This window comes from Ascaphus truei, chromosome 1, assembly GCF_040206685.1.
Source record: "Ascaphus truei isolate aAscTru1 chromosome 1, aAscTru1.hap1, whole genome shotgun sequence".
Taxonomy (NCBI): domain Eukaryota; kingdom Metazoa; phylum Chordata; class Amphibia; order Anura; family Ascaphidae; genus Ascaphus; species Ascaphus truei.
In genome coordinates, this window is record NC_134483.1 from 4,184,875 (window position 1) to 4,244,205 (window position 59,331).

The 59,331-nt window shown below is 48.0% G+C and overlaps 1 protein-coding gene across 1 annotated transcript; it reads left to right on the forward strand.

Annotated features, from left to right (window-relative positions):
* The first annotated feature begins 14,144 nt into the window (after window positions 1-14,144).
* LOC142468213 (uncharacterized) lies at window positions 14,145-38,754 on the forward strand. The gene is made up of 4 exons (XM_075574549.1): window positions 14,145-15,297; window positions 16,115-16,842; window positions 16,955-17,068; window positions 34,105-38,754. The coding sequence occupies exons 2-4, from the start codon at window positions 16,194-16,196 to the stop codon at window positions 35,712-35,714; spliced, it is 2,373 nt and encodes a 790-aa protein (XP_075430664.1). The 5' UTR covers window positions 14,145-15,297; window positions 16,115-16,193; the 3' UTR covers window positions 35,715-38,754.
* Window positions 38,755-59,331: the final 20,577 nt, after the last annotated feature.

The following is a 59,331-nucleotide window of genomic DNA, read 5'->3' on the forward strand; positions in this document are numbered from 1 at the left end:
AAGAGGCAGTGCGGTGAGTGTTAGGTGCTTAGAAGCATTCCAAAGGTCACTGAGGGGTGGGACAATGTGGCAGTGGTGTTGGCCGAAGGCCAATGAGAGTCAGTGAGGGGTGGGACAGTGTGGTGAGGGGTGGACAATGTGGCAGTGGTGTTGGCCGAAGGCCAATGAGAGTCAGTGAGGGGTGGGACAGTGTTGAGGTGGAGTGACAGGCCAAAGGTGCAATGCGATTAGCCCTAGGGACACAGGACATGCAGACAAACATACAGACATTTCAGAAATATATAGTAGATGTATACACCAGGTGCAAATCTACTATATATTTTCGAAAGCACTGTATGTCTGCGTCCAAGGGCCAATCGCATAGCACCTTTGGCCTGTCACTCCGGCTCAGGCCATGCCCGCCCCCGCACACCTCTCATTGGCCTGCGTCCAACACCAATGCGACACTGTCCCACCCCTCACTGAGCTAATACTTCCACACTGTCCCACCCCTCACTGAGCTAATACTTCCACACTGTCCCACCCCTCACTGAGCTAATACTTCACACTGTCCCACCCCTCACTGAGTTTTGGGAACGCTTTGCATTTGCAGCACCTAATCCTCAACCCTCACTGCTCTGGGGCCACGCTTCACAGCTCTCAAACCACAAAACACTCACCGTCTGCTAACACAGAACTGCGGAAATCAGGTACAGAATCCCCCCCCCCCCCCCCCGGTCCACGCCACACATCTCCCGCCGATCACAGACATTCACACAACACCAAACACCAAACACTGCCTCTTCAACGACCCCCCCCCCCCCCCGGTCCACTCCAGAGACCTCCCGCCAAACACCATCGGCACCAGCCCGCAGGGTCCTCCTCCGGAGGACACCGCACGCCACACATCTCCCTCCCGCTACCGCAGACCCTTACACGCCACAGATCTCCCGCCAAACACGATTGGCACCGGCCCACACGCTCCTCCTCCTGAGGACACCGCACGCCACACATCCCCCTCCGCTTCCGCAGACCCTCTACGGGCCGCGGCCTACCCGCCCACATGCTCCTCCTCCTGAGGACACCGCACGCCACACATCCCCCTCCCGCTAACGCAGACACTCTACGGCCCGCGGCCCGGCCCGCACGGAGCTCCTCCGAAGTCCACCGCACGCCACAGATCTCCCGCCAAACACCATCGGCACCGGCCCACAGGCGCGAGCATCGGGGGGGGGGGAGCGCGAGTCACCGGGGACCAAGCGGGCGCGCCGGGGGAGTGCGAGTCACGGGAGGGACAGTGTGTGTGTGGGGGGGGGGGGGCAGTGTGTGTGGGGGGGGGGGCAGTGTGTGTGTGGGGGGGGAAGACAGTGTGTGTGTGTGTGGGGGGGAGGACAGTGTGTGTGTGTGGGGGGGTGGACAGTGTGTGTGTGTGTGTGGGGGGGGGGGGTGGACAGTGTGTGTGTGTGTGTGGGGGGGGGTGGACAGTGTGTGTGTGTGGGGGGGGGTGGACAGTGTGTGTGTGTGGGGGGGGGTGGACAGTGTGTGTGTGTGGGGGGGGGGGTGGACAGTGTGTGTGTGTGTGTGGGGGGTGGACAGTGTGTGTGTGTGGGGGGGGGGGTGGACAGTGTGTGTGTGTGGGGGGGGTGGACAGTGTGTGTGTGGGGGGGGGTGGACAGTGTGTGTGTGGGGGGGGTGGACAGTGTGTGTGTGGGGGGGGGTGGACAGTGTGTGTGTGGGGGGGGTGGACAGTGTGCGTGTGGGGGGGGGTGGACAGTGTGTGTGTGTGGGGGGGGTGGACAGTGTGTGTGTGTGTGTGTGGGGGGGGTGGACAGTGTGTGTGTGTGGGGGGGGTGGACAGTGTGTGTGTGTGGGGGGGGGTGGACAGTGTGTGTGGGGGGGGGTGGACAGTGTGTGTGTGTGGGGGGGGGTGGACAGTGTGTGTGTGTGTGTGTGTGTGGGGGGGGGGTGGACAGTGTGTGTGTGTGGGGGGGGGGGTGGACAGTGTGTGTGTGTGGGGGGGGGGTGGACAGTGTGTGTGTGTGGGGGGGGGTGGACAGTGTGTGTGTGTGGGGGGGGGGTGGACAGTGTGTGTGTGTGGGGGGGGGGTGGACAGTGTGTGTGTGTGGGGGGGGGGTGGACAGTGTGTGTGTGTGTGGGGGGGGGGTGGACAGTGTGTGTGTGTGTGGGGGGGGGGGTGGACAGTGTGTGTGTGTGTGGGGGGGGTGGACAGTGTGTGTGTGGGGGGGGGTGGACAGTGTGTGTGTGTGTGGGGGGGGGTGGACAGTGTGTGTGTGGGGGGGGTGGACAGTGTGTGTGTGTGTGGGGGGGTGGACAGTGTGTGTGTGTGTGTGTGTGTGTGTGTGTGTGTGGGGGGGTGGACAGTGTGTGTGTGTGTGTGTGGGGGGGTGGACAGTGTGTGTGTGGGGGGGGGTGGACAGTGTGTGTGTGGGGGGGGTGGACAGTGTGTGTGTGGGGGGGGTGGACAGTGTGTGTGTGGGGGAGGGGGGACAGTGTGTGTGTGAGGGGGGGGGACAGTTTGTGGGGAAGGGGGGACAGTGTGTGTGGGGGGGGGGCAGTGTGTTTGTGGGGGGGACGGGACAGTGTGACTCCCGGGCAACGCCGGGTCTCTCAGCTAGTTATATATATTTTTCATTTAAATATTTTATATCAGCTATTTAAATCCATTTTAAACTATTCATATATAATATGAATTTTAATTGAATACTATATTGGTTCTCCATAAATTCCTTCCTGTAATATTTATTTATATATTTAGCTTTATTATCCATATCCTGTACTTGTGCCAGATATATTGATATATGATATATCTTATATAGTAATGCCTATTCTAACCAGAACATCAAGGGTTAAACATTTGTTCATTTAAGGGTTGCCAGGCAACGGACTGGCTATAAGTACACAGGACTGCAGTCAATCCAGTATCAGCCCTTTGAGAAAGTCGCCCGTTGGTGACGAAACGCGTCAGGGACTCTGATAGCGCAATTACGTCATTACGACGCTGCTCACGCGCACAAGGCCGCATCAAGCGTGGGATACATACGGCGGCCATTCAGAGTGGACTTTATCTAGTCGGCAAACAACACCCCTGGTATCCGGTGAGCTACGATTTCTTCACGCAGCCCTGAGGGAGTCTATACGTGCTGTGACAGAAACCAGGGGTTGGTAATAAACTCCATATACAGGGCTCCCAGGATACTGAACAGTTTCTGTCCTGTCTAAGCTGAACAGGGCAGCCTCGTGGTACAGGCACTCCATTCCACAGTTTGTCTGCTGCCTGTTTTCTGTCACCTGTCATGCTGATTAGAGTTCAGGTATATAAGACCTGTTTCCTGTTTCCTCTGGGCCCCGCCCAAGAGCCTGGAAGGCTGCTGAACTGCAGAGGGGTGAGAAAGCCTCTTTCCCAAATCGCTTCATTCATTCTGTTAGTTTGTCTAAAGACTGCAAAGGTACTTATTTTGTTGGTGGAAGTGGACAAGCCACTTCCAACTCTGAGTCAGGGACATCTAAGTTTAAGTTATCGCTCAGACGAGCAGCTTTTTGTTTGGCTTTGTTTTCTGTTTAAACTGTGGCAGTCTCAGTGCCTGGGACTGAATAAACCAGGCATAGCCTGTTTAAAGGAACAGTACGTGACGTCTCATCATTTAACCTACCCTAAAAGACCGTGTTCTAACAGTCCCGGACAGACGGCGGAGCCCCGGAGTAAGCCGTTTGTCACATATGGTGGAGAATGCGGGCAGAACACTAAAAGGTCTGGGGGTTAAAGAACTTTAAAGAAAAAAAAAAAAAGGGTTTTTTTCTCTCTCTCCAAACAAGATGGAAGACGTGGTGAGTGCGCTGGTACGCAATGTCGCTGTCCAGAGAGACGCGAATGAAGCCCTGCAACAGGCGAATGCAAACCAGCAAGAGACAAACCGCTTGCTGAAAGAGGAGCAACAGCGGTTCGCTCAGGGCTTACAGCAGGAACTCGAGATCCTGAGGGAGACTATCAGTAACCTTCCACTGGCAGCGGCAGCCCCAGTTCCGAAAATGACCAGGGCAAGCCACTACCTTCAGAAGATGGGACCCTCGGATGATGTGGAAGCCTATCTTCTCACGTTTGAACGCACGGCACAGAGAGAGGGATGGCCAGAAGCTGAGTGGGCTGGTCTAATCGCACCCTTCCTAAGCGGCGAACCCCAGAAGGCTTACTTTGATCTAGAGCCAGCCGAAGCTAACGTCTATGCAAAATTGAAGTTCGAGATCCTCGCCCGCCTCGGCGTAACCACGGCTGTTCGCGCCCAAAGGTTTCACGCATGGTCCTTCACGATGGATAAAGCCACCCGAAGCCAGATGTATGACCTCATCCACCTCGCCCGGAAGTGGCTACAACCCGAGATCAACTCAGCAAGCCACATCGTGGAACGGTTGGTCATGGACCAGTTCTTGAGGAAACTTCCCTCTGCCTTACGCCATTGGGTCAGTCGGAGTGACCCCCACAATGCGGATGAGCTTGTGGCCCTCGTAGAAAGGTACAATGCAGCAGGAGAGCACCCGCAACCCACAGTCGTGGAGCAACCCCACTACCCGAGGTTCCAGGACTCTTCCAGAGACGGTAAAAGGGTACCGGGGTTAAGGGGAGCTGAAGAGCGGCGACCACCTTCACGCAGCACCAGCAACAGTGGTTCGCACACTAAGGGCAATAGCCAACATGGGGAGCCGGGAAAAGGCTCTAAGTGGGACACAGACTATGTACCTAAATGTGTAAATTGTCATGAGAGGGGCCACACAGCAAAAATCTGCCCACTAAATGATGAGCCCATGCAATGCAACAGCGTGGAACCTTATTCGCTGTTGTCCCAATGTATGGGCCCTAGCCCAGAGGACCCCTTGAATAACCATCTGTGGGCATTTGTAAAGGTTAATGGTAAGAGGGTTCGGGCACTTCTTGACTCTGGGAGTATGGTCACACTAGTGTCCGAATACCTATTGCCCATTAAGAAGAAACAGGTAAACAGTTCACAAAGAGTGGCAATTTGTTGTATACATGGGGATAATCATGAATATTCCACTGTTGATGTTTTTTTTTAAACAGAATTTGGTTCTTTAGATTTCAAGGTGGGTGTTGTACCCAAACTGGCACATGATGTGTTAATAGGGACCGACTTTCCCCATTTTCTAAAAATGTGGTCCCCAGCTCAGAATAGCGCCCAGAGTTCAATAGCAGACCATAACGAAGTGTTAGAAGAAACAAATCCTTTCCCTTTTTCAGAAATGGAGGTTGACGAGGGCCCAAATAAGAAAGGGGAAAAGGAGGAGTGCTGTGAAATTCCCTTCCCCATCACTACTTTGGTAGGGAATACCCCAAATCAAGATGTTGATCAGGCACTTACCACCCCAGTACAGGATAAGACCCTCGCTGACCTAGAGGTCAGTCCTGGGAGTTTTAAGAAGGCCCAGTGGGAGGACCCCACATTAGCGGTAGCAAGGGGAAATATACGGGACCAGAATAGTACTCATGGCCAACCAGATAGGTCACTTGCTTACCCCTACTTCGAGGTAGAGAACGACCTAGTATATCGGGTTGATAAAAGAAAATCAGTTACAACTAAACAATTGTTGGTACCACGGACATTCCGTAACGTAGTATTACACCTCGCACATAGTCATCCATTGGGGGGACACCTAGGGGTGGAAAAAACAAAAGAAAAGGTTCTCCGAAGCTTTTATTGGCCTGGGGTTCTGGCAGAAATTACAAACTATTGTTCCTCATGCCCAGAATGTCAGATCACCGCCCCGTTCAAAGCATACCGCAGCCCATTGGTACCCCTTCCCATAATAGAGGTACCATTTGACCGGATTGCTATGGATCTAGTAGGACCCCTAATAAAGTCTGCTAGGGGACATCAGCATATATTGGTAATATTAGATTATGCTACCCGATATCCGGAGGCAGTTCCCCTACGTAGCACCTCTGCTAAAAACATAGCAAAAGAGTTAGTACTTCTGTTTTCCCGGGTCGGAATTCCTAAAGAGATCTTATCTGACCAGGGAACGCCATTTATGTCCCAAGTAACAAAAGAGCTATGTAAACTCCTAAAAATCAAGCATCTCAGAACCTCAGTCTATCATCCACAAACAGATGGTTTAGTGGAAAGGTTCAATAAAACCTTAAAGAGCATGTTACGCCGGGCGGTCGATAAGGATGGGAAAAACTGGGACTGTTTGTTACCATACCTGTTATTTGCCATTAGGGAAGTTCCCCAGTCATCCACAGGCTTCTCCCCGTTTGAACTATTGTATGGCCGACATCCAAGGGGCTTACTGGATATAGCCAAAGAAACTTGGGAACACGAGGTTACCCCTTACAGAAGTGTAATAGAGCATGTTGCCCAAATGCAGGACCGCATTGCTGCAGTCCTACCCATAGTGAGGGAACACATGGAGAAAGCTCAAGAAGCACAAAGGAATACGTATAATAAGGGTGCTAGGGTCAGAATTTTTTTTCCAGGTGATAGGGTACTAGTTCTGGTTCCCACCGTGGAGAGTAAATTCCTTGCTAAATGGCATGGGCCATATGAGGTCTTGGAAAGAGTGGGAGAAGTAAATTATAGGGTAAGGCAGCCAGGTAGGAGGAAACCTGAGCAAATTTACCATATAAACCTACTCAAGCCCTGGAAAGATAGAGAGGTCTTGTTAACCCTAGTACCCCCAGGTCCGTCAGAGAATCAAGAAACTGACCCAGAGGTTAGCATAGCTGAAACACTGTCCGTGCATCAGAAACGAGAGGTCCAGAGTTTAGTGAGAAGGAACAAAGAAATCTTCTCTACACAGCCAGGTAAAACTAACGTAATTAAACATGACATAGTCTCTGAACCGGGGGTCCGAGTTAACCTTAAACCGTACCGAATCCCAGAGGCCAAGAGAGAGGCTATAAGTTTAGAGGTTAAAAAAATGCTAAAACTAGGCGTAATTGAGGAATCCCAAAGTGGGTGGAACAGCCCTATAGTTTTAGTCCCAAAGCCAGACGGTACAACAAGGTTTTGTAATGACTACCGGAAACTAAATGCGGTGTCAAAATTTGATACTTATCCTATGCCCAGGGTGGATGAACTTGTAGAGAGACTGGGCAAAGCCCGATATCTCACAACCCTAGACCTAACAAAAGGGTACTGGCAGGTTCCCCTCACAGAAAGGGCAAAAGAAAAAACAGCCTTCTCAACCCCAGACGGCCTCTTTCAATATAAGGTGCTGCCTTTTGGCTTACATGGAGCTCCCGCCACATTCCAAAGAATGATGGATAAAATTTTAAAACCACATGTTCGGTACGCTGCCGCCTACCTGGATGATGTGGTAATCCATAGTGAAGATTGGCAGTCCCACCTTCCAAAGGTCCAAGCTGTGCTCGACGCAGTTCGGTCTGCTGGACTAACTGCTAACCCCGCTAAATGCACTATTGGTCTGGAGGAGGCCAAGTATCTGGGGTATTCTATTGGTAGAGGGTTACTCAAACCACAAACACTCAAAGTAGAGGCGATACAAAATTGGCCAAGGCCAGTCACAAAAAAACAAGTAAGGACCTTTTTGGGGTTAATTGGCTACTATAGGAGGTTTATTCCCAATTTTGCAACTAAGGCAACCCCACTAACCGACCTCACAAAAGCAAGAGGACCGCTAATGGTAAAGTGGTCCCCCGAAGCCGAACAGGCCTTTAGAAGCCTGAAAGAAGCTCTCTGTGCCCAACCAGTGTTGGTCACACCTGACTTCTCCAAAGAGTTCGTAGTCCAAACCGACGCATCTGAGGTAGGGCTGGGGGCGGTACTCTCCCAGGAGTCTCAAGGGGAGGAGCACCCCATCCTTTATTTAAGTAGGAAACTAAATCCCCAGGAGAAAAATTACTCCATAGTCGAGAAAGAGTGTCTCGCAATAAAGTGGGCTGTAGAGACACTCAAGTATTATCTGTTGGGGAGAAAGTTCCGATTGGTCACAGATCATGCACCCCTTACCTGGATGTGTCAAAATAGGGAGAAGAACGCTAGGGTGACCAGGTGGTTCCTAAGCCTACAGCCCTTTAAATTTTCTGTGGAACACAGGTCGGGGCACAAACATGGCAATGCCGACGGGTTGTCAAGGATGCACTCCCTAATATCCATGGTCGCTCACCCCTCGAGGTCTGAGCTGGGGGGGAGGATATGTGACAGAAACCAGGGGTTGGTAATAAACTCCATATACAGGGCTCCCAGGATACTGAACAGTTTCTGTCCTGTCTAAGCTGAACAGGGCAGCCTCGTGGTACAGGCACTCCATTCCACAGTTTGTCTGCTGCCTGTTTTCTGTCACCTGTCATGCTGATTAGAGTTCAGGTATATAAGACCTGTTTCCTGTTTCCTCTGGGCCCCGCCCAAGAGCCTGGAAGGCTGCTGAACTGCAGAGGGGTGAGAAAGCCTCTTTCCCAAATCGCTTCATTCATTCTGTTAGTTTGTCTAAAGACTGCAAAGGTACTTATTTTGTTGGTGGAAGTGGACAAGCCACTTCCAACTCTGAGTCAGGGACATCTAAGTTTTAAGTTATCGCTCAGACGAGCAGCTTTTTGTTTGGCTTTGTTTTCTGTTTAAACTGTGGCAGTCTCAGTGCCTGGGACTGAATAAACCAAGCATAGCCTGTTTAAAGGAACAGTACGTGACGTCTCATCATTTAACCTACCCTAAAAGACCGTGTTCTAACAGTCCCGGACAGACGGCGGAGCCCCGGAGTAAGCCGTTTGTCACAGTGCGGACGTTTGCAGCAAAGATACCGGATGGTGGTGATATTATCACAAATTGCCTAAATATCATTTTATTCTTGTGAGTGCGTTTCTTTCCCCCCCCCCCCCCCCATCCCTTCCCCTTTTAATATTAAATACACAGTTTTATGCTATGGGGCGTGCGCTCTCTCTCTTTTCTTGTATGTGTATAGGTGTATAGGTGTATATACACACGCGCGCACACTCTTCCCCCCCCCCTCACTCAAACACACTCACACACTCCCTCTATCTCCCCCCTCTCTTCTATATATACACACGCGCACACTCCCCCCTCTCACTCAAACATACTCACACACGCACCCTCTCTCCCCCTCCCCCACACACAGACACACTATGCGCCTCAGCGATGAGCCCCTTATCGTCAGTTTATCACCAAAAAAGCCTACAGCGATTCAGTAAGCCCCAATAAGCTGGCGATAAGAGCAAAAATCGCCATTTGTTATTTTTTGCCGAGGGGAGAAAAATTGCCAACCGCGCGGCGATAAGCCGCTCATCGCCAGCTTTTCAAACTCGCTGTATTCTAGTAGCCCAAATCAGCTGATCGCCGCTCTAGAATGCAGATTTTCCTCCCCAAATCGCCTCGACGCAAGAAGGTGGTGAGGGGCGAGAGGGGACTTACAAAAAAATCAGACCTTTCTCCTGCATGGGATTGATGCCGGGGTCTCCGGAGCTGATACCCATTAATACCAGCACCGGAGACCCCTGGCATGCATCCGCTGCAGGATAAATGCATTTACAGGCAGCTTCATTACCGTAGTGGCTAACCGCTAAGGCAATGAAGGGGTTAACCACCAGTGCCATGTTTATTGTGGGTAGCGGGGATGGGTGAAGGTGGTATTTGGCCCTTGGTGGGTGTGACGGTGAAGGCGTACCCAGGCCAATAATAAAGGTATTATGCCCGGCTGGGTGCCCCTGAGCCATATTGGGGAGTTTGAAGTGTCAGCTCTACCACCCAGTAATTGCATGTGCACTGTGTTTTAATAAAAGATTTGTGTGTGGTTTACTGTTCCAGGAGTGCCAACCAGCGGAGATCCGCAGGATGTGAGTCTCAGGGATGATTTTACAGTAAAATGTTGTCAGGGTGTGTTTGGGTAGAAGGGGACAAGAGTTGCTGTTACCCCGAAACATGTACTCAGGAATACCACCAGATTCCCGGGGACACGAAGACACAGACCACTGGACAAAATCCTCCCTAGGAAGCAGATCAGTGCCAGATCTCCCAGCTTCAGCACAGACCAGAATAGTAAGACCGGGCAGGGGGAAATCACATTCCAGGGTCCCCCAGTATATGCCCAAATCCCCAGAACCCAGTGTAGGGGTATCACGGTGGACCAGAACTTATCAACACTTTTTTATATTATTGGGATTCTCGATTGAACACGACAAGGAGGCAAAATATATTGTCATTTATTTCCTTGATAGACAAACACACGACAGCTTCAGAATATACTTAATACAACACTTACTGGGATGGGGAAACGTAATAAATTGTCCTTTGCAAGAAAGCACAAGAAATGCAGTCTCTGGTTAAAGTCCGTTTGGCTAGATCGCAAGTTGCCGATCTAATAACTCTGCCAAATAAAGGAATTTCGTAGAAGTTCGGGAGTCACACAGGGCTAACGAATTCCGGAGTTTGGGGTAAATCCTTGGTTGCGATGTTATTAACCCCTTGCGTGCTGGAACCGCTAACGCTGTACGCGAACAGAATCTTGTGCAAAGCTTGGTTACGTCATGAATCACACCGGGGATAACTCGGCGGGCAGTTTCATAGGGTTCACAGACCTTTCTATAACATGCCTGCCCAATCCCCTCCGTGGGAACACTTAACCCACCAATCTCCGATTTGCCCGTAGTTTGCAAAACCGGGCAAAAAGGCTTTCCTGTTTGCACCACGCATGTGTTAGCTTGACACCCATGTGACTTAGCATACCTGGGGTACACCCTTTTCCTGGCGACCTTTGGTCTGGGTTGTGGCTCCAAGGTGTGAAGGGCTCATGCTGAGTACCGGGATCTGGCACTCTGCAACATCCCGGCCACTTTCACGCTTTGAATCTCTGGGTCTTTTAATTCCCGGCACTTCACTAGACTTACAGTCTCCCAATGAACAGGGGTTCTTTGAAGTGTAGGAAGGAAAATACCCTCAGCTCATTCACCCCTGGCATATTTACATGCCAAAGGATTTCTCCCGGGCTCACAGAAAAAACTGTTCCTGCCTGTACATTTTAAAACTTACAGTATCATACACTTTATTAAAACATCATGTTCTGGGGGTGTCACAACTGTAATTTTTTATGGGTGTGAGTGGTTTATTTATTGGGGCTTGCACACCAAAAATTGCTGTCTGCGGTCCGGAGTTGGCCCGCTTAATTGAAATGCTTGCTCGTGGGAAGCCAAGTTCACCTACTTCTCACATCAATTGACACACTTCCCGCGGCAATAGACTTTCTGCCTTTCAAGTTACGGGAGCTAACAAGGTATGGATGATTTTATCAGTAAACCACTTCAAATCTAACCGCAAGCCACTTATTCAATTGACTTGCCGTTACGAGGTCGAGCACTTGTAAATGGATACCCATACTTCAAACAGACATCCCAGCACTAGCCACGCTTACTCAATCAGCGCCATCTTGTGCGCTCACAACGCTATCTTGTGCCTAAAAACATTATAGCACACTTTGCATTTATTTCTATTATTGCAGGCAGGAAGCAGCCTGCAAAATGGTGACAAAAGGCTGGGCAAATACATCAATGTCATGCATATATTTTTAACCCCTTCACTCCCACTACGAGTTGGGGTTAATCAGCCAGGTATAATACCTTTTATTAAGAGCCTGATTAACCCCACTCTCGCCACAAGGGGTTCAGAGTATCTCCCACTAGCTATAAGGTGAGGAGAGTTACATATTTTCTAAGTGATGGGGTAGCATGTTTTACATGTAAGATAAGATGAGAAAATGTTTCTGAGTCCAGCGCTTAGCAGAGTAGAAAGTGGCTTTTTGCTAACTTTTGATAGGAAGCTCCTAGCGCTCTGAAACTTGCTGTGAGCATCGTTCAGGGGAAACATATAAACACACATAACACCATTTTTATAACTTTTTGTAAAAATTGGTGAATTAAAGTCCCCTTTTTTTAATTGTTTAAACATGTTAGGCACATTTGGGCTTTCATTCAGAACAACGGAGACAGGGAAACCCATTTTATTATAATACTCCATTTAGAAATGCATGTAGTGAATCACTGTAAATGAGCTGAGATATCTTCAGCTCCGGACTTCTAAGGCATCCCGCTGGCTTGCTGCCGCAATGTCTGTAGCCCGGAGTTGAAAGACTCAGAGGCCCAAATGTGTTTAGGTTTGGGAGGATAACCCAAGTACCCAAATCTTAGTTTGAAGTCCGGGCAGTTTGGCAGATGGCTGCCAAGCCCAGACTTACTGTTGCCAGGTAAGGAGGTTGGGTCTCATATGCTGAAAGGCAAAGGTGTGATGTTCACGCATGCCCTTAGCAGAGTGAGAAGCCCCCTCTGCCAGGTGTCTGAAGTATTGGCAACTCCGGGATAGATGGGAGAAGTTATTCCCATGGAGAGATTGGCTGCATTGGTTAGGTATAGGGATTTCAACTCTATAAGAATCCCTGCAGCCCATCGGGAATCAGATTCATCTTAAGATTCATCCAAGATCTTAAAGATTCATCAGGCTTCGTAAGAACGAAAGCAGCAGCTCCATCAGAGTACACAGTGGTTGCAGTTGGTGCTGCTGACCAAGGACAGTTTCAAGCCGTTTCGCGAGCAGCTCCCGCTCCTGGGAAATTGCTCCGAAAGACTTTATTTTACAACTTTTCGTTCTGGAAGGAAGGTTTGGATCTGTGCTCATGCTTCCTAAAGTGTCTATAAGGCCGTGTCCATAGATGGACAGGCCGTGCTGAGGCGTGCGGACGCTCCGCGCTGAGCCCCTGCATCCTCAATGAGGATGCCTTGAGAGGGGGCTCACGCGAGCGTCCGCAGGCGTGCGGAGGAGTTGGAGGTTTCAGCCGAGCGCCAAGCTGTTTTTCAGCGCGCTGTCGGCTGAAACCCTCCAATGAGAGTGGGGCTGCGTCAACGTCACAGTGCCGTGACGTCGGCGCCGTGATGTCGACGTCAGTGCGTTGCGGGCGATTGGCCCAGCGACGTCACCGCCTCCCTACAGTCTCCCCCCACCTCCGATCGCGGACGCTGGCTCGCCTGTATGGGCATGAAATCGCCCAGCTTCTGCAGGCGAGCCTCAGCGTCCGCGCGCCTCAGCACGGCTCCCCCCCTCTATGGCCCGGGCCTAAGGTAGGCCAACTCCTTCTTCTCGCAGCTTTTGTGTATGGAAGTTTTCCCCTCTTCCACCACGATCGCCCTAGGAATGCTCCACCAACGGATCAGTCATAAGAGAAAAAGAAACACAGCAGCGCACCAAGGATGAAGATATATGTAGTCAAATATACAATAATACTGCAAGTAGTAACTTATTCTTAAGAAGTTAGAAGTCCAGTAAGCCTTAAAAACTCTGCTCGCCGAATGGTGTAGCTCCTGGCAGAAATAACGTGTTGAGACTAGTCGATCCCGCACGCTGGGGTGGACTGGGTGTTCAAGCGTGACTGCACGACTTCCGGGTTCGCGTGCACAGCGTGACCCGTATGTCGCAGTCTAATACATCTCCAGGACTGGTAGCACAAGCGTGTGCGAAACGCGTTGTGGGAGAGTCTACTTTGTTCTGGTTCAGTGCTAAACTGTGACTGTTCCAGTTTAATTCTGCCCTTGCACTTTGTGTGCTTAGTATTTCCCGAGGTTAGAGGTTCCTGCCAGCCCTGGAGATGTATTAGACTGTGACAGGCTTACTGGACTTTTAACTTCTTAAGCGTAAGTTGCTACTTGCTTTATTATTGTATATTTGAATACATATATCTTCATCCTTGGTGCGCTGCTGTGTTTTTTTTTCTCTTTTCATTCTGGAAACAAGTTATTTCGTTTACTCCCGTCCCAGTAAGTGTATTATGAGTGTAATTGTTTTACATTGTGTGTATGTCTTTTCGTGGAATAAATTACAATTTATTTTACCTCCTTGCTTTGCAAAATCATATGATCCCGGTATAAGAAACCTAGCAACAAAGTCAGTGTGCGCTGTCCCTTTAATTCCTCTCCTATGACATCGTTTTTCTCCTTGCTGCTCCCAATCTCCTTTGATCAGCAGGGCACTTCCAAATACATATACACACAAAAGGGGCGCAAAAAGAGAAAAAACAAAGACTGAATTAATAATAAAATAATACTTTATAAATCAAATAGTGAAAAACATATCTTCCACATTAAAAGAAACAAATCCTAATAGATCACTGGATCTATTAGGAATTGTTTCTTTTAATGTGGAAGATATGTTTATTATTAATTCAGTCTTTGTTTTTTCTCTCTTTGCGCCCCTTTTGTGTGTTAAGAGACCTGGTCTACCCCTCTCGCCACCCCCCTATGCAAAATCCTCCCAGGAATGATTTCCTCAGGCCGCACCAGTCCTGGCCGCACCAGGGTAAGTGTAGAGTTAGAGACTCCAAGTCCTTGGGTGAGTTTCTGACCCACCAGGACTGACTACAAGTGGGCACCTCTGTTTTCTCGCGGCCCAGATCCCACACAGGCACCTAGGCACCCTCCTGAGGGGTGATCCTCTCCAGAGGCTGCGGCAGGCTTCTTCCTGTCTGGGCAGTCGATGCTGATGTGCCCCTGCTTTTGAGAATAGTTTGCAAGTACACATCCAAGGCACTGGCAAGCTGAGAACTGCTGGAGTCCTCAGAATATGATAGTCCTGGGTTCCTTGACCCGTGGGCAATTTCCAGGGTTGTTCTGGCACAGTGTAGCGTCTTGCTCACTATCCTTCTCCAGACCTTGGAGCTCACGCTCCTCTCACAGAGCCATCAGTGTCTCTTTTGTCTGGCGTTGGTATAAAGCAGCCATATTCACTACACTTTACTCAAAATAACAAGTTAGCAAAAGAAAAACAAGAGGGGGGAACGAAACCACTCTGACGCGTTTCAGGCAAACGCCCTTTATCAAAGAGTACTAGGCCTGAAACGCGTCAGAGTGGTTTTTATTTGGCTTTCCCTCATATGCCATGATTAAAGTTTATTTTTAACCTCACTTTTTTGGTGTTTAACCCAAATTTTCTACAGCTGTGCTCCGCTTAATCTTCTGGATTACCCTTTTTCCAAGATTTTAAGTTCTACATGATCCATCTCAAGTTCTACAAGATTTACCTGATTTTGTCCAAGTACAGCGGCAGCAGTTCCGGAGTGCAAGGGGTTAAAAACATCGCAACCAAGGATCTTACCCCATTTCAGGAATTCGTTAGAGCTGGGGATTCCAGAACGAATCCCAACAAACTAGAACGAACTCCTTTCGTTTGGCGGAAATATAGGGCTGGCAAGTTGCGCCCTGGCCAAAAGTCTGTGAGCCAGAGACTTTATTATTTCATCATTCGTTCTGTGGACATTTTATTTTGTTTCCCCATCCCAGTAAGTGATTATTAAGTGTATTCTGAAGTTGTCGTGTGTTTGTCTGAAAATAAATAAATCACAATTTTATTTTGCCCGCCTTGTTGTGCTCAATCCAGAATCCCAGAAATATAAAATTGTTCATAAGTACTGGTCTACCGTGACAATGGGCGATTCATCTATAGGAAAGAGGGAACTCTGCAATGATATTGGTCCCTTTTAATGGAGATAAGGACACTATCCACTGAGTATTGAACATATTGCTCCCTATGATCCTATATAAAAACGGTCTTAGAGAGGGAGAGACTACATTCGTCTTTCTGCCAGGAATCCACCTCAGAAGAGAGATAAGGCAAACGATGGTGCAGATAGTATAAACAGGTAATCTTTATAGACACTAAAATTACATAAAAATGCGCACTTACACTGCCACACATACATATACTTGCATGGGTTTAGATTCTGTTCAGAGTGTCGAAGTTCTCACCGCCGCCCGACCCGCACAGCGTCCCTTGTACTGTACTGTGTGTTACCATGTTGCACTAAGAGGACATCACTATTCTTATGGCTGCTGATCTGACTCTTTATACTGTGGTTTGTATACTAGGTGGTTATTTTATAACTTAATTCTGATCCATTCATGTAATTTGCAGGGATTGAAATGAGGTTCCTGTTTGAGGAAGGACATATGTTTGTTTTGGCACCCCTGTCTCCTCTAACTACTTTTTGGGGCATTAATGTATTAATAATATTAGCTTTGAAAGCTTATACTAAATGCTGTATATTTGTCCAAGAAAACAGATCATACTAATTACATTCCTTCTTCTCTTTTATACAGGCATAGCTGTCACCCAACAAATATAAATCAAGGAACCTCCTATCTCAGCACCTTCAGAGGGGCACTGCCCACTACCAGCATGGACAGAGGGGCACTGCCCACTACCAGCATGGACAGAGGGGCACTGCCCGCTACCAGCATGGACAGAGGCGCACTGCCCACTACCAGCATGGACAGAGGAGCATTGCCCACTACCAACATGGACAGGGGGTCACTGCCCGCTACCAACATGGACAGAGTGGCACTGCCCGCTACTAGCATGGACAGAGGCGCACTGCCCACTACCAGCATGGACAGAGGAGCATTGCCCACTACCAACATGGACAGGGGGTCACTGCCCGCTACCAACATGGACAGAGTGGCACTGCCCGCTACTAGCATGGACAGAGGCGCACTGTCCACTACCAGCATGGACAGAGGGGCACTGCCCACTACCAGCATGGACAGAGGCGCACTGCCCACTACCAGCATGGACAGAGGGGCACTGCCCGCTACCAGCATGGACAGAGGAGCACTGCCCACTACCAGCATGGACAGAGGGGCACTGCCCACTACCAGCATGGACAGAGGAGCACTGCCCACTACCAGCATGGACAGAGGGGCACTGCCAACTACCAGCATGGACAGAGGGGCACTGCCCACTACCGGCATGGACAGAAGAGCACTGCCCACTACCGGCATGGACCGAAGGACACTGCCCACTACCAGTATGGATCAACACTTGTTAAGTGAGTATAGTAGATATTTTGGATATCAAATACCAGTATCAGAGGCGGTGAAATCACAAGAAGAGCCCCCACTCCCAGCTTTACATGAGGGATTTCCTTTTCTCGTTGACAGGTTTTCCAGTGGTTGTACTGGAGAGGTTGGAGATTAAGGCAGTGAAAGGAAAACAGAACACTGAGGATCATCTGACCCCAATAATGGGAAAAATAGATACATTTGCTGTTGTGGGTGAGTACCATAATATCCTTTTGTGCAGACAAGGTTATCTTGTTACAAGTAGTATGGTCTCATTTAGGCGATATTCAGGGTTATTTGCCTCTCATAGGAAGTCCCTAGGCCTGCTGAGTATTCTGGAACATGCCACATACAGCAGAGTTAGAGGAGCAATATGTCTCTCTAACGAGTATAAAGGTTGGTAATGCGGAGTTATGGGTCTCTGACATCAATGGTTGGGCTGGATCGCATTTTGAAAAAACAATACCATTTTTCAAGGACACCTTCCACTGTTTGCCTGTGTATTCTGCCTGTGCTCTTAGACCCTAAATGTGAAGATAATGCGGAAGCTTCTGTAAAAAGGTGTGGCTGACACGGAGGTGTGTTCAAATGGTATAAATGGTCTATTATGAGCGCAGCATCAATACCAGTAATATAGCCCGCTCTGTCCTTTGAGTCCAGGAGAAAGCAATCAAGGGTACTCTTCTCTGATCAAAACAAATCTTATTCAGGGCTTATAATTATATCTTAGAAAAGCTGTCACACTAATCATTATTACTACAGAATTTTCTCTGAGCATACTCCAAATACCTCCCTCCTTTCATAACTGTATCTCTTTGTATAGTGTTATCTGTTGCTGGCATGGCTGTGTGGGATACGCGGTGTAAGTCTCTGTCCTGTCAGGAATTCCAAGGTTGGCTTTTTCATGTTGCCTTGTCTCTTTGAGACATTAAACCATTACTTGCTGGATCCCACTGGCCAAGTCTTAAACAGTCTCTCCTGTTACCCAGAATATATAATGGTAACGTGCAGGGGTGTTTCAGGTCAAACATATCTCCCCCCTTTTGGCCCAAATCCAAATAAGGCCATACCTTCTTCTGGACTCTTCTCGGGAAGCATGTGAAACGAGCACAACATTCACATGCCTAAGTATACTGAATATGATTAGTTAATAAGTGGCTTATATAGTATGCTACGTTGTGTTTGTGTTTGATACTACGCTCTGCGAAGCTTGCAATACATATTTCTAATAAAAAAGCACATCAAACTCTTTAGATCGGGCGCTCACAGCCTGTGGTACGTATACACTGGTGGTGCTGAAAGTCCTACAAGGTCGCATGTTTTCCAAATCTCAGCTCATTTTGGAAGAGAGATAAGGAACCAGAAACACCGTAAAATGCCCATTTAGTGCAAGATTGCAATAACTGATTAAAATTAAAACCAGGGCGTGGCCAGGGGTCTGAGCGTGCTAGTCGCAGCTTGCTCTGCTCCTAAGGAAACCGACAGCTATACCCGATCAAACCCGAAGATCGGAAGGCAAAACACCCCAAAAAACACTTGCCACGGTCTGGCACAAGTTAGAACACCTTTGGGCTCCCCCCAGCGTAATTGGAACTGGCCCCACGGCTGCCAAATCGATCGCAGGTTCCCCCTCTGCCTCCAAGCTGATCCCAAGATGGCCGCCGGGACCGGGAGGCTGCATTAGAAACAGCCGATTCCGGACTCACGGAAGGAGGTAAGGGGTGTCCCTGCGCTTCACCGAGCTAGGCGGAGGTGCGCCGTTGCAGTCGGGGGGTCGCCGCTCGCCCCCCCCTCACATAACCCTCTCTAATAAACTTATCCCCACACGCCCGAGCCCGTGCCCTGCCGGAGCAGCAAGATGGCGCCGGCTAAAGTGTGAGGCGCAGACAGCTGCCGATCGGAGGCGCGGCGGAACCGGAGTGGGTGCCTTCCCTTGTGGCTCCAGGGCCCTGTGAGCTCCGTGGGAGGAGGGTGGGGGACGATCCACCCAGAGGGGGGAAGACTTACCACTCAGCGCGGCCCTGTTTGAGTGGTGGCCGGCGGCCATCTTGGTTCACCCATCTGGCACATCACTGCTGGGAGTAGCCGGCGGCCATCTTGGTTCACCCATCTGGCACATCACTGCTGGGAGTAGCCGGCGGCCATCTTGGTCCACCCAACCAACACAGACTGTTAAGAGGTGGTTGGCGGCCACCTTGCTCCTCCCAAACAGCACAAACTGCATCTAAGTAAATTAAAGATAAAGTGACACTGAAAATAAAGAGCTGGAAGAAAGTGTTAATGAAAATTCACCCACTCTCCCTTCCCTACAAACCATCTTCACTGGGAGTCCCAACATCCTCCATTAACTTTCCACTGGGCCCAGTACAGTCTCTAAAATCGGCCCAGATGAGAAGGGGGAGAGCAAAATCACATGGAACAAAGGCTCAAATAAAAGCAACCATGGAACCGCTTCCAATGTTTGTGTGATCAGGTCTCCATAGGAATGAGGGGGCTTATTCCAATTTAACTATTCTCTTTTTTTTTGCTTTTTTTTTTTTTTGTGCTACATCACCTAAATATAGTCAGCTCTATTCAAAGTCAAAAAACTTACCAAATAAAAACAACAAACATGCCATCCACTAAACAAAAAAAACCGGTGGCCAGACGTGAGGCATCCCTTTTCTTCAAAAAACAAAATACCAAAGATCAAGAAGCGTCTACCGCAGGCGGAGACGCAGATTCAGATCTAGACTCTGGAGAAGAGACGGACGCTCCACTTACCTGCAAAGAAATGATGGGGTTTGTACAAGAACTAAAAAGCTCTTTCCACTCTGAGATGCAGAGCTTCCGCCGCAGCATCAGAGAGGAGATTGCGTCCATAGGTGACCGCATTGTGGACTTGGAGGAGAAAGTGGATAACACCGCCCTTGCACAGGAGACCCAAACGCAAGACACCGAGGAATTAAAAACTCAAGTCAAAACTATCTTCGAAAAACTGGAAGATACAGAGAACCGGTCAAGACGCAATAACCTGCGGATCAGAGGTATCCCGGAAGAAGTGGACAATGCCCAATTGGATGCTTATCTCACTCGGCTTTTCATGTCCCTGTTACCCGAAACATCGGATGAAAAACTTCAGATGGACAGAGCCCATAGGCTTCCTAGACCGAAAGGCCTAGACCCAGCAAAGCCACAAGATGTGATCACTCGCCTACACTATTTCCGTATTAAAGAAGAAATACTGAGAGCCGCTAGAACCACCCCAAAGATAGAGCAGGATAATGTTCCACTCCTCATCTTCCCGGACTTGGCTCAAACCACGCTGAATAAACGGAGAATGTTCACGCAGATCACCAACTCACTGCAGAACAATAAAATCCGCTATCGCTGGGGTTTCCCGTGCAAAATTTTGTTCACTCATCAAGAGACGATGTACATCCTACTCTCACCTGAAGAAGGTGAGGAAAAACTACGATCATTGGGCTTACTCGAACCAGAGGATCCGGAGGCCTCTCAAAAGCCTCGTCATTCACCTAAGGCACAACGCCAGGCATGGGTGAAAACACCAACCTCTGGGCGAGCAAAGACCCAACCCACTTGAAGAACTAGAGCTGGATACTTACTTAACACCCATTTAAGATGGCAGACAAGCCACAACGTGGTCTGGACTTAAGGTACTCACCGAGACGTGGCCCACTCCAGTAACCCACCTAAAAACTAACCAACATTTGAGGTACCTGGAACACATCTACCAACTCGGTCAAGCCACAATGACCACGACAAGTCCCAAAATCTAGGTTATTTCCTTGTTCATTGTGAAACTATTCTCCCAAGTTACCCACAAGTTCGAATCATTCAAAGTTGGACAATCAGTTTGAACTAACCCGAACACTTAATAGGACTGACATACAATGTTTGTTTGGAACTGTTTTCTAGACAAAATTGTATTTGTAATATAAGTTTATATGTTGGCTATAATAGAATTGGTCTCCAAAAGTTCAGCTACCAATTCTCTAGTACAGGTTAAAATATTAAAGGTTACGTTTTAGGTAATTTTTCCATGTTATTTATCCCTCTCCCCCTGTAAAATACGAATGCAGAGTCTGCCAAACTATAGTTGCCAGTCAACCCTACTCAATGCTTTTAAAATTGAGAAAAGACATTCTTGCTTTTATTTCCCTGATGTGTAAGATCACACACACAACCCACCCCGTACTCTATGTGGTGATTTTGTTTTCCCTTTTCGAAAGTTTAGCTCCTAAACAACGGAGCACTGCGACGTCAAGCCGCTGGGCCACTGCCCGCCCCCCTCACGTTCATTTAACCTGTGAGTGCGAGAGACTTGCACCACGGGTCCTACCATGGCTGGTCCCCCCAAACAATGTTTGGAAGCCGGGGTCCTCGGTTTACCCCTCCCCTCCCTCTCTATCCCTCCCCTCCTCCAAGTTTTGCAAGCATTTGCCACTACCATGTAATAATATGTATATCTTCCGTTGTATATGTTCCCATACCAGATTGTTTCCAAAGACGGATGTACCGACTCTTCAGCTGTATGTAAGTTATCACTCTGTTCATTTGTATTATAGAACCTTGAACCACTACCATGCCGATTAATATAATATCCCAAAACACCAAGGGCTTAAACACCCCCCGAAAGAGACGTATTGCTCTCTCGGAAGCCAAAAGACTGGCAGGAGATATAATCTTGCTACAAGAAACTCATTTGAAAAAAGAGGATCAGTCGCTGCTGTTCAGCAATGTCTACCCCCTAATCTACCACTCATCAGCTCCCACGAAAAAAAAATGGCGTAGCAACACTTTTCCATAAAAATTTAAACTTCAAAGTAGACAAAATTAAAAATGATCACGCTGGGAGAATTCTAATTATTACAGGGTCACTGGACTCCACTGATATAACAATAATCAACACTTATGCCCCCAATGAAAATCAAGAATCCTTTTTCCAGGAACTAACAAATTTAATTCTCTCTGTCCAGAAAGGTCTTTTAATTTTAGCAGGAGATCTAAACGCAATTATGGACCCAAATTTAGATAAATCTCCCAGTCCCCCCCCCCCGCCACAAAAAATAGCCCCCCCCCCACTCGGGGACTTGTATCTATGACCAAGGATCTATTGTTGGTAGACTCCTGGAGATTAGTCAATAGCAATGTAAAGGATTTCTCCTTTTTCTCTCACCCCCATAATAGCTATTCTCGAATTGACTATATCCTAATAGACCAACAAATTAGCAATAATATTTCCTCAGCAGTAATTGCCCCCTCTGCTTGGTCAGACCACTCTACGCTTATAACCAAATTGGGTGCCCTCACGTCCAAAAATAAAACAAGGTCGTGGTCCTTGAATGAATCCCTACTACTGAACCCACAAAATCTCCAACTAATAGAAAAAGAACTGGCCCAATACTTTGAATTAAACAATACCCCAGAGGTTTCCTCTTTTACCCTTTGGGAGGCCCACAAATCAGTGATAAGAGGCAAACTGATTGCCCTGGCTTCTCAGAAAAAAAAAGAAAAAACAAAACAAATTGAAACACTAACACAAAAATTATCAGAACTAGAATCTACCCACAAGTCAAATCCATCTCGGAAAAATTACAGGCAGATAATCTCAGTGAGGGGCGAACTAAACCTTTTGTTAGTGTCAAACGCAGAAAGAGCTATAAGATGGACTCAACAGAAGTACTACGAAAAAAGTAATAAAGCAGATAGAATGTTGGCACGCAAATTAAAGCAAAAACAAGCTAAGGCTAAAATTCACAACATCTACACTAAAAATGGCTCAGTATCTCAACACCCCAAAATCATAAGTGATGCATTTAGGGACTACTACACATCCCTTTACAATCTACCAGGCCCAGTGGGAGACTCGGCTAAAGAGAAAAGAGCAATTAAAATTCGAAATTATCTAGCAAAATGCCGACTCCCTACTCTAGACCCAAACGACATCACAAACCTTGAAAAAACTATAGAGCCCCTGGAAATTATGGAAGCAATAAAATCCCTGAAAATTGGGAAGGCCCCTGGTCCGGATGGATTCTCTAATCTTTATTACAAGAAATATTCCACAACTCTCCTCCCATTTCTTTTTTTTTTTTCCAAACAATTTTATTAGGCATTCAGTTAAACATACAGTGGTATTGTGCTATAACGCCTAACATTTTCCAATCCACAGTTTTTTTCGGGGGGGGAGCAGAAAGACAACCGCCGTTGTCCGTAGAAAAGGGGGGGGAAGCCTTCAGAGAGGGAAGGCAGAGGGGAGGGGGACTGAGTGGGTGGGGGGGAGGAGGGGGAGAGGAGAGGGGGGATTGGGGTGGGGGGGGGCGTCTGACTGTCTGGGGGTATGAGCTATAGAGCATTGGTCGATCGCCTATGGAGGGGTGTCCAGGCTCTGGGGCGCAGGGATTGGCTGTCTGGCCCTAGTTTTGGAGGACCATGGGTCCCAGATTTCCTCGTAAGCCGGCAGTTTTTGTCGAACGATGGCGGTGAGCCGTTCCATGATCATCACCTCGTCGACTCTTTTTCTAATCGTTCCCAGTGCCGGCGTAGTTGTTTTCCTCCAGGAGGCCGCAATACAGCAACGAGCCGCAGTAAAAATGAAGGATATCAATTTCCTGACTGGTCGGACAATGTCTTTCAGTGGTGCCGCCAGTAGGTAGGTCAGTGGTTCAATAGGCACTTCCAGGTCGGTGACCTCTTTTATTAAAATTTGGACCTTGGCCCAGTACTTTACAATTTCTGGACAGGACCACCAGATGTGGACCATGTCCCCTCTATGACCACAGCCTCTCCAACATAGATCTGAAGCCAGAGGGTAGATTTGGTTTAATCGGGCTGGGGTAAGATACCAGCCGAACATAATTTTATAAATGTTTTCCTTTATTGTAGTACATAGGGAGGTCTCCGAGGCTGTCTCCCAGATTTCTTCCCAAGTCTCTCTGTCTATATGTATGTTCAGGTCAGCTGCCCATTTGAGCATATAGTCGTGCTCTTTTGGGGTCGAGGAGCGTTCTAGTGCCCCGTATATATCTGAGATTAGACCTTTCTGGTGGGTCTTTGTCTAGCAGAGAAGTTCGAACGTGGTGAGAGTGGGGTATTCTGGGAGAGGGCAAGTTGTTCTAATAAAGTTTCTAATTTGAAGATATTTGAATGTGTCCAATTGTCTGATTTGATATTTGGTCCTTAATTCTTGGTAACTCAGAGGCCTCCCCAGGCTCAGAAAATCCGCAATCGCCTCTATACCCCTTGTGCGGTATTGTTCGAACAGTTTAGATCCACATCCCGGGGGGAACTTTGGATTGTTAAAAATAGGGGTCAATTGGGAACTTTTAGTAGTAAGGCCATATTTGTATTTGCAACGTAACCACACATCCCATGTGAATCGGGAGGCCTGAAGTTTCAGGTTGTGTGTATGTCCCTCCCCTCTGTCCAGGCTCCAGAGGCAGGCTTGCAGAGAAGGCATTTTGGCACATTGAGTCTCTATCTCCACCCAACTACAACGGGTCGGGTCGGCATTCCACATTACCACCTGCTTAAGCTGTGCAGCTAGGTTATATCTGTGTAAGTCCGGTATCCCCAGACCTCCTCTAGATCTTGCTGCCATCAGGACCGATCTGGCGACTCGGGGTCTTTTGCCCTGACAAATAAAGTTAAATATTCTGTTTTGCATGTTTTTGAGATCAGCGCCTGGGACGTGGGTCGGGAGTGTTTGAAAGAGATATAACATTCTTGGGAGTATATTCATCTTAATGGAAATCATTCGACCGATCCACGATATCTGGTAACCTTCCCACTGATCTAGATCCTTTTTGATCTTGTCCCATAAACGCGGGTAGTTATCCCGGTATAAATCCCGGTAGTGCCTTGACACATTAACTCCCAGATATTTAATGTGTGAAGGGCACCATCTGTAGGTAAAATTGGTTTTGAGGAGATTGACTTCGGGATCAGGGAGACTAAGATTTAGGGCCTCTGATTTGTCGCTGTTTATCTTATATCCTGATACTCTGCCAAACTCCGCCAGTTCCCTCTGGAGGTTGGGGAGGGAAGTTTGAGGTTTAGTCAGAGTAAGGATGATGTCATCAGCGAATAGGGAAATTTTGTATTGTGTTTTATCAATCGGGATTCCCTGGACATTTGGGTTCTGTCTTATTTTAGACGCCAGTGGTTCAATCGTAAGGGCGAAGAGAAGGGGAGAGAGGGGGCATACCTGCCGGGTACCGTTCTGGATTAGGAATCGTTCAGATCCTCCGCCCGAGAGGCGTACCGAGGATGAGGGGTTCTGGTAAAGTGCTTGAACGCCCTTTAGGAACGAGTCTCTGAAGCCGATTTTAATCAATGTTTGGTTTAGGAATAGCCAATCAATTCTGTCGAATGCCTTCTCTGCGTCAAGGCTTAGTAACATTGCCTTTGTGCCTGAAAGGTGGGCATGATCTACTAAGTTAATTATTTTACGTGTATTGTCTGAGGCCTGACGACCCAGGACAAACCCGACCTGGTCCTTGTGTATTAATCTCGGGAGGATGGGATTAAGTCTGTTCGCCAAAATTTTACTATATAGTTTAAGGTCGTTGTTCAACAATGAAATTGGTCTATAACTTCCGCATTGGGTGTGGTCCTTCCCGTCTTTAAGTATTATTGCCAAATTTGCGGACGACATTGTGGACGGGATAGGACTCCCTTCAAGGAATGAGTTGAACAAACTTAATAGATGTTTGGATAGAATGGGAAAGAATTTTTTGTAGTATGCATTTGTGAAGCCATCAGGGCCCGGCGCCTTGGAATTTTTTGAGGCTCTCACGGCCATTTCCAATTCGTCTAGCGTTATTTTCGCGTTTAGGTAAGTATTCGCCTCTTCTGTTAATGAAGGGAGGTCGCACTCGGATAGGTAACCGGCTGCTAAAGCCGTATCCGTCTCTTTAGAGTTAGCAGAGTGGGTTCTTAGGTTATACAATTTAGTGTAGAATTTGGTGAATTCCTCTGCTATTTTTTTTCTCGTTATATTGGAGTTCACCAGAGTTATTCCTGATCGCCGTGATTTGCGATCTTTTCTGTATGCCTCGTAACTTGCTGGCAAGAAGTCTATCGGCCTTGTTCCCTTTGTCGTAATACCTTTGACCCGTCCATCTAAGAGCTTTTTCTACATCTTCTAATTGGATGATCCTTAGATCGTTTCGAGCAGTTGTCAACTGTTTATAAATTCTCCGGGAGGGGTTATTTTTATGCTTTTGCTCTAGATCGATTATTTTGTCTGTGAGCTCTTTAGATAATCTGAGTTTGGTTTTCTTCCGGTGGGAGGCAATCGAGATAAGATTTCCTCGAATTGTTGCCTTATGGGCTTCCCACAGGCTTGCTGGAGTGGCTACGGAGCCTGTGTTTATTCTGAAGTATTCCTTAAGGGATTTTTTGAGTTCCAGCACTGTCCCGGAGTGGTTCAGTAAGGAATCGTTTAATTTCCAGCAGTACGAAATAGTTTTCCCGAAGGGGATGGACAGGGTCATGGTGATGGGAGCATGATCTGACCATGTAATTGGGCCGATATCTGTATCAGTGGTAGCCTCTAGTACGTTCTTGGAAGCAAGGAAGTAGTCAATACGGGAGTAAGACTGGTGGGGCGCAGAGTAAAAAGTGTAATCTCTTTGTCCCTGATGCTGTGTTCTCCAAATGTCTACCAGAGAAAAGTCTCTCATAATATCCTTAAATTTTTTCCCCAGTCTTTGTGACTGAGTGGAGTGTTGTCGCCCTGGTTGGCTCGATTTGTCTTCCTTTGGGTTGAGAGCCATATTTAAATCCCCTGCAATGAGTATTGAGGATAGATATTGTGGGTCAATTTCTTCCAGAACCTTTTTAAGAAATTCTGTCTGGTTTTCGTTTGGGGCGTATAGGTTAATAAGGGCGATTGACGTGCCGGATAGTGAGCCATAGACTACAATGAATCTCCCCTCTGGATCTGCCTGAATTTTTGTTAAATTAAATGGGGTGCCCTGTCGAAACAGAATGGCCACCCCTCTACGCTTGCTGCTGAAAGATGAGAAATAACTCATCGGGAATGCATGCTGGAATATTTTAGGCGGCTCTTGTGACGTGAAGTGCGTCTCCTGGAGGAAAACAACGTCCCCTCATGTTTTCTTTATCTCCTGGAGGGCCAGGCGACGCTTTCTATTATTGTGGAGTCCCTTCACGTTGAGGGAGATAATTCTCAGGGCTTTTTGGTGAGACATTGTTATCTCTCAGCGAAGACCGCTTGTGTTATCGCTGGAATAGTGCTAGGGGGTGCAGTCAAAATGGGCGAGGGGATGAGGGGTCGGGAGTGGGGCCGCTGGGACAGTAGCAGCGGCTGGAAAAAGGGAGGAAAATCGACCCTAATGGGGTCTAAAAGTGTTTGACCGGTCTTAGAGAAAGAACCGGTTAGTGGGGTATAAGACCCTTGGGGGCGGGTCCGAGAACGCTCTCCAGTGAAGGCGGGCCGGGTGGAGACCCAGAAGATTCTGTGACTTCAACCGGCCTCTGCATCGCCGGGTTGGCTCATTCGGTGGGATGTCAGGCCCGCAGGGCTTTTTGCTCTATTTAGCCGTGTGTGGGCGGGCGTGGGCGAGGGAGGGGTAACTGGGTCGGGAGGTGAGGGGATGGGGGCGTTAAAGGTCGCTGTGGGAATGATTGCCCGAAAGGGCGGGGGGGAGGGGGGGAAAGGTGGGGGGGGACAAGGAGGGAGGGGGTGATGAAGGGGGAGCATGGGGAGGGGGTGGGTGTGGGGGAGGGAGGGGGTTGGTGGGAGGGGAGGGGGGGGAGGGGATGAGATCTCCTTTTGGGCTCTCGGTTGGTGGAACCTGTTGTATGGCAATGTTATCTGTCTGCGGTGCTTAGTGGCTGGAGGGAGGGGGAGGAGGAGGGGGTAAACGGGGAGGGTCCCTGCTCAGTTGGTGTGGGGGAGGGGAGGTGTAGGGGTGGGTGAGGGGGGGAGAGGGGGTAGGTCTTGGGAAAGAAAAGGGTATGGTGAGAGGGAGGGAACAGGGGGGATGGAGCATAGGCGGGACATCGAAAGACATATCTCCATTCTCCTTAGGTAGCCGACAGTCTCGAAGCTGTTCCTGCTCAAGAACGCTGGGGTGGGGGTGGGTTGAGGGGGAGGGGGTGGGGGGGGCGGGGATAGGGGGTAGGGGGGGTACAGGCTTAAACACTGAGTCATTACTGTTCATTACTGTAGGCATCTAGCAGTGACAATATAACATGGATGGTACATTGAACCTTCAGCAGTATGCATGGAACACATATAGCAGTATACACCTTATACATTTGCTATAACACCAGCGTTGAGCGGCCTCATGTGGTGAACCCGGGAACTACGTCTGTCGGGACCGCATTCGAGAGCATGCTTAACCAGTCAGATTCAAGGTAGAGTGGATCAGTCTGGGGGGACTGGGGGGGGGGGGGTTAGAGAGGGGATAGGGAGAGAGGGGGGGGGGTCTAGGGTGCAGGTCCTGGGGCGGGGAGGGGTAGGGGGGATGGGGGGGGCGGGGAAGGGTAGGGGGGGAGAGGGGGAGGGGGAAGAGTAGGGGAGGGGGGGTGGGAAGGGGGTTTGAGGACCGGGGGGGGTGGCTGGGGAAGGGATATGGGACGGGGGGGGATAGGGGGCGGTACAGGCTTATACTTTCGACCCTATCCAATCAGTCTACAAATCAGGTCAACCCCAGGCTTTGACTTTATTTGAAGACTGGTGTCTACACCAGCCCCATATGAAGGGCATTACCTCCAGGGTATATCAAAGTTTATCCTCTATCAAGAGCAACCAAACCCCCGATAACTATATGGTATCCTGGGGAAAAGATCTTAATGTCTGTATAGATCTCGATACTTAGAAAGACATCTGGGAAGCTGCCTCCAAAAATTCATCGTGCGTTGTAATAAAAGAGAATATTTACAAGTTAATATACAGATGGTACATGACTCCTGCCAAACTGCACTCTTTTCTCCCAGGGGTCTCCCCACTATGCTGGCGTGGTTGTGGCGAAGTTGGGGATATTCTGCATATATTCTGGTCATGTCCCAAAATCCAACAAACTTGGACAGAAGTGTTCACCTTAATACACAAGATCCTAGAAATCACTGTCCCACATGACCCAGTATATATATTGTTAGGCAAGCCAATAGCCAATATTCCCCGAAAAAAAGCTAGAGTACTAACCCAAATGTTAAATGCTACACGGTGTACAATTGCCAAAAATTGGAAACAACCTGCCCCCCCATCCTTAAACCAAATAAACAATAAAATCTGGCATATAGTTTATATGGAAAAACTCTCAGCCTATCTGAATGGCTCGACCTCACAATTCTCTGAGATTTGGGCTCCTTGGTTTCGCCATGCAGGTATATCCCCATACATAGATTAGAATACTTGGAACAGAGTGATATATGTGACAGTTAAATTGTTGTGTACAATGCTATATTTTTACAAATGCTATCCCTTCCCCCCCTCCCCTATCCCCCCTTTTATATGTTATATGTTTTGTTAATTTTTCTTCTGTATGAAAAAAAATGTTTAATAAAAATTTAAGTAAAAAAAAAAAAAAAAAAAAAAGCACATCAAGAATTGAGCAAGAAAGAAAAATATAACAATGATCAAAACCATAACGGGGTGAAGACCATATGACTGCGAAATGCTAAAGACCCCAACAGTAGGATAAATGAATAACCAGATACTTGTAGGGGGGACCCCTAAACATAAACTTGATAGCAGACAGGTACTGGGTTGCAGTCCCGGATGGTAAGCTCACTAATAAGTGATGCTGTTGTTAACAATAACACCAGGAAGATTGAGCATAATAACACCCTATAACGTACCAATTGTCTAAATAAAGTCCTGAACAGGAAAACATGTAGCAAGCGATTGACTCACTCTGAGTGCTGCACAGTCCATGCGATCCAAAGTTGAGGGGTCCCCAGGTGTGCGTCCGTCCAAGGGGTAGGCTAGTAGAGAAGGAGAAAAACTGGAAGAGCACTACTGTAGGTATCAAAAAAGTAGAAAGGAGGGTGCGTATCCCATAAAAAGATTATTTATTGGTCATGGAAAAACAGGGCAATGGAGAGCCCTACCAACGTTTCACGCTTCACAGAGCGCTTTCTCAAGGTAACATAACAGGGTGAAACCTGACACTCATTACATGGTTCATTGTTAGGTTATATCTGACAATTGCTTTCCACTAAGATACTTGTGCATACTACTTCAATTGATTAATAATTATGGCTGTCTTGGCACCTTGGTATTGTAATTCCTGCAGGATATTTTCCTCATTTCCAATATTCTTTAACCAGTCCCTAAATGCTATTCCCATTCCGAAGAAACAAAAAAAGACGTGTGCTGCGCTGTTCTATTACCAAAATATGTGACTTATATGTGATCTCAAAACACTTAAACTAAACACTATAGTGTTTCTCGTGTGGCTGCATTACCAGTGATTTGAGCACCCTGGTCAAAATTAAGATAACGTGAAAAAACAGTACTAAATGGTGCCTAATTAAAATAATACTAGTAAAGCAGCTAACCAAGCAATTACTAAACAAAGTGAATAATACACGTATTCTACATAAACAATACCAAGCAAAATACCACCGTGAACAGTGTTGTTTAAATGACTATCCAACTAGGTCCATTGCTGCTTGAAAGGATCTTAATTGGACTCAGCATATGTAAAAGGAAGTACATCTTAGGGGTATCCAGCAACTCTGGAACCCGACTAGCTAGGCACATTCTGACAAGACTTTCTCCATAATCCCCCCCCCCCCCCCCCCTTGAAACTCATAGCCCAGCAATCGCTGCTGGCTGCCACTCCTGGAAAGGTAAAAACACAAAAATTCTTTATTGTCGCACATTTTTAAAGAATGCATGTACAATCACTGGGCTCACAATCTGACACTCCTGACCCCCAATACATGGATCAGAGGAATGTAACAGGGTGAGTAAACGTCACCAGCCCTATGCCTGGCAGACCTATGTTTAGGTCTGCAGTGCAGCAGTGACAGGGATAACATTTAGCTTGAAGGTCTTATTAATTAGTCTGATCCCAGCTGCCTCTACAAGGAGCTTTAAAACCACAGGCTGCGCACATGCACACACATGCAGCCTGTCTGACCCAGTGAGATGCTGACAGGCTGAGGGAGAACTACTGCTATAAGGTCTGTCTTCACTATGCTGTTTTGATATACTATTATTCTGGACTCTGAACAGCCCTTGTTGGAAAAAGGGAAAAGCCCTGCTCAGGACTTGTTTTCTGTTTGTTTCATATGCTGAGGAGAAACTGTTTTATTTTTGTGTGCCATGTTCTGAGGCTTAATAAATATTCCTTTTTCAAATCCCACGTGTGGTTGCATGTACCCTGCAACAGGGAGGGATAAGTTTCAGTCACAGATAACATTCCAGGATGCACTGTTTTTAAGTTGAAACCTTTCTTGCTTTATCCGTTGTAACACCGCCGGAAGAAGCGATCAGTGTATCTCAAAAGCTCGCACAAATAAAAGCATTTCGTTAGCCACAGAACGGGATCTTCTATTAGTTTTTTTTTTTTAATCTATATTTAGATTATTATATTATTGTTCATGATCATTCACACATTCATACATCTTTTTGAGTTATTTGGTTACAGTTGTTTTTGCTTGTTATATCTTGTCAAGTTTATCTTTTAATTACTTTGTGTTATTTCTAGATTAGTGGTCACATTTTTGTACTTTGCTTTTTTTTTGCAATTTTGTTAATTTTTCACAAAGTATCTATGTTGTTTCTTTCTCCTTAGATCCTTACATATCCTGCTCCATGGTTTATATGTAGAATTGTTCAGGTGTGTTTTGAGCAACCTACTAGCTGCCAGACTATCCTATTAGGGAACAGAGGAGGGTTGTAACAGGGTTTTATCACTGTTTGAGATAAACGGCCTTTAAATCCAGCAGGGAACTGGTTAATTGCAGACAAGCAAGTCATTAGACTCCACCTGGCCACATTAGAGCTCTTAGAGAAGCCTCCTGTTGAAAACAGGAGAGAGATTTCCTTAGCTCACAATGAAGCTGACATAAGGTAAAGGAGGGCTGTGTTCTGAGAGCAAGACACAAGGGGACCAGACCTCTATGCCTGGACCCTCAAGCAGACAACTACCCGGACACCACTGACCTGAAGGGCCACCTGCGTTAAGCTACCGCTTAGACATTGGGGTGGTAAGTGGGTAAGGGGCTCTTCCCCCAGCCTTGCAGAGAGGGACTGGGGAAGTAAGTTAGCTCTTACACAGGGATAGGTTTTTGTTTTATGTATATTTTTGTTTGCGGTATTGTTTAAAGGAACAGGCAATAAAAACTTATATTAATTTCACCTTAAAAACGGTCTCCATTGCATACCTCTGCACACATCTCTTACAAGGGTATTTAAGAATTATCAGGAGTATCTGATTACTCTTTGACAAAGTACCCATCCAGGTATGAAACACGTCAGAGTGCGCTATTGACATGTATGTGTCCTTTTTTCATTAAAATAACCGCTTTTTATTTATTGCGTTTTGGATTTTTTACCGCTTCGCCTCCTTCTCCTCACTATGGAACGTATACGGGGGTCTTTGAATGTAGGCACATGCGTGGTCTATGTAACGCATAAGCTGGTCATTTGGGAAATGACCGTTCTACTGAATAGTACTGTATGTAACTTGTTTAAACTTATATTTACCTTGATTATGGTTGGGGCAGGTACTCAGGTGAAGGCAGGTACTTGTGTTGGAGCAAATACTCAAGGGATCGGTTCAGGAAGGTCTATTACTTAATGGCAACTTTCAAAAGGAGAAAGATTATCAACATACCCATCTATGATGCGTGAAGTGCACAGCAACCATCCCTTTTGCCAGGACGTGGAGTTCTAATAAAGCAATCATTAATGATTAAGTTGTGTCCAATAGAATTCCTCCCACCTTTTTGGTTTGGCGTTTTTTCGTAGTATGGGTACTTCTCAACTACAGGCATACCTCGCATTAATGTACCCAATGGGACTGGAGCGTGTATGTAATGCGAAAATGTACTTAAAGTGAAGCATTGCCTTTTTTCCACTTATCGATGCATGTACTGTACTGCAATCGTCATATACGTGCATAACTGATGTAAATAACGCATTTGTAACAGGCTCTATAGTCTCCCCGCTTGCGCACAGCTTCAGTACAGGTAGAGAGACGATATTGCTGTTAAGGATGTGCTGACAGGCGCATGCGTGAGCTGCTGTTTGCCTATTGGGCGATATGTCCTTACTCGTGAGTGTACTTAAAGTGAGTGTCCTTAAACCGGGGTATGCCTGTATATACTCACTATATATCCTATAGGTATAACTGCAAGCCGGTATTATATTGTATAAGGAAAGTGCCATGTTCCATGCCATGTACAGTACAACACAAACATAATGAGACAGATTAGGTTAATGCATAGGGGTTTTTAATAGTGTGAAACTGCTACAGTACAGATGTACAAGGTCATTAGACAAAGTGAGGTGTACCTTTTATCTGCTCTTCGGACACCTGTTAGGTTATTACTAAACTGTAGCATTCACAGTATCATAGGAGAAGATTTTCGGTGCTCCACCTGCCGGCCATGCACTTAATTGCAACAACACAAATAATCCGTCTGCGCACAAACGAAGTCCGTGCGGCTTAGCTCGGCCATACCACAAAGTGCTCTTTACACCGCACTTCAGCGTGGCTGTTGAACATAAATCACACTATATGTCCAAGTTCCATCAATAATAAAGTTACAGATACTTCTCCTATATTTGTATTTACAGTATTTTGATCTAGAGGAAGGCAAACAAAAAAATCCCAGTGAAACATTATCCAATGGTGTCTCAAAGTTGATATAATTGATACACCAGGCGTTCCTTAACTTTACTTCTCATGGCCATTGTCAATGATTTGGAGGATGTACAGTACATGTACACTTAGATAATCAATACAGTAATACATACAGATTATACATGTATCAATATTAATGCACTGTATGAGCTGTTAGAAAAAAATGTTAGGTCTTTGGGAACCACCATGAAAGGGAATCGGGTCCTCTAGATATCATGGGGCTACTTACTATGTTAAAGCCACGGGAATAGAGTAAAGAGACCGTTTTGTTAAGTAGTGATAAAGTAAATTCTTCAAAGCACATTGTCCTTTATTAGTCATTTGCTTTCAGTAATTTGATTACAGGTTGCAAAACATTTGAATTTTCTCTTTTTTGTTTACTTCTCTTAGAAAACTGCCAGAATGATGAGCAGAACTGGAGTGGGAAACGGTTTAGTACTAAGAACAACCTCCTCAAGCATCAGATTATTCCTACAGGGGAGAAACCTTTCACATGTACAAAGTGTGGGAAACAATTCCGTGATGTCAGCCACCTCCGCCAACACACTAGGATTCACACAGGGAAGAAATCTTTCACATGTACAGAGTGTGGCAAAAGGTTTTCTCGGAAGAGCACCCTCCACGAACATGCGAGGATTCATACAGGGGAGGAAGCTTTCCCATGTTCCGAGTGTGGGAAAAGGTTTTCTTGGAAGAAAAGCCTCGTCAAACACGAGAGACTTCATACAGGGGAAAAATGTTTCACATGTACAGATTGTGGGAAAAGATTTTCTCAGAAGCGCAGCTTCCAAATCCATGAGAGGATTCACACAGGGGAGAAACCTTTCACATGTACAGAGTGTGAGAAAGCATTCAGGAGTGAGAGCTCCCTGCGCCTACACAAGATGATTCATACAGGGGAGAAACCTTTCACATGTACAGAGTGTGATAAAAGCTTTTCACAGAAGAGTATGCTCCTCAAACACCACAGGATTCATACAGGGGAGAAACCTTTCACATGTACAGAGTGTGAGAAAAGCTTTTCACGCAAGTCCAGTCTCCACATTCACGAGAGGATTCACACAGGGGAGAAACCTTTCACATGTACAGAGTGTGGGAAAAGCTTTTTGCATAAGCACAAGCTCCTCGCCCACCATATAATTCATACAGGGCAGAAACCTTTCACATGTACAGAGTGTGGGAATAGGTTTTCTCGGAAGAGCAGACTCCGCGACCATGAGAGGATTCACACAGGGGAGAGACCTTTCACATGTACAGTGTGTGGGAAACCATTCATGAGTGAGAGCTCCCTGCGTAAACACAAGATGATTCATACAGGTGAGGGACCTTTCACATGTACAGAGTGTGGGAAACAATTCTGCATTCAGGGCCAGCTTCTCGAGCACAGCAGGATTCACACAGGGGAGAAACCTTTCACATGTAAAGATTGTGGGAAACAATTCAGAGGTCAGACCTATCTCAGCCAACACAAACGGATTCACACAATGGAGAAACCTTTCACATGTACAGTGTGTGGGAAAAGTTTTTCAAACAAATGCCGCCTCCTCATACATGAGAGGATTCACACAGGGGAGAAACCTTTCACATGTAAAGAGTGTGGGAAAAGCTTTTCACAGAAAAACGACCTCCTCCTACATGAGAGGATTCACACAGGGGAGAAACCTTTCAAATGTACAGAGTGTGGGAATAGGTTTTCTCGGAGGAGCTGCCTCCGCAACCATGAGAGGATTCACACAGGGGAGAGACCTTTCACATGTACAGAGTGTGGGAAACCATTCATGAGTGAGAGCTCCCTGCGCAAACACAAGAGGATTCATACAGGGGAGGGACCTTTCACATGTACAGAGTGTGGGAAACAATTCTGTATTCAGGGCCAGCTTCTCGAGCACAGCAGGATTCACACAGGGGAGAAACCTTTCACATGTACAGAGTGTGGGAAAAGGTTTTCTCAGAAGTGCAGCCTTCTTAGACACCACAGGATTCATACAGGTGAGAAATAGTTTGCTTGTTCAGAGTAGGGTTGAGTAATATACCAATAGCAATACCATGGTAATAAAAATGGCCGGTAACCTAATACTTACCATTATTTTTTAACATAATCTAATCTCCTTGCTGCAGAGAGCTGTGTGGGGAGCGGGTCTGAAAGAGAGAGGAATGGGGGTGGGTCTGGCAGAGAGTGACGAGGGGCCAGGTCTTACATAGAGAAGATTCGGGGTGGGTCTTTCAGAGAGGAGGGAAGCGGTTCTGGAAGCTCCATGACTATAACATGCAGCTTCAAGGAATTCTCCTGTTTTGTAACATCACCCCTTTCTCCCCTCCCACATGCCTCTCAATCCCTTCCTTTCCTCTATGACTAAATCCAAAGAGGGAGTTGGAAATAATGCACAGCACTCGGGGTACTAAATCAAAGTCAGGAAGGAGATAGACCAAAGCGTATGCTAATACAATTCCTGATTATACAAATATGTGGAACTTATAATGCAGTCAGCAAGAAAGGCAGAATCTGTACATAACCCGCACAAATAAGATTATTCAAATACAACAGCACAGGGAAAATGAGAAACAGATGCAAGGTCGTGAAATGGAGATATGATCATCAGAAAATAGGTTTGAAATTCTTCATATGGTACCTTGTTAAAATGATGGTTCTGGAAATCAGGAACTCTTTGTGGTGGAGGCCAAATCATTCCCTGCATGTAAAGAATTAGTTGCAGGACCTTCCACCAGATCAATCCGAATATCAAAGATGAACTATCCTAATTAAGGGTCCGTTGAAAGTCTAAATAAGAACCAGCTTTTTCATACATAAAGACTTTCCTTCCAACTTTTTTAAAAGGAATTCAAAGTTTTGTAAAATGTAGTATGTAATAATTATCATCCATTGCTAAATTATAAAAGTATGAATGGGGTAGTGACTCTTTACTATTCGTAATGCAACTGAATCAGCCTATCACCTTATTACTCCTCCCCCTAATGTTAACAATTCTCATAGTGTAAGTTAAGAGTGTTTTTCATAGGTGTACAGGAGGTATCTTTCCATACATATACCTGGCAGGTATGGAACAACATCATGACCTCTCCCTGCCGACCTATATGTTTAAAATCTTTTGATTCTACTGGTTATTGTGCTTACGTATTTTGCCCTGTTATTGCCGAGTGTTGGAGAATAAAGGAAGTGTGTGTATGTTAGAGGCCCTGCATAGGATTGGGCCGGAGGACTTGCAGTGATGCACTGTGCGGGGGGTGCTCCTTCCATGGTTTCAGAGTTTCATCAACTCGATTACGTGTAATCAGGGATCACATTCTAAACCATAAAGTAATGTTAAGGATCACTTCATTTAATGTAAGAGGTTTGAATTTTCCCATAAAGAGGAGAAGAGCATTGACGGCGCTTACAAGTCAACATCCCGACATTGCACTACTACAAGAACCACAATTTACATGCTGAACATATAAAGCTATTAGCTAAGTGGATATCAAATGTGTATTTCTTCAGCTGCAATTGAAAACGCAGAGGAGGGGCAATATTAATTAATAGATCATGCCCCTTTACTATCACTGCTAAATGTAAAGAGGAATTTGAGGATTCAATAATTAACCTACTATTCATTTTTTTTTGAGATGAGTACAGTAGCTCAGCCTTGACCATATTAAGCTCGACAGGCAGAGAATGAGCACCCAGATTTCTGACTGGACTGCAGGTGTAATCCAAAGGAGTTAATGAGGTCGCCCAGTGAGAGCGTATATGGAGAGGTGTAAAGGACCTGTTTCTGAGCGTTGAGGTCCACTAACAAAGAGATCCAAGGGTGTTTTTTTTAGCAGATGTCAGTCAATATTATACTCAAAATGAGTGAGGAAAATTGACAGAGTAAAGAGATCACTTAAGATAGGAGACAGAAGTCACCGTGAGTGGAAAGACGTTAAAAACATAGCAGGCAGCACAGGGACTAGGCAACAGGGCTAGTGGACTAGGCAGCAGGGACTGGGCAAAAGGGCCAGGGGACTAGGCAACAGGGCTTGTGGACTAGACACCAGGGGACTAGGCAACAGGGCCAAAGGACTGGGCAACAGGGCCAAGATACTAGGCAACAGGGCTAGTAGACATGTGGGCAATCTCAACACTTTAGTGAAACACAAGCTGTGCCAGGACATAAGCACGCAATGTCTTTCACATGCATAATGTGCAATAACGCGTCACTGTACTTACATGTATCCTTATGTATTATTTAATAGGAAATAGTAACAGCATAAATAGCAGAAAGGTACATTGCAAAGTTCCCACGGCAATGCGCCCTGCACAAGCAGAGGAAGCTATCGATCAGTACTCAAGAACGGGGTTCCTACAGCAATTAAGCAGTATTAAACGAGTTATACAGTACCTAAACATCAGAGCGATACAGTGTCACGGGGCTGACACCTGTTCACAAGAATGACAGATGAATTTCTGTAAAGGTTTTGATTACCTGAATCATATGATTATGACTTCATGATTATGAGGTTGCAAGGGACAGATATACGTTTGTCGCTCGCTTAGGAGCAAGCCAGTCACAAATAGTCTTGTTACATTCGGCAAACTCGTCTGAACATATTACTATGAATCGCATTATTCAAATTATTACAGAAATAAAGATATGGGACATTTTATATATTCAAGCAAGTTTGGGACTAAAAAAAAAAAATTCATCGTAAAAATGTTATTGAGAGATTGATGAAAGTTCTGGGTAAGGACAGGCCCAAAGTTGGGGTTTCGGTGTGTTTCAAAGAAAGAGGTTTTACAAGCATCTGGGTGCATGAATTAGATTTTATCCAAGAGTGTTTTATGCCAACCAGACACGTGAAATCTCATATTCTCAACTCCGTACCCTTGTGAGGAGAAAGCTTATACATGTTTGTAACGTATAGGAATTCTGTTTGATTCTTTTTTATTTGATAAACCTGTCTGCCTTTATTGTTTTGTATGTGTGTGTATGTTCATGCAATGATCTTTTTCTGTAAACTAAGCACTAGTACTTTTGTATATTAAAACGAAACTTTAAAGTATATATTTGTGCTCTGTTTTTAAATTTGTAGACTGTAATTTACATTTTCGGATACATTTTGTGCATGCGCAGAAGCGCCCGTGCACCTGCTGGGAGTTGCAGTTCGGGAGCTGGATGTGAAGCGTCCAAAGGAAATCTGAAGCAGGGAACCCTAATGTTTTTGATACTTAATCTGTATACTGTATTGTATGAGGTGGTAGTATAGTATGATTTATATTTGAGGGTGGGGGGGCGTTTCACAACATTTTGATGAACTGTTCAAAAGCTTTCGCTGAACTAATAATCCTGCACACACTTTTAGCAGTACCCCACCCACCTCACACACCAACGTTTTACTAACAAGACAACAGTAATGCAACCGCTTATCAACACCCCACATCCCCCCCCCCCGAGCCATTCATGAACATTCTTGTAGACTTAAGTAGAACTGTTAAGTACTGTAGTCAGCTTCATACGGGCCTCGCAAACGCATGCGCATGTGGATGTGTGATAAGCCCTTACAGAGGAACGAATCTTTCCCCCCACACACATTCAGTGTGAATTTCAAGTCTGCAATAGGGGGGAACCCCCCCCCCCCCCAGAGCCATTCATGACAATTCTTGTAGCCTTCTTGAAGGACTGACTGATTTTAACTAACCATTATGTGAAATGTTATACTTATGTTTTTGAAACACTAATCTATATAAGTCTCAAATAATGTTTGTGTGTGTATGTCTTCCCCCTGTGTGATTGGCCCTGTGTTCCCCCTGTGTCATTGGCCAGGGCACACCCCCCACCCTCACCCCACCCCTCACATTGCAAGGAACATCTCACTTGCAGTTGAAACCTAAGGAGAACAACTTGGCAAACCCACACTCCACCCCCCACACACCTCCGACGCTCCTCGGCGCAGGCCTCACCTCTCCCCCACCACCAACCCCCCACCCTCTGGTCACTCCACTCCCACCCGCCGCTCCTCGGTGCCATCCTCACCTCTCCCCCACCAACCTCCCTCCCTCCGGTCACGCTGCTACCACTCGACGCCGTCCTCACCTCTCCCCCACCAAACCCCCTCCCTCCGGTCACTCTCGGCGCCGTCCTCACCTCTCCCCCACCAACCCCCCTCCCTCCGGTCACTCCACTCGACGCCGTCCTCACCTCTCCCCCACCAACCCCCTCCCTCCGGTCACTCCACTCTGCGACGTCCTCACCTCTCCCCCACCAACCCCCCTCCCTCTGGTAACTCCACTCTGCGCCGTCTTCACCTGTCCCCCACCCTCCGGTCACTCCACTCCCACCCGCCGCTCCTCGGCGCCGTCCTCACCTCTCCCCCATCAACCCCCCCTCCCTCCGGTCACGCCGCTCCCACTCGGCGCTGTCCTCACCTCTCCCCCACCCTCCGGTCACTCCACTCCCACCAGCCGCTCCTCGGCGCCGTCCTCACCTCTCCCCCACCAACCCCCCTCCCTCCTGTCACTCCACTCGGCGCCGTCCTCACCTCTCCCCCACCAACCCCCTCCCTCCTGTCACGCCGCTCCCACCCACCGCTCCTCAGTGGTGGCTCGCTTTCACAGGTGCAAAGAGGGGGAGCATGCGCAGCGCTCCCTGGACAGGAGGAGGGAGAGCAGAGAAGGGCTAGGCGCGCGACAATCGGAGGAGCGGTGCTGTGAGTCCTGGCAGAGGGGAGGGGGCTTTGTGTGTGGGGGGGGGGGCCACAGTGTGTGTGGGGGGAGGGGGGGACACTGTGTGGGGGGAGGGAGGGACACAGGGTGGGGTGGGGGGGGACACAGTTAGTGTGGAGGGAGGGGGGGACACAGTGTGTGTGGGGGGAGGGGGGACACAGTGTGTGTGGGGGGGGGGGCACAGTGTGTGTGTGGGGGGAGGGGGGACACAGTGTGTGTGTGGAGGGGGAGGGGGGGACACTGTGGGGGGGAGGGGGGACACTGTGTGGGGAGAGGGGGGACACAGTGTTTGTGGGGGGAGGGGGGACACTGGGGGGAGGGGGGACACAGTGTGTGTGGGGGGAGGGGTGGACACTGAGTGTGGGGGGAGGGGGGACACAGTGTGTGTGTGTGGGGGGGAGGGAGGACACAGTGTGTGGGGGGAGGGAGGGACACAGTTTGTGTGGGGGGGAGGGGGGACACAGTGTGTGGGGGAGGGGGGACACAGTGTGTGTGTGGGTGAGGAGGGGGGACACAGTGTGTGTGGGGGGAGGTGGGGACACAGAGTGTGAGGGGGCGGGGGACACACTGTGTGAGGGGGAGGGGGGGACACAGTGTGTGTGGGGGGAGGGGGGGACACAGTGTGTGTGTGGGGGGAGGGGGGGACACAGTGTGTGTGGGGGAAGGGGGACACACAGTGTGTGTGTGTGCGTGGGGGGAGGGGGGACAGTGTGTGTGTGGGGGGGGGTGGAGACAGTGTGTGTGGGGGGAGGGGGGACACAGTGTGTGTGGGGGGAGGGGGGGACACAAAGTGTGTGGGGGGAGGGGAGGACACAAAATGTGTGGGGGGGAGGACACAAAGTGTGGGGGGAGGGGGGGACACAGTGTGTGAGGGGGGAGGGGGGACACTGTGTGTGGGGGGAGGGGGGGACACAGTGTGTGTGTGGGCGGGGAGGGGGGACACAGTGTGTGTGGGGGGAGGTGTGGACACAGAGTGTGTGGGGGGAGGGAGGGACACAGGGTGGGGTGGGGGGGACACAGTTAGTGTGGAGGGAGGGGGGGACACAGTGTGTGTGGGGGGAGGGGGGACACAGTGTGTGTGGGGGGGGGCACAGTGTGTGTGTGGGGGGAGGGGGGACACAGTGTGTGTGTGGAGGGGGAGGGGGGGACACTGTGGGGGGGAGGGGGGACACTGTGTGGGGAGAGGGGGGACACATTGTTTGTGGGGGGAGGGGGGACACTGGGGGGAGGGGGGACACAGTGTGTGTGGGGGGAGGGGTGGACACTGAGTGTGGGGGGAGGGGGGACACAGTGTGTGTGTGTGGGGGGGAGGGAGGACACAGTGTGTGGGGGGAGGGAGGGACACAGTTTGTGTGGGGGGGAGGGGGGACACAGTGTGTGGGGGAGGGGGGACACAGTGTGTGTGTGGGTGAGGAGGGGGGACACAGTGTGTGTGGGGGGAGGTGGGGACACAGAGTGTGAGGGGGCGGGGGACACACTGTGTGAGGGGGAGGGGGGGACACAGTGTGTGTGGGGGGAGGGGGGGACACAGTGTGTGTGTGGTTGGAGGGGGGGACACAGTGTGTGTGGGGGAAGGGGGACACACAGTGTGTGTGTGTGCGTGGGGGGAGGGGGGACACAGTGTGTGTGTGGGGGGGGGTGGAGACAGTGTGTGTGGGGGGAGGGGGGACACAGTGTGTGTGGGGGGAGGGGGGGACACAAAGTGTGTGGGGGGAGGGGAGGACACAAAATGTGTGGGGGGGAGGACACAAAGTGTGGGGGGAGGGGGGGACACAGTGTGTGAGGGGGGAGGGGGGACACTGTGTGTGTGGGGGGAGGGGGGGACACAGTGTGTGTGTGGGCGGGGAGGGGGGACACAGTGTGTGTGGGGGGAGGTGTGGACACAGAGTGTGAGGGGGGAGGGGGGGACACAGTGTGTGAGGGGGGAGGGGGGACACTGTGTGTGTGGGGGAGGGGGGGACACAGTGTGTGGGGGGGAGGGGGGACACAGTGTGTGTGTGGGCGGGGAGGGGGGACACAGTGTGTGTGGGGGGAGGTGGGGACACAGAGTGTGAGGGGGGAGGGGGGGACACAGTGTGTGAGGGGGGAGGGGGGACACTGTGTGTGTGGGGGGAGGGGGGGACACAGTGTGTGGGGGAAGGGGGGGAAACAGTGTGTGTGTGGGCGGGGAGGGGGGATACAGTGTGTGTGTGGGCGGGGAGGGGGGACACAGTGTGTGTGGGGGGAGGTGGGGACACAGAGTGTGAGGGGGAGGGGGGGACACAGTGTGTGAGGGGGGAGGGGGGACACTGTGTGTGTGGTGGGAGGGGGGGACACAGTGTGTGGGGGGGAAGGGGGGGACACAGTGTGTGTGTGGGGGGAGGGGGGACACAGTGTGTGTGTGGGGGGGAGGGGGGACACAGTGTGTGTGGGGGGAGGGGGACACACAGTGTGTGTGTGTGTGTGGGGGGGAGGAGTGGGGACACACAGTGTGTGGGGGGAGGGGGGGACACAGTTTGTGTGGGGGGGAGAGGGGGACACAGTGTGTGGGGGGGGCACAGTGTGTGTGGGGGAGGGGAGGACACTGTGTGTGGGGGGGAGGGGACACACAGTGTGTGTGGGGGGAGGGGGGACACAGAGTGTGAGGGGGGAGGGGGGGACACAGTGTCTGAGGGGGATGGGGGGACACAGTGTGTGAGGGGGGAGGGGGGACACTGTGTGTGGGGGAAGGGGGGGACACAGTGTGTGTGTGGGGGGAGGGGGGACACAGTGTGTGTGTGGGGGGGAGGGGGGAGACAGTGTGTCTGGGGGGAGGGGTGACACATTGTGTGTGGGGGGAGGGGGGACACAAAGTGTGTGGGGGGAGGGGAGGACACAAAGTTTGTGGGGGGAGGGGTGGACACTGTGTGTGGGGGGGGAGGGGGGACACAGTGTGTGTGGGGGGAGGGGGGACACAGTGTGTGTGTGTGGGGGGGGGAGGAGTGGGGACACAGTGTGTGGGGGGAGGGGGGGACACAGTTTGTGTGGGGGGGAGAGGGGGACACAGTGTGTGGGGGGGCACAGTGTGTGTGGGGGAGGGGGGGACACTGTGTGTGGGGGGGGAGGGGGGGACACTGTGTGTGGGGGGGAGGGGGGACACAGTGTGTGTGGGGGGAGGGGGGACACAGTGTCTGAGGGGGAGGGGGGGACACAGTGTGTGTGTGGGGGGCGGGGGGGACACAGTGTTTGTGGGGGAAGGGGGGGACACAGTGTGTGTGGGGGGAGGGGGGACACAGTGTGTGTGGGGGGAGGGGGGGACACAGTGTGTGTGTGGGGGGAGGGGGGACACAGTGTGTGTGGGGGGGGACACAGTGTGTGTGGGGGGGACACAGTGTGTGTGGGGTGGGGGGGACGGACAGTGTGGGGGTGGGGGGGACAGTGTGTGGGGGGGGACGTACAGTGTGTTGGGGGGGACGAACAGTGTTTGTGTGTGGGGGGACGACGAACAGTGTGTGGGGGGGCGGACAGTGTGTGGGGTGGGGGGGGCGGAGAGTGTGTGGGGTGGGGGGGGCGGACAGTGTGTGGGGTTGGGGATGGATATTGTGTGGGGTGGGGGGGGACGACAGTGTGTGGGGTGAGGGGGGACGGTCAGTGTGTGGGGTGGGGTGGGGTGGGGGGGGGGCGGACAGTGTGTGTGGGGGGGCAGTGTGTATGTGGGGGGGGACCACAGTGTGTGTGTGTGTGGTGGGAAGGACGACAGTGTGTGTGGGGGGGGGACAGGGTGTGTGGGGGACTCTGTGTGTGTAGAACACTGTAGGGGGGGGACGGAGCTGCACAGGGGGGGAACACAAACAGAGAGGGGAGAGCGGAGATACAGACAGGGGGAGTGGAGAGAGAGGGAGAGCGGGAAATTGTACTCCCGGGCAATGCCGGGTCTCTCGGCTAGTTTTTTATAAAAGGTGACACAAATTGTACTGCACTGTACAGCATGTTGCTGTAATTTTTGTTTGGGGGTTGGGTGTTTCAATGATTCTCATGAATTTAAAGAAGAATTTTTTTATTTCATCTGGATAATCATTGAAAAATGACAAATACACATAATGTAATCATGAATAATACAAATGTACAATCTTATCTTTATCTTCTTCGTATTGGCTGCATTGCATTCTGAAAATGCGAGTAGTAGCCCCCCCTCCCTCCACACACACACACAAAGCCTAAAGCCAAATGTATTTTCAACTGCTAAGCGACCCCCCCCACCCCCCGAAGTCATTCTTTAAAATCTTTGAGGCTTTGGTTACAGTAATTGTGTCTCTGAGTCTTCTTGAGGCCGGCGGTCTTGGAGAGGATTTGACGAGAATGACTCCTCCACACCCCTCCCCCCAAAGCCATTCTTTAAAATCTTTGAGGCTTTGTTCACAGTAACGCATGTGCACGTGTGATAATCCCTTCTCGGAGAGGATTTGGCTACAATGACAACTCCACACACATTCCAAGTGAATTACAAGTTTAAGGGCTGGTGGTAACTGTAGCACCCCCCTCCCCCCCCCCTCACCACTTCACACACTGCCTTACAAACAAATCAATGTGAATAGAAATGAGAAATGCTTATCCACACCTTCCCCAAAACAAGTCATCTGTGATAAGCCCTTCTTGGAGAATCCCCCACACATTCTAAGTTTATTTCAAGTTTTAAAAAAAAACATTACAGTATCTTCTTCTTAATGGCTGCATTGCATTCAGGAGTTCTTTTGTCATTGAGAGAAGGGGGGGGGGGTTGTGTAAATTAATGACTGTTGCTACAATATACACACAGTTACATAATTTGACACATGATGCCCCCCCCCCTTCCTTTTTTAGTGCAGCAGCTCTGAAAAGAAAAGAAAAAATGAGTGCAGTAAAGTGCATTTAAGGCATTGCGTATATCACTATATTGGACTATACAGTAACTACTGTCAAACGATATATTGTACAGTATACAGTAACTGTATAACTACAGTATATACTGTAACTCTATACTACATTATAACTATTGTATAACTATATGTAAGAGACGTGTTCAGAAGTACGCAATGGAGACCGTTTAAAGTGAACTAAAATTAGGCTTTATTGCGCCTGTCCCTTTAACACAGCAAAACATATCAAAATAAGCCAAATAAAAACCTATCTCCTCTTTGGAGAATATCTACACATGTAGTCCAGCTCTCTCTAACTGGGTGGTTAGCAAAGCTATTTACCAGCTCCAATTGTGAGCTCAGGAATGCTCCCTTCGCATATTTTTTCTGTCACGGTATCTTTTAATTATGTTTCATAATTAACAACTTGGTAGTGGGCACTTGTGTAGGTACATTAGTTGGTCTGTTTACATATCTCCCTATATATCTGGCTGTGCTGCATGCTGTGCATTAATAGACACCTTAGGCCTGTCACCATGGTGTCATGGACGCCTTAGGGAATATGCAGGGTTAATAGTTCTTAGCCTCATTAGATCCCCCCCTCCAAGATGGTGGCTATACAGCCTGAGCACCGGATGTCATACTCCTATGGGTGTAGCAGTCAACAGGTAATTGAGCACAGGTGTTTGGTCACATGTGGTGAGGGTGTATATATATATATATATATATATATATATATATATATATATGTCTGTGTGTCAGTCTGTCTTCGCACCCCCCTTGAAAAAGGTTCCACTCCGGAACCGAAACGTCGGATTGGGTGGCCTGTTCATTTTGTATTGATGCGTAATACAGACTTTTTTGCTTATACTGATCTGAGTGCAGTCTTCCTTTACCGGACGTGAGAATGGTAATGTTGTTATATATATGTAGCCAGGTCCCCCAGGCTCACCCTTATCTCCGCTGCAATGGGAGAATAAGGGAAGGTTGCAGAGCGTGCAGGGAGCGCTCCGGTACACCGCCATTTTGGTACTTGCGCATGCGTCGTGAGCCACGTGGGCGACGGCGACAGAGAGGATGTTGCGCATGCGCAGCAGGGGTTGCGGTAGCCCGTGAAGCATGGACCAATCAGAGGAGGCGTAGCGCAGGGGACAACAAGCCCCAGGAGCCTCAGCGAGACCAGGTGACACCAGGGAGCCAATAGGGCGACAGGTTTGGTGGTAGGAAGAGATAGGAGGTTGCGCAGGGGAGCACGTTACGTAGAGAAGACCGGGAAGGAGAAGGAGCTCTGCGTGTAGAGAGGCAAGTAGCCTCTTCACTAGGCCTCATACCCCAGGCCGAGTTATACCCTGAGTCACAGTCAGTTGGAGTTAATAAAGGGACAGGCCCTAGTCTAGGCACCTGTCACATTAGAGAGAGAGAGAAGTGTCAAGACCCCGAGACTGTTGCGGCACCATAGCTGAGATTTGGGATCAGACCTCTTCAAGCACTTCATCATCGGATCCTTTACGAAGTCTGTTTGCAGGCCCGAGCGCTGGAGCGCTCGGCAGGTAACATCCACAAGTGCACCAACTATAAACCAGAACATAAATGGCTGCGCAGTCACACACACACATACCTTACTTTGGGGGTGGGGTCGTGGTGTGGGGGAATTGGACACGGGTACTTCCTGCGAGACGCATTAGCTATTGTGTCTCTTAGAAGAGGGACACTTAATGAATGACATGCATGGTTATGGTTATGGTTACCATTAGTAAAGTTTCTTTTATATGCTGTCTGCGTAGTATTGCATTATTGTTCTGTGAGGAACCCCTCCCGCTCTGCTGGGAGCCGTCACAGGTGGAGGCGCTGCACTTGGTATGAGATTATCCGTATACATACGTATTGCCCCAGGCTCTCCGTGGCGGAGGCTTAGGCCCTGCAAGCCAACAGGTTAGACAGCATTGGTAGCATACTGTATTCAGTAGGAAACAGGGCTACATATATATATATACTGCACCGACACACTTTATTCGAGCAAATACCCAGTATGTACCTGGCAGATACCTGGAATGCGCCGCTCCTCACCTCTGACAAGCCCCGTTGCGTTTGCCTTCCCAGCCTGGGTTCATGCCTGGCTGACGGGCGGCTGATCTGTTAAATGATAATGATTAGGATTTAATAGGCTGCAATGCTTCGCGTGTCTACCAGATGGCATAAATTCATGAATTGTAATGCAGTATATATATATATACTGTGCAGTATTGCAGCCAGCGGGAATAAAATGCTTCAATCCCTGCTTGGAAAATACCTCAATGCACTCGGGCAGAAAACAGTCACAAACCTCAATACACCCGGGTATACCCGAATTCGTGGGACTAGCCGAGCTCGAATAAAGTGTGTCGCCAGTGTAGCAACAGAGAAAGCAACCTTACAAAAAGCACACAGGCATACCAAGAAAGTGTAAACAATGAATTTATTATAGTGGGTTAAAAACAAGGGACGAAAATTAAAAGAGGAGCTGGACTCACATCTACCAGACATATATACCTAGAGGCAAAGGTACAACAGTGAAGCAGATTTCGACACCAGATTCAAAAAACATATGAAGCTCTAGGTTGAGCATACATGTGTATTATTAGCACACACTGCAGATTAGTGCACATCCAGCAAAGAATCACCTGTGGGTTAGGGTTAGGGTTAGGGTTAGGTAAGTGGAGGCATAATAGCACAAGTATCAAAGTTATATATACATCACCACTTAAAGCATCAGTGTCAAGATCAAAAAATAAAGAATGACCATAGCCTCTTGTCAGGCAAGAACGGTAGGGGTCCCACTCCACAGACTCCCACTCCAACGCGTTTCGACTTAAAACGGTCTTCTTCGGGGAGTGGTGAGGGGAGAAGTGAGCTAGAATTTATAGGTAGAGTTAGTTGGGAGAATTTGCGCCAAAAAACAAATGAAATCTATAACAGCTGTGGCAAGCAGGGGTGTTTACTTTAGGACACAGCGTCCTGATTACTGTGGTAACATTGCTAGTGGCCTCATTGGTCTAAACACATCATGTGGTACACATGAGATCCCTGCATGTTCAGGACTGGGTTATGACGTCATCGCGCATGGCGCGTCATTACGTAGGGTTGCCATGGTAACCATGGAAGCGTTTTAACAAACGGGCACCAGCCCAGATAGAGGGGGCAACGGAGGCTACACTGTTGTATAGCAAGAAGGCCCTGCAAGTCCTCAAAGACCCTACCACCACAGAGCAGCATATATTGATAAATACGTGGTGAAAATCGGAAAGTGACGTTGTGACGTCATCACGCAATGTGAGTCATAGCGTGGGGTTGTCAAGGAAACCAAACAAGTATGAACAAAGCTGCCATCAGCTGGGGGAGCATGATAGACCAAGAAAGCAATGGTTGCATAAATAAAATATGCCAAATGGGAGTGTATATGATGTGGAAACCACAAAGATAATAAATTGGCTATAACAAACTCGGTCTAAGGACAAGCCCCCTGATATGGTATACACTATTGATAGAATAATAACTGTGATAACAGACAATAATTGCGATGAATCAAGATATAAGCAAAAAACATTAATAGTCAGCTAACAAAAATAATTAATAATACAAAAAGATGTAATAGAAAAACTATATAAAGGTACATAATGATGATCCGTATTTCCTTAAAAGAGCATATGCAGGTTGTTTAGTCCATAGTCTTACAGACAAAGGAATGAGGATAACATCTTATGACAGTGTAGTGTACTGAAAATACACCAAATAGTATCTTCTAAAAGGTCCTAATGGGACATCATCATGAAAACTAAGAAAATAGCTTGGCATCACATACGTTAGAAAGATTTTCTTGAAAGTACTCCATATTGCGGCAAGCAAAAGAAATATCCATCACATAATCCAAAGATCCTAGTCTCAGTAGATAGCAGAGTCTAATAAAGCTCGCACACAGAGGAGTGCGCCACGTGCTTGATATCAAGAGGCCAGAGGCATAGAGCAGAGTATTCCCGAGTAGGATACCAGGGAAATTCCATCACATAATCCATGTACTCAGGGCTTTGTTCTTCGTTAAATCTTGCTAGGCTCACACGTCAAAAGGAACGATATCTCAGGTGCACCAGAAAGCCAGAGACTACACCAGTCCATGATCACACGACTTTGTTCTACATTGAAACTTGATTGGTTCACACATCGGGAAAAACGATATCTCAAAGGCACAAAGATAGTCCAAATATAGGGTGAAATATCACAGGTTGAAGTGCTAATCCATAGCATATGACATAGAAGAGAAAAAGAAAAAGAGAGCCATATATTAGAGCATCACAAATTAGGTCAATAGAAAACAAACCATGACAAGGAGATAATGTTATAAAAAAAAGCAAAGGTAATAATTCAGCCCCTGCGGAATCATGGTACCCAACTGCACGATCCACCTACACTCCCTCCTCAACAGAGCCTTCTCAAGGTCACCACCACGGGCACCGAGAGAGACCCTGTCAAAGGCAAACGCAGTAAGGACCGCACAGTCGGATCCATGACAGCGCAAAAAGTGACGGGCAACTGAAGTGATTTTCTTAAAGGAGTCTAAATCACGTTGTGCATTTTTTATATTCCGTGTGTGTTCAAGTACACGAAAACGGAATTCCCTTGTGGTCATGCCCACATAGGCAAGGCCACAAGGGCAGGAAAGGTGGTAAACTACACACTTACTCTTGCAATTAAGAAAGGAAAGTATTCTATAAGTGCGTGACTTAGCAGTGTTAGCAAATGTTGTGGTTTGGTGCAGATATCTGCACGCAGAGCACGTCCCGCACTTAAAAAAGCCTGGCTTGCGTTGCTGAGATAAAAAAGTGGGATTGACCTGAGGGGTGTAATGACTGCGGATTAATTTAACTCGCAGATTCGGAGATCTGCGACTGGCAAGACTTATATGGTCACCTAGTATATTTTTAAGTTCTGTGTCTGTCATCAGAATCCCCCAATGTTTCTGCAGAATACCCCTCAGGTCAGACCACTGTTGGTTAAAAGTACTAACAAATCTGATTTGTTTTCTGCCTCTAACCTTGGGTTTTGGTTGTAATAGACTCTCGCGAGCCACTTTAAGGCAATTAGTGTAGCCTTTATTAATTCGCGTTTTAGTATATCCGTGTTTAGAAAATCTTGTTTTTAATTCCGGAGCGCTAAGTTCAAAAGTGGCTTGGGATGAAGAGTTTCTCTTAAGTCTCAGAAATTCGCTGCGTGGAATCCCTGAAATTTGATGTTGAGGGTGGGAACTGGAGGCATGGAGAACGGAATTTGTCGCAGTCGTCTTGCGGTAAATATCCGTCTCAATCATGCCTGTCTGATCAATGCTAATCCTAACATCCAAAAAATCTACGGATGTAGGGCTGCATAGGAAGGTAAGTTTAATGTTGAGTTTGTTGTGGTTGAGCGCATCGATGAAATCTGCAAATGCATCACTGGTGCCATGCCAGACCACCAGGATGTCATCGATGTATCTCAACCACAACAAACCCAAATCACTGAATTGGTGATATTGATCCGAAAAAACTACCTCTCTCTCCCACCAGCCCAAAAATAGATTCGCATGGGAGGGTGCGCAAGCCGCCCCCATAGCTGTACCTCTTACTTGCAAATAATATTTATTTTTAAAAATAAAATAATTATGAGTAAGGATAAATTGGAGTAAGTCTATTATGAAATCAATCAAATCAACAGAAATGTCCTGCTTGGATAAATAAAACTTTGATGCTTGGAGACCCTCACGGTGGGGAATACTGGTGTACAGGGACTCCACATCTCAGGTCGTGAGGATAGTATCCTCATCGACCGTGATGCAGTCGACCCTGGACAGAACCTCCATCGTGTCTTGCAAATAGGATGGTAGGGTAACAACAGCAAGGCACAAAAAAGAATCAATGAAGCGGCAAGCCAGTTCACACAGCCCTCCTATGCCTGAAACAATGGGGCGACCTGGTGGGCGAGAGGCATTTTTATGGACTTTGGGCAACAGGTAAAAGGTTGGAACTGCAGGGAATTTGGGGATCAAGCCATCATAATTACGCTTAGTGATAGTATTATTATCCAATGCAGTACGCAATATGCGATCCAGGTCAGACCTGAACCGCAAAGTAGGATCACATGAGAGCTCAGAGTAACATGAAGCATCATGTAACTGTCTATATACTTCACGTTCATACATGTGCTGTGGCCAGATTACAACATTTCCCCCCTTGTCGGATTGCTTAATTTCCACGGATGAGATCCGTTGTAGCTCTTTGATAGCCAACCACTCTTCCTTACCCTGCAATATATTACCCACTAACTGTATAATCAATGTATAAAATATATACAGTGGCAACCAACTTTATTCTAACTTGGCTAGCTCCGCGAATTTCAGAATATCCCAGTGATGTGCGGTTTTGTGTCGTTTTCTCCCGGAGTGTATTGCGTTATTTTCGCGACTGTGATTTAAGCATTTTATTCCCACTGGCTGCAATACTGCAATGCCGTGTAAAAACTCATGGGGGCGTTTGCGAGCTGTTGTCTTTGAAGACGAGAAATTCATGAATTGTAATGCAGTATATACTGTATATATACAGTATATACTGTATAACAACAACCCCTATAACCCCTAACATACACATACAGTACTGTATATGCACATCAATGATACTATAGGCCATCCCCTGGCGAGATGTGTTTGCAGCAGAGAGAGAACCGCTGCTCTCTCTGTGCAAACATCGGCACATTAAAAATTATTTAAAATACATTTTTATTCATAGTGTAGATGTGCAGGGGGTCTCCGGAGCTGAACCGCATTGGTTTCAGGTCCAGGGACCCCCTGCTCCCTGAGATACAGGCCCCTTTATGAGGTGCCGGTATCCCTCTGCATTTAAAGGTCCCGATCACGTGACCGCGGCATGTAAACCAAGCAGAGGGATACCGGCACCCCCTAAAGGGGCCTTTATCTCGGGGAGCAGGGGTCCCCGGACCTAAAACCAAAGCGGTTCAGCTCCGGAGACCCTCTGCACATCTACAGTATAAATAAAACACATATATAAATAAACACTCATTCCTTACCTTTGCGGCTATGTGCTACGGTAACGAAGCAGCATGACTGTAATTTTAATAATATTGTACAGTGAGCAGGGGGTTCCCTGAGCCAGAAATTAATGCTCAGGGAACCCCCTGCTCTTGCACAATATTATTAAAAATACAGAAATGCTGCTTCATTACCATAGCTGATAGCCGCTAAGGCAATGAAGGGGTTAACCCACCGGGCTCACTTTATTGTGGGTAGCGGGGGTGGGTGAAGGGGGTATTTGGCCCTCGGTGTGAGTTTATGACTTGCTGGGGGGTTGCGGGTGCACTTAACCCCTTCACGGCCGTAGCAGTTAATACCGCTACGGTCATGAAGGGGTTAACCCCTCCCGCTACCCCCCGCAAGCCCTAAACAACCATCGTTGGGGCTAATACCCTCTTCACCCACCCCCGCTACCCACAATAAAAAAAATTCACACACAGCAGCCGCCCAAAAAATAAATAAATAAATCTAAATAAATAAATAAATACATGAATATAAATAAATACATTTAATATAAATTTTTATTCATAGTGTAGATGTGCAGGGGGTCTCCGGAGCTGAACCGCATTGGTTTCAGGTCCGGGGACCCCCTGCTTCCCGAGATACAGGCGCCTTTATGAGGTGCCGGTATCCCTCTGCATTTAAAGGTCCTGATCACGTCACCGCGGCATGTAAACCAAGCAGAGGGATACCGGCACCCCAAAGCCTTTATCCCCTGTGGAAGTTGCTCTATGCAATGAAACGCGTAGGTAATATCTGGCACTGTCCTTTAATCATATTTATATCTAGTTGTGCATATGTGATGAGCCCTGTCTAGCCCATTTGCCGAGCCGTTTGTGTTCTCTAACATTGTGGACTGCACGAAGGGAGTCTGACTGCGGTGTTCAAACCGTGCTACGTCAGAGGATACAGACTCTCGCGAGACTCCCATCCCAGGGGAGAACGGGTGCGCGCGCATTCTTTAGGCATCCACGAGGAGAGAGTGCTGGACTCCACCACACTACAGAGATTCACGGAGGCTAAATTGGGTGACTGACAAGACTCTATTCAATGCTTTATTTTTTAGTGCACATTGTAAGTGTCCTTGATCCACTTGCATGTTTATTTTAACTATTAAAGTACAATATTATGCTATTTTCGTTAATATATATATATATATAATCAGTCCACTCCAGCAAGAGCAAACAAAAGACAGCACTCAAAGGTAAGTGAAAAAAGACCTGTAAATAGATGAAATACAGCACAAACATGACCAACGTTTCGGTCCTCTTGGGACCTTCCTCAGGGTTGTGCTGCCTTTTTTCTATTTATCTTTATAGGACATGCACCGATTTGTTTTTTAGAAATTGGAGTGCCAGCTGCTCCCCTATTCTATATCTATATATCTATCTATATATATATGTAACGGGTATTCCCCCACCCAACCGCATATAGAGTATGTGTGAGGGGGAACCTATGTGTTACCAGGTGTGGTGCGTATACCTGCAGGTTCACCAGGGGCCTGAGCCTCCGCTTGCTGGGAACCTGGGGTGCTCTCTGGAACGTCTCTTGATCAGCGCCTCCACCTGTGCAGGATTCTAGGAGTATAGAATGTACCCTACACAGGACCCGCATATAGTAATCACATACACTGGAGTATAGGTATAACCATTTACTATATGCAGCATCAATAACACAACACATTAACCATATATATTAGCAACTCAGTAACTGTACCAAAGTCTCAAGTGTCAGTCACTCCCGCTAGGAGCATATACCCCATGCCCACCACTGTGTATCCCCACACCGTGTCCACAGTATAACCCCCTTGTCCCGTGGTCAGCGCTACCACTATGTGTGAGTACTTTGTTGGTGCACTTATAACGATACCTGCCTGGTGCGGCGGCACCTGGCTTTAAAGAATCTTCTCAAAGGATCAGACGAGTTCCTGCACGACATCCAGGATCCACCGCGTGGTGATCCGTCAGGGGCGATCCCACCCTGAAGATAGTCCAGCTCTCTTTAATGGCGTGGGCTTGAGCCCAAGCCTCTTGGCGGGAAACGCAGCGTCCGCTGTGTCCCTAACTAGCAAACAGCTAATGGGGCAGGGTCCCTAACCTAGGGCCTGTCCCTATAGCACCACAAGCTATTAGAGTGGCTCAGGACCTATCTGGGGCCTAGGGGGCTGCTGGCCTAATGCAGCGGGTCACAGACCCCTGCACACACCTCCTATCCCTTACTCTTCCTGGTCCTGACTGACCTCGCTCTCCAGTGCGCGAAATGTATCCATTCCTGGTCCTGCAGGGCAACCCTTCAGCCCTATTGGCTCCCTGGCGTCACATGGGGTGCTGCTGAGGCTCATGGGACTTGTAGTCCCTTCCAAGAGCCTTCCCTGGTAGGCTAGGGTTCGCGCGCTGCAACTGCGCATGCGCCACTATTCAGGGCCGCCAGCACTCACTGCGCATGCACGAACTTGCGCAACATGGCGGCGCCCTACACGGGAGCCGCCGGGGACCTCCGGAGCACCGGAGCGCTCCCTGCTCGGCCCCCACCCTCCAGATTGGCCGTCGGGTCTGCCGCTTGGCTCCGGCAGCACCCAACAACGATCCCAGCTATGGAGGTAATGGGGGTCGCAGGGCAACAAGGGGTGACATGGCTACATCCTCCCCCTGGTAAAAATCCCCAACGTCCTCGCTTGGAACACAACTTACTACTATACACAAACGTTATATAATAAAAATGCATCTTGTACGAATATAACTGAGCACATTGTATCAACTTTATACAATGTTGCACAATTCTGTGAGCATCACAATCACAGATTGGATTTTGCTCCGAGACCACTGCTGAGCCTCATAATGGGTTGCCCCAATTTGATCATAGGTTACCCGATTTTGAGGGTACATAATTCTTTGGCTCCGTCGGAGCTGTTCTTCTGCAACTCCCTCAGGGGAGTTATAAACACAGTCCTGAGGCTCAGCCTCTTCCCTTGAGAGGAGAAATGTCTCTGAACAGTCTCTGTTAGCACAAAGCACGGGCTCTGTGGATCCAAAGGCTGGCCTGTTGGTGCCACCTTAGTAGGCGTTGGCCTACGGGGCCCTTTACCCGTAGCTCCTCCGGGAGATGCCCCTTTTGTGGAACAGTCCCTTTGAGAGGGTCCTTCCATAGGGTCTTCAGGAGTTTCAGAGTGGGTTTCGTTATTTACTGTCCCTTGACCCATCTCTGATAAGTCGGACTTACCGTTGAGCGGTGTGGCCAGTATTTCCGCTTCCTCATCTCCCACTTGTGGAATGGGGAGGAGGTGGTTACGGTGCCATACCTTTACCCGGCCTTCAGTGTCTTTGATGCGATAAACCGGGAGGCCAGGCATCTGAGATTCTATTTCATATACACCGTCTCTCCATCGGTCGGCCAATTTGTGTTTTCCCAGGACTCCCAGATTGCGAAGTAACACAGCGTCTCCAGGACGAAGTTCCCGATATTTTACCTTATGGTCGTATCGCCTTTTATTGTCAGCATTCAGCTTAGCTGTAGATTTCTCAGCCTGTTGGTAAGCCTGTTGCAAGCTGTCTTTGAGTCTTTGCACGTATTTGAAATGGGTAGCGTTGTGTATCCCATCTGTCGATACGCGAAGGCGTACATCTACTGGCAGTCTCGCCTCTCGTCCGAACATGAGGAAGTAAGGAGAGAATCCAGTTGACTCGTGTCGGGCACAGTTGTACGCGTGAACCAAGGCCTCTACATGTCGACTCCATTCAGTCTTCTGAGCACCCTTTAGAGTTCCGAGCATGTCCAGTAAGGTTCAATTAAATCGTTCTGGCAACGCATCTCCTTCGGGATGATATGGGGTCGTTCGTGATTTAGAAATGTTCAGCATTTTGAGCAGTTCTCGGATCAACATGCTCTCGAAGTCCCGACCTTGGTCTGAGTGAAGGCGGTTGGGAAGACCGTAGTGAACGAAGTACTTCTCCCATAATACTTTTGCCACTGTGATGGCTTTCTGGTCTTTCGTGGGGAATGCCTGGGCATACCGGGTGTAATGGTCCGTGATGACCAGCACATTGCATATTCCCCGGCTATCAGGTTCAATGCACAGAAAGTGCATACACACAAGATCCATTGGGCCAGAACTCTTCAGATGGCCCATGGGTGCTGCTCTGGTAGGCAGGGTCTTGCGCTGTATACACCTAGTACAATGGCGACACTGGCGTTCTATGGCCTCTCGCATCTTGGGCCAGAAAAAGCGGTCTCGGACCAACCCAAAGGTCTTCTCCACACCGAGATGTCCATGTTCATCATGTAGGAACTTTAACACCATGTATTGCAAGTTCTTAGGGAGGACTAGTTGTCGTCTATCCGGGTGGTTGTGATATTGCACCACCCGATAGAGTAAGCAGTTGTCGATTTCGAATTTGTCCTCTTCCCGCATAAGCGAGGCAACCAAGTCGTTGGGAGCACGCTTCAGTAGGGCTCGATTCTTCTTTTCAACGGCTTGCCTAATGATACTAATGACAGGATCTCGTATTTGGTAGTCTACCAGATCTTTCCATCGTAGCACTTTGTCATGAGTTATGTTCATCCCCTTCGGATCGCAGTAGGCGGCTGGGACAGCCTGCGACTGGCATCCCAAGGAGTCCGCAACCCGTAATTCTGAGAAGGCCACTTGATCGTTGATGATGGCGGCGGTGCTACACATATCTCGCACCCCTGGTCCTGGAAGTTCTTCCCATTCCTCATAATCTTGAGTAGCACTTAGCCCTAGCCGTCGGGAGAGAGCATCAGCTCCGACATTCAAGGGTCCCGGCTTATACTTCAGGGAGAAACAGTAATTTTTCAGAGCTGCCAGCCATCGGTGTCCTGCTGCATCCAATTTGGCCGAGGTATTGATGTACGTGAGGGGATTGTTATCCGTCCTTACCTCAAACGTAACCCCTTAAAGGTAATCGTGGAGCTTCTCGGTGATCGCCCACTTGAGAGCCAGGAACTCCAACTTGTGGACGGGATATCTCTGTTCACTGGGTGTCAGACTGCGGCTGATGTAGACTACAGGCCGAAGGCCCTCGGGGTGCTTCGGGTGCAGGACGGCACCCAGTCCATTGAGACTGGCATCCACATGCAGAACGTATGGTTGTTCGGGATCAGCATACGCAAGCACCGGCGCTTCGGTCAGGCATTTCTTCAATTTCAGGAATGCCTGTTCACACTCAGACGTCCATTTATCACCAAACGGCTGGCGTGCCGATGCGGCCTTCCTTCCTGTATCTTCGGGTATATCTTCAACAGATTGTTCAGGGGTTTAGCTCTACTAGAGTACCCTTCCAGAAAGCAACGGTAATACCCACAGAATCCCAGGAAGGATCATAGTTCCGTGACATTCTCGGGACGCGGCCAGTTCACGACTGCTTCTACTTTGGCTGGGTCGGTGGCGATTCCTTGAGCAGACACGATGTGTCCCACGTAGGTCACGAGGTGTGACAAAACCGGCACTTGTCGATGGACAGTTTCAACCCTTCTTTACCAAGACGGTCTATCACTTTAAGCAGCCTCTCTTCGTGTTCTTCCAAGGTCCTTCCGAAGACACTGATGTCGTCCAGGTAGACGAGACACTCCTGAGGGTTCATGTCCCCGATAGTCTTCTCCATCAGTCTTTGAAAAGTAGCAATGGCCCCACATATACCTTGGGGCATACGTGTAAATTGGTAGAACCCCAGTGGGCAGACGAAGACTGTTTTCTCCTGATCCTCTGCATTCATGGGTACCTGATAGTACCCAGATCGTAGATCGAGCACGCTGAACCACTGGCTTCCGTTCAGAGCATTCAGGATCTCTTCAATGCGAGGAAGGTTGTACTGGTCCGGTATCTGTGCTGCAAAGGACCGCAAGTGTAAGCTCCCTCAGGGCTATATATATATATATATGTGTGTGTGTGTGTATGTGTATATATATACACATATACACATACATATATACACATACACACACACACACACACACACACAGTGTGTATATATTATATATATATTTTTTTTCTTCTTCATGTTGATGTGGCTATTCATATAATGGTTTAGGTTGGCGCCGTTTTTTCTTTATGTTGTGATATATATATATATATATATATATATATATATATATATATATATATATATATAATATATACAATAAAGGACTGCGCTGGTGTAGGATTTGCCAGAAAATATGAGTAAAAAATATATGCAAAAAATATATATTAAAGTGATAAATACAATTTACATAAAAAATGTATATCAAAAAATATAACCTATAACTACATAATCAATGATATCCAATTAATGGTACATAATAAATACATATACTGTGCTGTGAAACCTCCTGTAAATGCACAATGCAAATAGTCCTTAGGAGTCCAAAAAATATGTCCAATGTAGGGGAATAGAACAAAGCACTATCAGGAAACAGGCAGCTTCTTAACAAGGGTACAACGACCTCCCTCTCCATCTACATAGAATAAAAGAAGAAAAAAAAGCACCAAATCCTAGTGCATTACTGTGCAAAAAATAAATTTAATTCCCAAAAAAGGCTCATAAAATGAACTCACAAACATAGAATATATAAAAGCATTTTATGAGATAATACTCATGCTCCAGAGGATCAGGAAACGCCGCTTTTCTGCTGTACTGCTCCGTGACTCCACTGTACCCAATGTTGCCCTCGTGGTTCACCGCCAGCAGGAACTCACGATGTCAGGCTTTCCGCAGACTCATCTACCCGGGCACACACCAACAGTTGATCCTTGGTTCCCACCGGGGACGATTGATGCGGCGGGACAGCGGATGACATCACATGGTAGTTATGGATACCGGACAGGTTGGAATAACGAGCAGGTTTCAAAGAAGCGTTTGGCGCTTTTTTTTCTTCTTTATATATATATATATATATATATATATATATATATATATATATTACAAAAAGAAGAAATACAATAAGCGCAATCACATAAAGACTAATAAATATTATAA

Excerpts from the sequence above, each read along its gene's own strand:
- LOC142468213 (XM_075574549.1), top strand. The coding sequence starts at position 16,194 with ATGGACAGAGGGGCACTGCCCACTACCAGCATGGACAGAGGGGCACTG. Across the intron at positions 16,843-16,954 it reads TATGGATCAACACTTGTTAA|GTTTTCCAGTGGTTGTACTG; the intron begins GTGAGTATAGTA and ends TCTCGTTGACAG. Across the intron at positions 17,069-34,104 it reads AGATACATTTGCTGTTGTGG|AAAACTGCCAGAATGATGAG; the intron begins GTGAGTACCATA and ends TACTTCTCTTAG.